At 40.6% G+C, this 64,373-nt stretch overlaps 2 protein-coding genes and 1 long non-coding RNA gene across 4 annotated transcripts; all 3 read left to right on the top strand.

Moving 5' to 3' along the window:
- Window positions 1-16,240: 16,240 nt before the first annotated feature.
- LOC121636061 lies at window positions 16,241-17,000 on the top strand. The gene is made up of 3 exons (XR_006009603.1): window positions 16,241-16,501; window positions 16,601-16,781; window positions 16,920-17,000. It is a non-coding gene; the product is annotated as an uncharacterized LOC121636061 (long non-coding RNA).
- Window positions 17,001-28,039: 11,039 nt separating this feature from the next.
- On the top strand, window positions 28,040-50,778 carry LOC121636060 (ribonuclease inhibitor-like). The gene is made up of 7 exons (XM_041979395.1): window positions 28,040-28,064; window positions 31,293-31,344; window positions 31,444-31,602; window positions 38,169-38,333; window positions 39,020-39,184; window positions 39,871-40,035; window positions 50,616-50,778. Exons 1-7 carry the CDS (start codon window positions 28,040-28,042, stop codon window positions 50,776-50,778), a joined length of 894 nt encoding a protein of 297 aa, XP_041835329.1.
- LOC121636063 (zinc finger BED domain-containing protein 4-like) lies at window positions 31,609-37,097 on the top strand. Of its 2 annotated transcripts, XR_006009605.1 has the most exons (5): window positions 31,609-34,441; window positions 34,581-34,720; window positions 34,836-35,896; window positions 35,995-36,612; window positions 37,084-37,097. XR_006009605.1 is itself a non-coding variant. In XM_041979397.1 (3 exons), the coding sequence occupies exons 1-3, from the start codon at window positions 34,372-34,374 to the stop codon at window positions 35,553-35,555; spliced, it is 930 nt and encodes a 309-aa protein (XP_041835331.1). In that variant the 5' UTR covers window positions 31,609-34,371; the 3' UTR covers window positions 35,556-35,945. The 2 variants fall into 2 exon arrangements, 1 of the variants encoding a protein (XP_041835331.1); XM_041979397.1 differs by lacking the exons at window positions 35,995-36,612; window positions 37,084-37,097 and having other exon boundaries at window positions 34,836-35,945.
- Window positions 50,779-64,373: the final 13,595 nt, after the last annotated feature.

The following is a 64,373-nucleotide window of genomic DNA, read 5'->3' as shown; positions in this document are numbered from 1 at the left end:
GAACCTTTAGATGAAGCTTGTTCAAAACGTTAAGTTCACTAAGCTGTAGGATGTTATCATTTGCTCTGTGAAACACAGAAAACATGTTAATGTCATACAACGTGTCATGCATGGTGGAGGGTTTTTGGTTCTGGAAATGCTGTGATTGCCCACAATTAGGGAGAATTCTCTAAACGGAAAGTCTTGTTCTTTGCAGAGAGGATGGAGCTCATAACTTTGCTTTCTTTTAAACAGCCCACCCTGGCCTAGTCCTGTTATCACACTGTTTAGACTTTATTTTGTAAAATAGAACTGCATTAATGGCTCCAGATAGCAGTGCGTCCATTTTCCTTGGCAGTTAAAGGTAAAACTGTCATGCAGGAGAGTTTCATCTGACATTTTTACCTTTAAAGGTTGTTCATTTCTTTATTTGTACATTTCTACAAAGATAAGATGTGAATGGCATAGTTAAGTTTAAAAAGGAGCTATTTACTTAAAAACTGTGGCCAAAGACTGAATGCTGCTTGTCTTCAGGTCTCCTGGATTCACACTGCACACTAAGTGAAATGGAGAAACAAATTCTGTGTGAAATTCTTACAACCTAACATGCACAGGCATTTACAAATGAGGTAGTAAGCAAAGTTGTTCCATTTGGCGGCTGAGGAGGAAATAACCTGCAGTATAAGAAATCTCAGTCTTCCTACAATCTTGCAAGACAAACTGTTTTTGTGAATGTTCAGTTCATTTTTTCATAAATATGTTAACAGTAATACATTTCCTAATTCAGTATGTTTACTTTTCTGCATATTTATTTCATTTCATAGACCCATTGCAAATAAATAGGAAATGTAAGTGTTCATGCACATTAATTTCTTATAGAATTTGTACAGGTTTTGTTATTTTTCCATAAAACCTTTACTTATGGTAACTTTATTATGGTATATTAAGTATTGGTGATTTAAGTGTTCATTAGATTTTTCTTGCGTTTTGTATTTGAAAGGCTGTTTAAATGTTTGTAGGAAACACTAAGCAGAGGTATTTTGTGGGTTAGTCTTTTACAGAAGTTGACGAGAGAATGTCCATGCTTTGATATTAAAAAAGAAAGAAAGAAATTCTATTTAATCTGTGTGTGTTCTTTTTTAACAGTTCATCAAGTTAAAGGTGGATTCACCGACGTGGAGGCGCAAACTGGTTGCCTCCGCGAAGTCCATTAATTTATGATGATGGCCACCTCGGAGGGCTTTATCCCTCTTATACCATGGTCCATTAAGAAAGAAAAAATATTAAATAAATTATTAATGTGTTAATGTTGTTTTTTTACCAGTAAAATCGTAAGTTTTTCATAAGAAGCAGCTGAGTGGGCTACTTTGTTGTGACGTGTTGCTACGGCAACAGGCTCTGACACAGAACCTGCAGCTCGGTCGGCTGCAGTTATGTTACGTGACAGAATCATTTCAGATGCGGGTTCAGCTCTTACAGCTTGTGTGTGTCCAGAGGATGATGCAACATTTTGTTTCAAACAGTCAAAGTCCACAGATAGTTTCCTACATGTTCAATAAGCCTGCAGGCTGCTCTGATCTGGCGTCTGCATCTGAGTTTCTGTTGCCACGGTTACCAACTACCATTTAGTCAGCACATGCATGTAGAGGACAGAAGGGGCTTGCTGAATAGGTATATTTTTAAAATAATTCCATTTCAGATGGTATGTCGCGTCAGCTATATTAGGCCTTTTATTTAATATATTATAGAGAAGTTTGCAAAGATGCAAAAGTTTATGAAGACAGGACATAGTGGCCGTGAGAGCTCTACTAACTGCAGCTTAGTAAAACACATTCAAATAGATAAAAAATCAGCAAATTAAGAATAAATTTTCATCAACTCAACTGTACAACAGACAAGCTGGTGTTAGGCTCCAGCCTGTTGAACTCTCTCTGCTGTCATACAGCAGGGCCATTTTTACAGAAATAACACCTAAACACAGTCAAGGTAAAATGATGCAAAAGAAAAAAAACAGATAGAGGCAATGTGTTATGTGTGTTTGGTAAAATGTAAGAGTAGACAGATCTCAGACTTACTGCAGATGGGCTGAATCAGATGAGGAATGACAGGAAGGATCTTGGACCCTCCACATTCCAGCATTTCATGGATTCCCTTACAGGCCAAGAGCTCGAACAAATGATTAGTTTCAGATAATCCGTCAAAGAACAGTGGCAGGTTGTAATCCAGCTTCTCAATATCCACCTGAAGACAGAAATGCTCATTTGTACATTTATGTTCAGGTATTCTTGGCAACTGTTATTAGCAGGGAAACAGAAAGAGGGGAGGGGGGCAAAAATCCTCATAATGAAATTGTTTTTCTTTTTGAACAAACCACAGGCACATGCTTTCAGTTATCAGATTAACGTCATGAAGGCATAAGTCAAGCTTGATGTCACCATCACCAAAACTTTTTTTTTCTTTAAGAAGAACCATATTAAACAAAACAAAATAATATTTCAGAATGAAATCAGATATGCCGAGTCAGCTAGCTTACCATGTAGTGAACTGGCAGCAAATTAATGTTGAAATTTACCACCCTGTCACATTTTTCAATATGAAGGGGTGGTACTGATGAAGCATATATACCTGTGCAGTTGTTTTAAACTTGAATTACATTTTCAAATATTAATGTCTAATAAAGGACACTTTATTGGTATGAAAACACACAGTTTTCACAAATGATTTCATGTATTATTGGTCATTGTGTGCATGTTGTCGATAACAGGGTGGTACAAGAATGACTCCCAGGTCTGAATAATTATAAGTAATGTTAAAATTAAAGGTAATATTAAAATATTTTATACCTGTGGAATAGATTTATTAAGAAGTGGAAATGACACCCGTTTCATAGAATAACTTTACAAATAAACTGTAGTTCCACCATCAGCCACAAGAGGGTAGTATTTAACAAACTGCAGTTCCACCACCAGCCAGTAGAGGGCATGTAACTAATAAACTGCAGTTCCAACATCATCCACAAGAGGGTAGTATTTAACAAACTGCAGTTCCACCAGCAGCCAGTAGAGGGCATGTAACTAATAAACTGCAGTTCCAACATCATCCACAAGAGGGTAGTATTTAACAAACTGCAGCTCCACCACCAGCCAGTAGAGGGCAATAACTGGATTATTCTATAAAAATGGTGCCATTTGACTCCTCAACATTTGATGACATTAAAAGTCCATAAAAATTACTCCCACTGCATTTTAAAAGTTCCAAACTATTAAGATATGTGTTCTTAATCACATAATAATTAGCACATGGAATATGCATGCAACAAGAAATATATACATATTTTTAAACAAAATGTTATTGTTTTCAGGATGAGAGGGATATTCTTGATATTATGAACTAATTTTTTAAAAAGAATAAATATGATTTTTATTTAAAAAAATTACAACTTGAATGTCTTCCTTAGTATAACATATGCCTTCGTCACACTTACTTTTTAGTCTGTAAAGAATATACTCTTATTTTACATGGCATCACAAACAGAAAATGACATCATGTGAGCCTCTGATCCAAGTTCAAAAGCAGACAAGTTCCCACATTATCTGATATTTGATGTTATTATAGGTTGAATGGGGTCTGACAAGCTTGATGTCACCACCCCGAAACGCAAAATAGATCAAGAAAACTTTTTTTTTCCTTTAAGAAGAACAATATTAAAGAAAACTAAATGATATTTCAGATTGAAATCAGATATGCTGAGTCAGCTAGCTTACCATGTAGTGAACTGGCAGCTAATTAATGTTGAAATTTACCACCCTGTCACATTTTTCAATATGAAGGGGTGGTACTGATGAAGCATATATATCTGTGCAGTTGTTGAATTTATAGGCAGAAATGTGGATAATGAAGCAGTGAAGGTGCATGGATGGAAGTTATTGTGCATATTGTGAATATTTCTCTCTCCTCACCATCTAGAAGCTGTGAGATTCTCATCCTGCTTTCTGTCTGTTCACCTGATGCTGATATTCATCACATATTGTTCCTTCTGTGTTTAGAAGGAAGCAGCTTCACAGCATTAAATCCATCCTGCTGACTTTTTACCTTTTACTTAGTAAATCCTCAACATTTCATCCTTCTTTCTCATAAATATGTGATTTTATAAATATATATGAAGAAATATTTTAACTGTTGCTGTTTAAAAAGAAAACTGCTGCTAAACCTGTTTATGTGTTTAGTGCAGGGGTCTGCAGCCTTTCCAATCCAAAGAGCCATTTTTCCCTCAGCCAGCTAAATAAAACTCCTTTAGAGATGCAAATGTTACCAGACTTTTCAAAAAGGAAACTTAATATATTTTTTAATGAAGAGCCACCATAGGATGTTTGTTATTTTTGAAGAACCACATTTTTATTTCTGTTTTTAGGTTTTAAAATAAAAAAAAACATAAAACCTTTATAAAAAAAACAGGATAAACAGACTTTCTTCTAAGGGATGTAGATATTTGTGGAAAATGATGTAAAGTAAAAGAAAAAAAAGTTCCTGGTTTCCAACTTAATGACAAGAAAGATTTAAAAAATATTTTAGCCACGTATTTAGAGACGTTGTGGAAGGTCCAGAGAGACACTTGCAGCTCCAGAGTCGCAGGTTGGAGACCCCTGATGTCGTGTTAGTAAACCAACATTTACTGTATTTTCTTTATATAACCGTAGGCCTTCTTTTAAAGGAAAGAGACATTTTGGGCGTAACAATGCGATTAATCGCGATTAAAAATTTTAATCGTTGCCGAGCATTATTATTTTTTGTACAAGTTTGTTATTGAATCTTACAGCATCACATTTATCCAGTCTATTTGAATACTGCTTTAATTATGTGGCCTGTATGGAGTCTTATATGATGAAGTCTGCATAAGTGCTCCTCCAGAGCTCAGGTACAGTTGTCCAGCCTTAGATATTCATCATAATTTCACTTCTTAATAAGGTGTACAGTTCAGCAGCAGAAGATGCATCTGTAGGAGCATCCATCCCTTTTCCTGTATTAAAAGACAGCAGAGCTCAAACACAGTTTCATCACATGGGTTTTGGTCTTTGGGTGAACACTCTTGCTTGCAAAGGACCAACTCCACCATGTCACCGGGTTTCATGCTGTCCTCGGCACCATACATCTCAGGAAGTGTGTACATGAGAACAGGGCGACCTCCAATAACACCATGGCCGGACTTTGCTCTTATCTTGTGTGAATTCATCAAGTTCATCCTGCATAAAAACAAACAAACAAAACACTTTTTATATAAACCAATGTTTGCATTACACACACACAATCCAACCGTTGCTGCGTAAAACCAACTGATGTGGGATTTTTTGTAATAAAGCCACGGAACAAAGACATGAAGTTAAAATTGACGGTGACAGGACTTTGCGAGTCGCTGCTCTCCAAGGTGCTGACCCGCGTACAGGTAGAAACATGTTTATGGTCAAAATAATCTTTTTCTTTTGCCACTCAAACTGCCAAAGCTTTTATTGTCAAGATGTAGTTTTCACTTGCTTAGTAAGATTGCTCGCTCCTCTCAGCATCACAGTTTTACTCTTTAATTCTATTTAATAGAAAAATGTTTCAGCTTTGTTTTTCTTTGTGCATCATTATTATATCATTACCACATGAAGAGCATCGTGCATTTAGCTGCTATTCCCATTGTTATTCTGTAAACTAGGTTTTACCTTTAAAATGTTGGTTCGTGTGTTTTGGCCATGGGGCAGTCATGACAGACAGTAAGCTATAGAAGAATAAGAGGACAGATGTCTGGAGACTTACCTGAACTAGATTTAGGAAGCAGAATTGGATAAGACTTTTATCTAAGAAGTCACCAGAGAAATGTCCATCACCTTGGAGAGTTTGGAAAAGGTTTATCCAAAGTGGTGCACTTTGTTTTCTCAGGATTCTCCACCACGACTCCATCCGCTGGTTTGCAGTACTGCGGCCGTAGAGGAAACTTCGTCTCTTGCTAAACTATCTGCTTGATTCCTGCACAAAAAGACCATCATGTTCTCGATGTGGCCGTTCTCAGTACCTCTGTCAGCACGTAGTCGCTCTGGACATCCTCTCAAGCGCTCAATGGAAGTAATGAAATAGTCCGCAATTACTTTGGAGTGGTTGTTTGTTCTGTAGGCTTCCATCCACACAACATAGCGACTGAAAGCGTCAATGCACCCGTTAATGGCAGTGCCATATGGCTTCAGTTTATCATAAGAATCCACATGCCATAGAGCGTTGGGCCTTTGTTGTGGTGATGCCTGCGTCTCAGGCGCCGTGCCCTCCTGAGTTCAACGCCTTCAGGGTCAAACAGCTTGATCAGCTGTCTTACTGTGTCTTGTGTTACCACATATCCTCTCTGTACTGCACGCAGGTGTAGCCATCGATACCCTTGCATCTGTCCATTACCGGCTGTTTCCTCTTGCAGGAATGCAGCCACGTCTTTCAAGTTGGTTTCTCCTCCTGAATAGTTGCAGTTTCTGACACAGTCTCTTCAAAGACGAATACTTATTATAAAGCTGTGTTTCTATCTATCTATCTATCTATCTATCTATCTATCTATCTATCTATCTATCTATCTATCTATCTATCTATGGGATCTGGTGGAAAATAGAAAAAACCTAAATAATAAAATAATATTTGAATACACATTAAAATAATTCCATGTAAAAATATACAAGTTATTAAGTGAGTAATTATAGAAAATAAAATGGATTTTCTTTGGTCGGGTTGATGTTGGAGGTTTGGGGCGCCCCCTAATATAATGATCAGGGAAACACTGGGTTTCATTTATTTATAAATGAATGAATGAATATTTTATTTAAGTGTCATACACCTGCGTTCCAGCTCTTATTGGCTTATTAGACACTATTAACAGGGACCCCTTGTGCTCTTTGGGGGAGGTCCCAGATCCCAGATTGGGAACGACTGTTTTAGAGATTTAAAACATCAAGATATATATTATGTATTGCTAAAGCGAAAAAACAAATCTTGATATCAGTTATAGGCCACATCACCCAGCCCTACACATAGTCGGGCTTTTTGAAAAGACCCTTACAAACATGTAGACTTTGGGAAACTTAATGTTTGAGGCAAACAGCCAGCAATCACCCAGCAAGCAGATGATACCACCATGTTCATGAAGCAGTTAGTAAATGGACTGTGCCAGTGCTTGCAGGTGATTGGCTGCTGATCCTGTGTCTGCAGCTCCACCCTCTTCCAGGATTGGTCGCCAGCAGCTCCGTTGTCTCTGTGATTGGCCAGTCAGGAAGACTCCTCTATATAAGCTCCTGATCTCCTTCATTCTGGGCAGCTGTGTCAGACTGGAGCAGTTCTCCACTGAGGACTGGGTTCTGGCTGTTTACTTCTGTCCCAGGACGCTCCAGTCCTCAATACACCTAAAAGTAAACACTAAAGAGCGTATGGATCAATAAACATGTTTGAGAGTAAAGGATTGTTAGCTTTTATTTCCATTTAAAATGTCCCTTCTGGCTGGTAAATAAATACATGTAGAGAATTATTTATTCCCAGTCAACATGACCAGGAAACGTCCAGATAGCAGATATTTTATGGCCAGTTAATGTACTTCATTAGTGTTCTGTGTATTTAATTAGGATCCGTGTTTATAATCAGGGTTTTCCAGGATCGGGACGACTTGTGGAAAAGTGTTCAGTTCTTTGTTTGCTGGACTTTTATTTGTGATTTATTTTTTCTAATTTCTTTCAAAGACACTGGAAGCCGAGCTGCTGTGTTCGAGTGTTTCAACCATGTGAACAGTTGGACGGCACAAAACTTTCTACAAGTCAACAGTTCTAAATCTGAAATGATCTTCATCAACCCTCCTCACTCCACCGCCCATATTGAAGACAGTCTTGGTCCTCTCTCCTCTAACATCACCCCCTCTGCCAGAAACCTGGGTGTTATACTTGATTCCAGTCTTAATTTTCATCTTCACATCAAAAAAGTCACCCAGTCCTGTTTCCTTCACCTCCGCACCATCAGTAAAATCAAACCTGTCCTCTCCCGGCCCGATTTAGAAAAAGTTATCAATGCTCTCATTTTCTCCAGACTCGACTACTGCAGCTCCCTCCTCTCCGGTCTTGACAATAAATCCTCTCTCGCCTCCAACTTGTTGAAAAGGCAGCAGCTCGGCTTCTCACTGGTTTTAGCAGAAGACAACATATGACCCTGTTTTAGCCTCGCTGCACTGGCTCTCTGTACGTTTTAGAATTGATTTTAAGGTTTTACTGATTACTTTTAAAGCTCGTTTAGGTCTGGCACCCGGCTACATGACAGAGTTACTGACACCCTACGAGCCTCGCGCAGCCTTAGATCCTCAGGCAGGTCCCTTTTAGCTGTGCCAGGGTCCAAACTCAAGACCAGAGGTGACCCAGCTTTTTGGCTCCGAGCCCCTCGACTCTGGAACGACCTGCCTGAGGAGATAAGGCTGCACCATCAGTTTCATCTTTAAGTCACTTCTTAAAACACACTTTTATCCACTGGCCTTTTTATAACCTTTTTATTTACTTATTTACTTTATTTCTGACTTATTTATTGTCAGACTTCTATTTGTCTGTGGAAATGTACTCATGCATGTGTCTTTTCTTTGTTGGTTTTATTACCTTACTTTGCTGTGTGCTGTTCAGCACTTTGTAAACCTTGTTTGTTAAAAGTGCTATACAAATAAAGATTTATTTATTTCTTTATTTAAAAGAACAAATGTTCAGCTTTCATGTTTAGAGTGTGAACTCTCTTTATGTGTGATGGAAAGAAACTCTGGGTCGGCCTGATCCATCACATCTACCTGTAACGTCCAGCTGCAGCAGACCCAGAAAGAGTGCTGACACCAAGACCACCAAGAGACCAGGACCACTAGAAGAAGGACCTGTCTGGACAGAACCTGGAGAACATCAGAGAACAGGTTTATTGTGAACAATAGACGTCATTGTTGACTCTCTTGGTGCTGTCCAGGTCAGGTGTTTCTGGTGGCCTCAGGTGCAGCGTTGACTGCACTACAGTAGCTACTTCCACACTGTCTACATGTGGACTGTCTTCTTCTATGGTGCTTTTAAGAGCTTCCTTATCCCAAACGCTGCTCCTGCCCCTATCAAACAAAGCCGCTACTGCAGTTTTAAAGCTGAGAGGGTTCTCACTTCACACAGTTTGTCCGTTCAGAGACACCGTAGTAAAAATGGTGGCACAAATGTGGCAGCTGCATGTCTGTGGACGTACGCCACGTAGATATAAACGTCTCATTGTAAAAGAATAAAACGTGTTATTTAAGTAAAGTGTTTAGATGCCAATAGAAGCAGTTTCTCATGATATGTGACATTTTCTGTCAGTGACCTTTGTTTTTGTTCCACGCTGCACCTTTAAGCTCAGTTTTGAAGCTTCCTTTAAAGAACTCTGACATGTTTTTATATTTCAGGTTGCCTCACTTTAGTCCAGCCACGGTCATGTTTTTCCCAGCATGCATCATTCTGACCAGTAAACAGGGATTATTGCTTATATCCAGGTAGAAGTATGTTTTCAGACGGCCTGTACATGTTTTACTTTTCCCTGTGAAGAAATGCTGAGTGAAAAGTTGATGCTGAAATCAGTGGATCCATTCAGCTCAAAGACGTCATAAAAACTTGTATTTAGACTCAGTTTCAGCTCAGATGAATTAGTTATTAAACTGCATGTTTCTATGTGCAGTTAAGATGTTTCCAGTAAATTCCTGCGTGGTGCAAGTTGTCAGTGATGTTTCCAGCTTTGATCCGTCATTATGAGCACGTTCCAGCCTGATGCAAAGCTGCCGTCTCCCTTTCACACTCGCTGCTTTAACACATTTATTACATGTTTATTACAACTGATGAGAGAACGCTGAAAAACCAACAAGACACATTTAACCAGCTTTTATTTTCATTTAGCTTGTGATAAAAAGGTGAAGTATTAAATTTTTCTTAAACTCTGGTTTTTGGAGGCCATGTTGAAACAAAGTGTGAACGGGTTAAACATCAGTATTCTGCTTTACAGTCATGGTGGCCTGGAGCTTCGAGCTGCAGGTGGTAAAAACAGTTAAAAAGCAAACATGGCCACATTAAAACATCCAGTCTGGAAGCAGCAAACCTACCATGCAGGTTTCTGGACTTTGGGAAGAAAGCAGAGATCCTGGGAAAAGCCCACATGGGCAAAGTGAAGAGGAAACTTCCACATAGCTGAGGTTTGACCACGGGGCCTTCTCTGGGAGACGATAGTACCTGCAGGGGATTTTATATTGGTGGGAATCTTTGACACAGTATTGAGGCCTTGAAGAAAAGTAGACTTGTATTTCCACTAAATAGACTCAGATGTGTGTGTGGGCAGCCTGAAGGAATACATGCTAACAAAGTAGCCTGAAGTGTTTGATTCACACATAAAAGCAGCTGCTGGAAAGTTGTCCACCTCCTCATGGCCTCAAACAGACGTCTCTGTTTTCTTTTAGCTCTGTGCTTCATTTGATGGAATTACAAGTGAGTTCGCTTTGAACATGTGATCAGAATGAAGCAGCACTAGACTGTCTGAAGGCGTATTTCCACCATTGTAAAGCTAAACTGAGCTGATGTCATTGGGACCAGGTCACAGATGCTTTAGAAATGACTTTGGAGGGAGAAATCATTGGTTTTTATCTTTTTATAAAGGTGGATTTTACACTGGAAATAAAAATGTAAAACTTCAGATTATCTGGTTTAAGGTGAAATTCTATGTCCAGCTACAATAAATATTTAGTGAAATCCCTGCAACGGCTCCTGGATGTGAAAGTAGATTTTAGAGCCTTTTTGGAAGCAGAAAGTAAACTGAGAAGTTTTTATTTTTCTTCATTTAGATGTTCATTTCCACTTTTTGGGGCTTTTTGGCATCAAACTTGCATATTTGCTGCTTCTGCCGTGTGTTTGCCTCCATATGTTGCTTTTATGTATTTATCCCTGGACAGTTCCTCGTCTTCCTCCATCTGTTCCCGACTCTAGGACCAAAGTTTGGATTTGTAATCATGCTGATGTCCCATCTGTCCACTTCCAGGCCTCCCAGCGTTTATTTCTCCTCTAATGCTCCGTCAGGGACCAAGCAGTAAGGCAGCAGGATGCAGGTTTGCTTCAAAACTGCTTCATTTACCCCAAAACCTGAAACCTGTCACCACATCCAGGATTTAACTAAACAGCCTGACAAGAGGCCAAATAAATAGAAGTAGAGAGAAAATCCGAAGTAAAGAGAAGTGAAAGAAATGAAGGAATAAATGAACAGAAACAAACTTCCTGAACAATCAAACAGGAAGTTAAATACCAGTTTAGAAAAGCCAAAGTAAACACAAAGAGGGGAAATAAAATGGCTACTACATTTTGAACCAACCTCAAAATGAACCCAAACCCCCCCAATGACTCTGCAGTGTCATAGGGGGGTTGTGGTGGAACCCAATGAAGCTGCAGTAGTTTATCAGTCCTCAGACCTGGACCAGGCCTTTGCTGCACCAGGAAGGAGAGACTGAACCCAGGTACCTGAAAGAAAAGAAACACATGAATACGAACATAATCTGACCTCACAGCGTGAAGGTGTGTTCAATATTGTAGGTATGAGGAATGAAAGGAAGGAAAGAGGTGTGTGAAATAGTGTGTATCGTGTTTAGACTTCTGCTTGCAGAGACAATGAAAGTGGAAATCTACTGGTGGTGAGGTGGAGATATTAGCATGTGTGGCTGGCCGTCACGCTCATACACAGGAAGTGGAGGAGAATGAAATGTGTTTATTGTCACGTCTTTGTTCCAGTTTGAACACAAGAATCTTCATGATGCAGTTTCCAGAAGTTTCCAGTCTGAAACGACATCATCACAACACAAGCACCAACATGTTGGTAGCAGGAAAGAATCTGATGGAAAGGCCAGAACGTTCCAGATGTTTTTCCTGCTGGGATTAATGCATCATCTGAGCATCATTAGAACTGTTCACACTGAACTCGGATTCAGGTTTAAGTCCAACTTTAGATCATGATGAGCCTTCAAACAGCCATGAGATGAGCTCTGAACTCAGAGGATCAAAGCTTTTTCTCCTCTGAGTCTCCATCGTTCCCTCTAACATCTGCATCATCCAGCTGTGTGTGCATGGCTACAGCGGTCCAGTCTCATGAGTCCAGTCTCAGGTCCTGCTGGCTCTTCTTTCTATGATAAAATGGCAGCTAGAATCAGAACAAAGTGCAGGAAACTGTTGTTCCTGCTGCTGATGGAAACATCTTTTAATCCCATCAGTGATTCATGTTGAAGCTGATTTTAGAAGCTGAGTGTTTCTAAAAGGTTTCCTCAGACTTCCTCTGCTGGTTTAGTGTCGCTGCTTCTTTTCCGTGTAAAGGTTTGTCAGAAATGAGCTCTTCTGCTTCAGCATCACTGTTGGCTTGATTGTGTAGAAATGACAGAAGTTTCTAGTTTAGCTCTGAAGTGTAAACTCTGGTTGAGGTGATGGCAGGATTAGCAGCTGCTCTCCCTGTTTGAGCCGCTACATGCATCAATACTTCACAAAGGCCTTAAAGGTCTGAATTATTTCAATGTGCACAAATGAGCTGCTTTTCCATCTTTAAATTCCCTGATGGTTCATGCAGGTTCAGCTTTTACTGCCAGGTGAGGTAGAAGCTCCAACCTTCAATTATCCCTGTAAGAAAGTCAGGAATGTTCAAATAAAAGCATCAAAATCTTCATTTAAAGAAACATGAAGCAGACTGAAGCTGATAAACTACATTTAAATGAAACAGTGAAAGTTTTCAGCTCAAACATTTAAAATTCACCTGCTGACTGAAAACAGATTCATGAAAGTTTATTTGAAATGTGGAGTTTGAAGAATTTAATCCAAAGTCAAACATCTGGAGACAGAATGGGAAAACTGAACATTTGACTTTTTGTTTCAGAAACTATTTCTGATGTGAAAAAATCTCTAATTCAACATGTGAAAGAGTGAAAAAGTCAAATGAAGGACAGAATGAGGCAAACAGAGCGACGCACTGGGAGGATTTTCATTTCCAGCATCATGAAGTGAAACTGACAAGAACTAAACACAAACCATGTCCAGTTGATCCTGGAAGAATCCCAGCTTCTATCTTTAAAGGAGGGAAAACAGGAAACATCCAAGGAATCATCTAGAAGAGTTTCATACGTGAATCTGAAAGGCTGTTTCTGAAGAAGACAGACGCTTCCAGACTGAACTCTGGTTAATAATGTCTGACAGGATCAAACTCTTTACACAACACAAACACTGAGGAAGAAAACAAGCTGAACAAGAAGCCAAACCCAGGAAGCAGAGGATGATGAAGGTGCTGATGAAGATGTGGAGGAAGATCAGAGTCAGAGGAGACTCTGTAGAAGGACAGAGTTCCAGCAGGACGCTCCACATACGCTGCTACTGCTGGAGACGGAGGAGGAGGACATGCAGTTCATCTGTTATTGTGAGAGACAGCGTAACCATGACGATGAGAGCAGCTCAGACTCCATGAGGATTCATTTCCTCCCAACACGCCGTCTTTACTGGTTCCTCTCCTTCTGGTTCCTCTAGAACTCACTGACAAACGTCTCCTCTCCACTAACATCCCAGTAACAGCGAGCAGTCAGAACATTTCCACACAGAACCTGAAGAGGGCGCCATCACATCTGTCTGGATGATCAGGACATGACTGAGGGACGTCCACTAATGGAAACTTCCTGTTGTTGTCAGACAGGTGGAGCTTCCTGTTCACCGTGTTTGCTTCCATTGACTTTCCAGGAATCTGATGGAGAGAACAGAACCAATCCAGATTCAGGTGTTGATCTATTGACACTTTGATGCTGACTTTGAAAGTGATGAATCCAATGAAAACACACACACACACTTTCTCAGACCTGGTCTCAGCCATCGCTCTCCAATAGGCTCCACTCTGAAAGGAGGAGGGGGGTCAGGTTTGGCTTCTGTCTCCATCTAATCCCTTCTCCTCTACATCTGACTGTTTTTAAGCAGCTTCATCAAACATGAGGGAAATGAATGAAATGTCTGAGCTCCTTGTGTGTGAGAAGCTTTCACCCCCAGCCTCTAAGAGACCAATCACCACTTTGACCTGCTTCTACTTTAATATGAGACTCCTCAGTGAGGACATGATGGAGGAGATGAAAAGATGCTGCTGACAGGAGGAAACTAGACAGGTGAGGTAGAAGTGGACAGACAGGTATGAGGAGCTGTATAGGCCATAATTCATCCTCACACACACACAGTTTTATTCACACACACACACATTTTCTCTTTCACATACTGTACATATATTCTTACTCTCACACGCTCACATTTTCTTTCCCTCTTTCATTTATTTTCTCTAATTCAGTGGACGTAGTTAATACGGTAATATCTGCATGTAAGAATAGAACATGTATGTAGAAGAAGAGTGTGTGTGTGTGTGAGGAAAGATTTGGTGGAAACAGAAGGAGTTTGGTGGAAAAGGCAGGCAGTTTATGCTGCGCTGTGATTGGCTGAGAAGCAGGTGCAGGTCGTCTCTAGTTCCCGCCTGACATGGATGGAAGAAATGAGACGCAGTGGTTTCAGAAATCTTTCATCATGACATGGTTGTGTTGGTCTCTTGAGCAGCAGAGGATGGTTCATCGGTCCCTAATAAAACTCAGACCGGGTCCAGCATCAGATGAGAGAACTCTTCAGACCTAAAGCCTCAGCAGTCCAGGCATGTACTCAAGACCTGGACCGGAGGGTCGCCAGGGTCTTTAAGACACAAGACTCACAAACACTTTGGCAGCTGGACGTCCCGACCGAGGAAAAGGTGAAAATAAAATGTGAATAGAATCTCCAAGTGTTAGTTCCAGTGGACTAAGTCCGTCCTGTAGTGTATGTTTGCTCATGTAGCTGCAGGCTGTGCTGCTGCTCCCATTAAAGAGAAACACACTTCTGAGAGTCATAGAAGCATCAGCAGTGGCAGCTGGGGAATAACGTGTTGTATGACATGTTGTCAGAGGACAGAAAGTCTTTCTTTGCTGGAGGCTGCGTTCACACCTAATAACCTGCAGACTCTAGACCCGGTCCAGTTGGGGGTCTGCTCCATTCTTCCTGCCCCAGTTAATGGGACTATTTTAATAACACACTCTCCTCACCAGAGCAGCTGTTACAGTCGTCTTTCCACCACTTATCTGGATCACACATTACATAATTAGTTTATTCACAAGCTGATGGGATAAAAATAAAGCTGGTAAAATGAAGCTGCTCTTTTATTTTTAGTCTTTTAGTAAAACACAAAGAAAAGTGACTTTTCTTTTAGGCTGAGTTTTATCAAACATGTTTCTGTCAGTTCAGATAAAGAGTTCTGGAAACTGCTTCCATCAGTCCAGTCACATCACTGTTGGAGCTTAGTGTGTGTTTAACACAACTAGCGGCCGTTTGCTCCGTCCGTAACCACGGCAACATGAGGACGTCTCAAAGTATTTACACTGGCTAGAGTTTGATTTAGTTAGTGAAGGTTTGCATGATTCATTTAACATTTAACAACTGTGGGAACTTTCTACAAACATCAAATATTAACTATAAAATGAATGTGTTCTATTTTCAGGCTAAAATCAGGATCATGATACTGGAAACAAGGACGTCGTCCTTCTTCCGGGACATCCAGCTGTTCTGTCATCAAACGTGGCACAAAGCAGAAGCTGCTGAACGAGGGCATGAACTGAACGGATCTGAATTCCAGAAATCTGGGACCAACGGAGTTCCTGAACCAATAAGAGACGCCTTTGGAGGGAAGCTGTCAGCTGATGTCAGGTCTGCACTTATATGTCATTGTTCTTTCTATCAATGTGTAAACGTGCTGTACTGACTACTGACATGGATTTACCTTCATGATTCATGTAGTAATTAATAAAGTACATGTGGTAAATTCCTGTAAATTCTTGCTGACTCATGTTATTGACAGTAGACCTGCTGAGTCATGTCCTCATGAAGGATGGAAAACAAGCAGATGTGTCGCTGCTTTATTGGAGCTGCGTGTTGTGCATTAATAAGTTTGTTGTTGTTGTGTTTTTTAAGGACTGTTTACTTGAAACTTTTCTACATTGTACTTGATGTTTTCCAGCCTAGAGTTTCTGACGGCATGTGGCAACAGACTGATTTCAGCCAAACTGCAGCTGGACAGCAGCTGGATGCAGATCTGATACACAAAGTCTAGAAATGGAAAGTTCTCTCCATCAGACCAACACAGCGGATTCTGGGATGTTCTGCTCTCTTGGTGAAACAAGCTAAACATTGTCAGTCAGCACTAATCTTTGTAACGTCAGCTCTTCATGAACTTTCTTTAAACTTTGTGTCTATGAACAAACTGAAGACGTGTTAAATTTCTAGCGAGGAGTAAATGTGGGGCTTTGCTCTGGAATTTGACTGAGATCTAATAATGAGGGAATCTGGTGCTCTACAGAGATGCCGATCACCAAAGTCTGGACAACACAGCTTTTAAAGAAACCAACTGCTGACTTTTCACATACTTTTCAGTTTAACGTGTAAATGTCGTCTTTTTGTGCATTTTTAATGACTTTTATTTGAGTTTTTTTCTTTTTAAACCAATAAAAACCTCTTCAATCTGTCTGTCTCTGTCTTAGATTCAGAGATGGACTGAAAACACTTGGTGTGCTGGACTAAATCCAAGCTCAGCTCTTCTGTGCTGGTCTCCTGCAGCCTCTCAGCTGATGTGGCTGACAGTCTTTTCATTATCCGCCATCTCCAGCTGGCAGCAACAGAAGCTGCTGAGGAAGTTCTTCCTTTCTGGAGACACACGCAGAAGTAAATCCATGGAATTTGACCATTTCTTCTTCTAACTGGAATATTTAGCTGCATCTGGTCGTTGTGTGTCAGTTTAGAATAGTAAGAGATGTTCTGCTTTCTGTTTATTGTCCAGTTTCTTTCTTCCTTTTCCACCAGATGAGGAAGGAACAGAAACTGGGAACGATCCTCGCCTTTTCCACAGGAGCCAACACTCCTTCACCGACTGGGTTCTCTCCTTCACAAAGAGGAGGATTCAGGAAGCTGCAAAGCTGCCGCTTCAAACAGCTGCACTAACTGCTTGAAGCTACGCTGCAGACCTCATACGGAGACCTTCAGGAAAACAGGGGCTCTGCGGTGGGCGGGACCCTTGGTTTTAGCCCAGCGTAATATGTGTACAGGTCTGGATCAAAGTCTTCTGTGTTAAGGTCAAGTTCATGTTCACTTAATTACACAAAGCAACGTGAAACTTTTCTTCTTTTCTCTTGTTTTTATGTGATTTTGTACAATAAATACAAACCTGCTGCATATTTGTCAAACTGAAGTTAATAGATGTGAAGAACGGTTCACATTTTCAGCTGCTTTCTGCAAGTAATGTTGAAATCGAACTTCACTGCAGCTTTTTAGTCAGACACTATTCCACTTTTAAATTTATCTACAGCTCACTATTTTCCTCTTGATTTTATCGCCTGCTTTTCAAACGGATCAACCAACAAACACTTTGAAATACTTCTTCTTTTGTTTGTTTGCAGTTTTTATGTTTTGGGAAAAGTTTTAGGGTTCATTAAGTCTTACTGCCTTTATTTTTACTGTACAATGATGTAAAACCCACATGAGCCACTAAGTGAAAGAATCTTCTGGCTTTGCAACAAACTGGAATGAAGTTTACAATAAGACGGGGTCTCCCAGGCTGCTCATCAGGGGCCACTATCCTGCAGGTTTTGGATGTTTCCGCTGCAGCACACCTGAATCAGGTTAATGGCTCAACATGCTTTGGCAGAACTTTAAAAACAAGCTGCTGAGAAAAGCCATTTAAAGTGAATTAGGTGTGCTGGTGAAGGAAATCTCTTAAAACCTGCACGAGTTCAGCCTTGGAGGACTGGAGCTGGACAGCCCGGCAATGACGAAGCAGAACTTTCAGTCTGATGAAACTCACATTTACATGAAACTTGTGTGCTTCTAAATGATCTGTATAATAACTGATTTCTGGATAACAATTAGAAGAAGTTCATGGATGTGATTTAATGTGATGTGCAATCCATTTCCTCTTACATGAACATCTTCATGAGCGTCTGAGTGCAGCTTCTATGAAATGTAGATGGACACATGTGGCATATTGTACAGTAAGAAGGGCAGCTCATCTGGTAAGTTCTACATATTTGTGCTACTTTGTGAACGATGTGAAACAAGCTTCTTCTAGCGGCCGAGCAGGGCTCTATTTTTCTCCTGCATAAAAGCTGAAGCTTTGTTTCTGCGGGTCGTTGCACATGTAATGTGAAATGTTTGTTTCTGCTTGACTCTTCAGCTGTTAGACGGTTTTTCTCCCAACTTCTAGTCTCACATCAGAGTCCACAAATTTAGCATTAATGATGTTTTTGTTTTAGTCTTTCTGTTCAACAAAGGATGTTAAATGTTAATGTGATTATTTCTTTAGGCAGTTTAGTGAGTTCTCCAGAGCCAGAAGCTTCAATAAAATGTTTCCTGTGGGACTGTTTTTCATACCAGGAACCTGTATAAAAGAAATATCTTTCAACGTCAACATGGAGGTTTGAGCTTGGAGTCACATTTAGAGACAAAGTTTCTGAACAGACCAATAAAAAACTTGAAATGGAGCCATTACAAAGCTTGGCACAGTGTTATTTGACTGGAACTTTATAAACTGGATGATCTTCATTTTCTATTTGTCACATGATGGAAAACTGTTAAAAAGCTTCTCAGCATCAATCATATGGATAAAACCAGGAATTCCTCCTTCCAAGAAAATGCACAAGGCTGCAGAATAAATACACCATGATTTCCATCATCTTCACATGGATGAAGGTGCTGAAGAGAAGACGTTGTGGCATCACTGAGAGGAATATTAATAGATGAATAACAATATTATTGTGTGGAACTGCTGCAGGATCATCGTTGCCAAAGCCACTAAGGTAAAAGTGCCCTTCATACTTGGGTTATGTGTTCCTGCATTGTTGTTAACACCCTGCTGCCACAGCTGAAGAGGAGTTTGTCCTCCTTGTGGTGAAAGACGTGGTTATTCCACCCATTCTGAAACTCACTGGCAGCCCTTTGACTTGGTGGCAAATAGATGTAACGAAGACAAACGTAGTTCATGAAGAGAAACTAGTACACCTTGCTCCTCCATAAAACTGAACAGATCAGCAAAATGAAACCACACAACTGGATTCGGTTCTGCCCACAATCTCTCAGTTCTTCTGCTCTGACCTGCCAGTAACAACGCCGTCTATTTAATCCTCTCCTGTGATGCATGAAACGGCAACACCAGTGTTTTCCAGTCCGTCATCACGTCTCACTCTAGATGCTTTTCCAAAGTTCTGATGCCACAATGAAAAGGGACAAAACACTTGAGGCTCTGCTGCTGTCTGGACCAGCGAGGTAGATAATGGTCCAACTGAAGCATCAACACAGCCGTGAAACATCATCTTCAGTCTCACCAGCGTGTGCTTTTCATCTATGTGCCTGAGAGAAAGTCAGATCAGTGATTTATTAGTGGGAAAAGCAGAACAAGGCCCAGATTATACATCACAACTTGAAGACAAAACTATTTTAATGGCTTTTTTCTTTCAAAGCTTCATTTAGTTGTATTTTCCTAAAACTGTGGATCCAGTACTTGTACTGATAGATTTACATTTGTATGTATTGTATGTAGTTCTGTGTATTATTACTACACGTGGACACGCTTAGCGAGTCTTGTTAAAGGACTTCCTGGTTTGAGAGTCACTTCCTGTTCAGGGAAGAACTTCCTGTGTCAGTGAAAGTGAGAGACACCAAGCAAACAACAAAAAGGGTTAAATACACAATGTGTGTGTCAGAGGAGAATATATATGTGTGTGAGGACAATATATTTGTGTAAGAGGGTAAATGTGTGTATATGTGTTAATGTTAATAATGTTAATGAGTCCTTCATCTCAGCCTGGTGGGTTAAAGTGTGGAAACATGGAGACATGCAGGACGGGGTCCTGAGGACCAGGATGGAGAAACACTGCTGGAGAACATCTCAGTGGTGCAGGTGAGGCTGTTAAAGAGGAGGAGGAAGGTCTGATGTTGCTCCTCCTACCTGTCCTCCTCCTACCTGCCCTCCCTCCTACCTGTCCTCCTCCTACCTGTCCTCCCTCCATCACAGGTAGAAATGTGACTCATTCCAGGAAGCAGCTCACCTGTGTATCAGTGGAGATTCTTCTTCTTCTTCTTCTCTGAACAAACTGTAAGTGTGAACTTTCCTCTTTGTTTCTGGAATGTTTGGAGAACGTGTTCACTTCTGATTTCAGCTCCAACTTTGATCTCTGCTGTTTGAAGACAAATCTACATGATGATCAGATCGTTATTTCTCTGAGGATCAAACTGTGGTTTTGTTGATGTGTAATGAGGTGGGAATGTGGTTCTACAGAACAACTTGAACTCTGACTTTCTCTTCGTGTTCACAGTAAAAAACAGTCAGGCAGGTTTTTCAGGTTTTAAGTTCTGTGCTGCAACATTATTTCCTGGATCATAATCCACCTCCACCTTGTTTCACATAAACAACTCCAGTTACAACAACGTTGGGACTCTGTGTAAAAGTGTGGAAAACCAGAATTCACTGATTTATAAACCTCATCAGGTCATATTTTATTTCCAGTAGAAGATAAACAACATGTCAGATGATGAAGCCAATACATTTTACAATGTGATGGAAAATATGAGCTGATAGTGAACCTGATCAAATCAAATCAAATCAAATTAAATTTTATTTATATAGCACTTTTCATGCAGGATTGCCGCACAAAGTGCTTCACATAATTAAAATGCAACAGTTTTTGCATCTTAAAAACCTAAGTCACAACACAGTTTATCACAAAGCAAATCAAAGCAGACACATGCAGATAAAAAAAAGCACAATTCAATTCATGCATATTAAAACCAAAATAAGCCTTTACACATCAAGCCCACATCAATTATTAAAAGTAATAAATAAATAAATACCTGGCTTGATGCTGCTGTGAGGAAACAATGTTATTATGGGGATCCATCCACACCAGGAGCCAGCCTCCCCAAACAGGGCAGACCAGGGCCCACACCACAGCCATAAGGCTGCAGGTCAGGGCCCCAGTCAACCAGACAAGGGCGATCAATACAGCAACAACCCCCAGACCGATCAGGTAAAACCCCCGGTGTGGAGGATCCCCATGAGGAAAACACTGGAGTTAAAACAAAAATTAAATTACCTTAAGAAACAGTAAGAACAGCTAAGATTAAATAAATAAATAAATGTATACATAAATTAATAAAAAAATAGAAAGAAATTAATGTGAAATAAAATTATGTAAAATAAATTAAGATCAAATAAAATTTAGTTGAAAGCTAAGCTAAAAAGGTAGGTCTTAAGCCTCTTTTTAAAAACATCAACTTTCTCCGCAGCCCTGAGGTTCTCTGGCAGGCCATTCCTCAGTCAAGGGCCGTAACAATGGAAAGAGGCCTCGCCATATGTCCTGGTCCTCACTCTTGGAACAACTAATAGACTGCTACCAGAGGACCTCAGGGTCCGCGAGGTTTCATAATTTAAAAGAAGGTCTGATAAATAAGAAGGCCCAAGACCATTAAGACATTTATAAACTACTAAAAGAACCTTAAAATCAATCCTGAAAAGCACGGGGAGCCAATGCAGCGATTTTAAAACTGGTGTAATGTGTTCCCACCCTCTGGTCCTTGTCAGAACTCGTGCCACCGAGTTCTGAAGTAGCTGTAGGTTCGAAATTGAATTTTTGGGAAGACAAGTGAGCAGGACATTACAGTAATCTAATCTACTGAAAATAAAAGCATGCATCAGCACCTCCGTGCCGGCAAAAGAGAGAAATGGGCAGACTCTGGTGATGTTTTTAAGATGATAAAATCCAGTTTTTGTTATATTTCTGATGTGTGCAGTAAAATCCAGCTCAAAGTCGAAAACAACACCCAGGTTTCTCAAGCACTGAGAAGGATCAAAATTATGTAGTTTTGATAAAATGATCTCTCTCTCTTGCCCTCGGGACTGATAATTAAAACTTCAGTTTTGTCCTGATTGAGCTGTAAGAAGTTCTCTGCCATCCATGACTTTATATCTAAAATACAGTTTAAAAGGACATTGACAGGCTCAAGTCATCAGGAGACATGGCGATGTAAAGCTGTGTATCATCAGCATAGCTGTGAAAATCAATGCCGTGTCTCCTGATGACATCCCCAAGCGGCAACATATACAAATTAAAAAGTATCGGGTCTAAAATTGATCCTTGGGGAACCCAAGATTGGATTTTATGGAATCTTGAGGAGCATGCATCCATACTTACATAAAACTGGCGATCTGTGAGATAGGAGTAAAACCATTTAAGAACAGTACCTGAGAGGCCCACGAGGCTTCTGAGTCTGTCTAGTAAAATCTCGTGATCAACTGTATCGAAGGCGGCACTACGATCCAGTAAAACCAGGACAGAAAGTTTCTGTGAGTCTAAGTTAGATCTAAGATCATTAACAATTTTTAAAGGGCCGTTTCGGTACTGTGGTTTGTCCTAAAACCAGACTGATATTTTTCTAAAATCTTGTGTTTATTAAAAAAAACTCATGCGGTTGAATAAAAACAGCTTTTCTGTCATTTTACATAAAAATGGTAAATTGGATACAGGTCGGTAGTTATCAGGAATATTTGGATCTAAATAACTCTTCTTCAGAAGGGGCCTCACCACCGCTGTTTTAAAGGCAGCAGGGAAGACACCCGTCTGAAGGGAGTAATTCACTATGTTTAAAAGCTCAGGCTAAAAGAAACCATAAAATGTTTTTAAAAGTGATGTGGGAATTGGGTCTAAAAGGCAGGTTGTTGGGTTTAGTTGGGATAAAATTCGACCAAGCATCAACCAGGACAAACTCTCCAGTGTTTTCTCAGGTAAAAGCAAAGCTTCAGTTCTGTTAAAATCAACATGTCGTTGAGATAAAAGACTGGATCTAATAGTATTGATCTTACTTGTGAAGTGGTCTGCAAAGTCTTCGCATGCAGCGTCTGATGCAGGCATGGAGGACTTGTTAAAATCTGTGTTTATTAAAAGATCAATGGTTTTAAAAAGGAATTTTGGGTTATTTTTATTATCTGTAATGAGGTTTTAATAGTAGAGTTTTCTTGCCTGTTTTACTGAATTATTGTAGATTTTGAGTTGTTCTTTTAAAATTTCATAATGGACTGTTAATTTTGTTTTCTACATTTCCTCTCTGCTCTCCTGCAACTTCTTTTTAACTCATTAATTTCCTGGCTTCTCCACGGTGTTTTTGATTTAACTCCTAATGTTTTTGTTTTAAGTGGAGCTGCTGAGTCAATGGCTGATTTTAGTTTGCTGTTAAAATGATCAACAATATAATCACACGATGCAGGTAAAATCTGAGCAGCAGGAGTTTGGTTTAAAATTTCAGTAAAATTTGCAGCCACTTCAGAAGTAATATATCGTTTCCTCACAGTTCTTACCGAGGTCTCCCTTTGGCTAAACTGGTGATGTTAAAAAACACACAGTAGTGGTCTGACACAGCCAGGTCAACAGAGGACACACCAGCGGACAGGCCATAAGGTATGACCAGGTCCAAGACATGTCCTCTGTTGTGAGTAGGCTGTGTTACATGCTGATGAAAACCCAAGCTGTTTAAAATGTTTAAAAACCCGTTGGCATAGGGATCACAACTGTTATCAATGTGAAGTTTAAAACCCCCAGTTATTCAAATCTTGGTGTATTTAATATGTATGGTTAATAAAAACTCTGGTCAGAGTTGGTCTGTAAATTTTACTGGATAAAACAGTTGTTGTTAAAAAGAAATGAATGATGCTCAAATGAATTGTTGTTTTTCAATGAGATTATTTGTGCTGATAATGACTGTTGAGTAATCAAAGCTGTTCCACCGCCTTTCTTACCTCCCCTGATAGAAAATAAAAAATTTAAATTTGGGGGAGATGCTTCGGTGATGTTCAGCACGGTGTAAAAAGTAGTTCCAGGGTGATGTTCAGCGTGGTGTAAAAAGTAGTTCCAGGATGATGTTCAGCGTGGTGTAATTAGTAGTTCCAGGGTGGTGTTCAGCACGGTGTAAAAAGTAGTTCCAGGGTGATGTTCAGCACGGTGTAAAAAGTAGTTCCAGGGTGATGTTCAGCATGGTGTAAAAAGTAGTTCCAGGATGATGTTCAGCGTGGTGTAATTAGTAGTTCCAGGGTGGTGTTCAGCACGGTGTAAAAAGTAGTTCCAGGGTGATGTTCAGCACGGTGTAAAAAGTAGTTCCAGGGTGGTGTTCAGCATGGCGTAGCATCTTCTTCTTCTAACATGTCTGGAAACGTGTGGGAAGTGAGGAGACCAGTTGCTGGAGTTTTAGGAGAGGAATGTTGTCCCATTCTGGTCTGATGCAGGATTCTAGCTGCTCTACAGACCTGGAACTTGGTTGCTGGGTTTCTGCTTACATGATGCTCCAGATGTATGGAGAACTGTCAAAATCAAAAATAAATACAGAAATATAGAAATGGCTCAATTAACAAATTGATCTACCAATAAATGATACAACAAAATGTAAGAAATGTTTTTCCATTAAGAAACCTATGAAACATGACACAAATGTCTATTTCTTTTGTCACTTCCAGGTGTTTGAAATTAACTTTATGTTAATATTCCTATTTATTTACTTTTTCGTGTCATTTTCAGTTAAATTTATTTATTTATTTGGTGATTTTTCTATTCTTTCCTCCTTTAATTTTGTCTATGCTTTTTGCGTTATTTTCCTTTTAGATTTTCTTTTCCAAGCATATTCATTTCTCTGTTTCCTTTTTACACTTCCTGAGCAGATACAGGCTGGTGGAGCCCATTCTTACTGCATGGCTGCTTGGCTCTGGCAAGTGAGGCTGTGGGAGGGAAATGAAGGTTTTAAGTTGGTAAAAACGGCTGAATTTCAACAGGAGACTGTACAGGATCGTCTCTTTTAGCTGAAAAATCACACAATCACTGATGACTGTTTACTATTTAGTATGGATCAATAACTGAGACGGTGTTCCGGAGTAAGAACAGACGAGTGGTTGTAACTGGGGAGTGAAAACTTTTTGCTCTCAGTGGACACTGAGTGGATACGAGTCTCTGATGGATTGTGTTCAGCTTTACAAGGATTTTCCACACTTTCATTTCTTCTGATTTAAATCAGAGTGATGCATGTTTAACTTGTCTGGATCATTCTGATTGTACAAGATGCTGCAGCAAAGCTCTGGAAGCAACAGAAGAGCTCACATGGCTCCTGTTTGATGGTCTTCTTACTGGTTTCCAGTTCATGTGCTTTGTGGTGAGAACTTCTAGATGCTCTGCATTGACAAGCTCCTCAGTTCATTTCAGATTTCTTAAAGCTGAACTCTTTAACTTTCACTCTCAGCTCATCTGGAGGATTGTTTTTAGCTCCAACATCTGGTTCACCCACTCAGAGACATTTTCTGACCCAAACTGTCCCACTTCCACTGTGTTTAATGTGCTTCCGTTGTTTTACATTCTTCTTTGGATTTCCTATAAAAATGTGAATGAAGTGAGTTACAATGGTGAATTATAATTATTCTGCGTATTATGGTCCTCTTTATCTTGTAAATAGTTTCATCATCATGGTCTGTGCTGGTCTGCAGCTCCATCCCTCCATCTGGTGTCCTGATAGAAGTCCAGCAGCTGAAGGCAGCTTCCTCTTCCTCACTGCTGTCTGACTGCATCCATCTGACTCTGATATGAAGCAGAAACTCAGAGCCAATCAGAGGAGGAGCAGCAGATGATGGAAAGGAGGATTTCAGTTGATGTTCAGATGAATGATGTGTGTTTCCTCTGCAGGTGAAGGTAGAAAGTGTGTGTGAGCTGATGTGAATCCAGCATCATGGATCAGGACAGAGAGGAGGGAGTCCCTCCCTCTAAAACCACTCAGAGGTGAGATGTCCATCTCTAACTGTCCATGACTCTTCTCCATGTCAGAGATCACAACTCACATCACCAAACATCTGGATTCACAGGAACCAGCCTGGACCTGGACCAAGACCTATACCTAGACTTATATCTGGACCTGGACATGAAGTTAAACCTAAAGGTGAACCTGAACCCAGCTGTGTGTCCACGAATATCGACCAGTCAAGAGAAGATTTAATTAATTTTCAACATAGTCGTGGATCTGTCAGACAGTAAGTAGTTGTCAGTCATCATTCAGGTCCTACATGAGCTCCTCTGAAAACATCTGTTCTGAAATTCAGCAGGTCTCTGATGGGTTTTAGGCTGAACTCTGAGATTTAATAACATTTCTGATTTTTTATCAGGATCGTTCAGACGCTAGAACGTGGATCTGGACCTTGGCATGAAGTTAAACCTAAATCTAAACCCAGCTGTGTGTCCATGAAGAGCGACCGGTCGATAGAAGGTTTAATTAACTTCCAACAAAGTCGTGGATCTATCAGACAGTAAGTAGTTGTCAGTATTAAAATGTAAAAGTCGAAGCTGAACTCTCAGAATCAGGTTTTACTGTGAATCTCTGCTGCTGCATCATCTGATCTGATTCATCACATCTGAACATCCTGCATCCTCCAATAACTCTAGAAGCACAAACAGCTGCAGTTTGATCCTAAATCCAGTCACATCAGTCTGAATTCATCTGGTTCAGTTCTTTCAAACTCAGCTGTGTTTCAGAGCTTCATGTTTCCAGTGTGTGAGGGAGCCTCCTCCTTACTGGTCATACTGGATGTTACATACGAGTCCGTCTCCTCTGAAGTCCACTGATCACATGGAACGTGGAGCTGACACACTTTCTTCACACAGTCTTTGCAGCTGCAGCTGTCTGTGATGCAGCAGATTAAAGTTCAGCTCCAAGGTCTTCATCAGCTGGAGAAAGTCCAGTCAGTTCAGAGATCATTAGCTGTGGAAGCTGCCACACATCTGGTGGCTCTCTTCCTTGAAAACAGCTGAGCAGCTTCCTCAGATCAGCTGTGTCACCAAAGTCTTTCAGTTTTGTCTCCTCCTGGTCCATAAGCCAACGATCAAAGCAGAGACACATCAGCTTCATCAGCTGAGATCTGCTGCAGCTTTCAGGAGAAGATGTGGACATGAAACTAGGCTGGATGAAGAAAGAAGAACATGTTGGTGTCTGAATGAGCTGCTGCTGCTTTTCTGGAACATTCTGGGACATCAGTCTGACTCTGTTGGAGCTTCTAACATCTATGACTTCTAACAGAGTGAGCTGCTTCTTAGATGAAGTCCTAACTTTCCTCCTCCATGGTTCCACCTCCAATAAGCAGCTGCAGCTCCTGGTTTCTGGATCTCTGACCAGACAGTTGGCTGCAGAATCTCTGCAAGAAATCAGGAGGGAATGTTGCAGGAATTTGTCTTCTCACCTGCATCCAGAACATTTCTGGAACATTTCAAGGCTGCAGTTCATGTGTGAAAACAGCTTCATTGAACAACATTAAAGTTCACGTCCAAAGTCAGAAATCTGTGTTTTCTATTTATTTTAGTTCAGCAGAACTTTCCATCAAAATGAGCTCAATCACTTTCCAATGATTCATTCTCTCCACATAGATCTGTTCACATCATCCTGTTAAAGTTCTTTTCTTTCTTTTTAATTCCACTGTTTACCTGCAAACATCAGATGTTCCAGTGTTGCTTGTTTCCAGTGTAGTTTGTCACCTAAAGATCAGAATTCATCTGATCAACCAACCAGTAAAGACTTTATCAGAGAATTAGAATGAGTGTGTCAGTATGGTTCAAGACTGAACTGAGGCCTTTCAGAGGCTTTTCATCAGCAGGCTGAGCTGGATGTCGATCTCTGATCAGGCTGGAAGAACTTCTGAGTCTGTCATCAACGTCCATCTGGTCTCATTGACAGCTCCTCTTCATCAGACATGAGCTCCTCTGAAAACATCTGTTCTGAACTTCAGCAGGTCTCTGATGGGTTTTAGACTGAACTCTGAGATTTAATAACATTTCTGCTTTTCTGTCAGGTTCCTTCAGAAGCGAAAACCTGGACCTGGACCTGAACCAGAACCAGAACCTGAACCTGGACCCAGCTGTGTGTCCATGAAGAGCGACTGGTCGATGGGACGTTGGATTGAGTTCAATCAAAGTCCTGGATCTAACAGACAGTAAGTAGTTTTCAGTATTAAAATGTAAAAGTCGAAGCTGAACTCTCAGAATCAGGTTTTACTTTGTGTTGTGAATCTTTTTGCTTCTACAGTTTCTGAGAATCAGGACGTTCAGATGGGCTCAAATGTTAAGATGAGTTGGATCAGATGTTTAAACCGCAGCTGCAGTTTGATCCTAAACCCAGTCAGACCAGTCTGATCCAGTTCTTTCCAAACTCAGACAGCTGGATTTCTCTAAGAACTCAGAAAGCTTCATGTTTCCAGTATGAACGAGCTCCTCCTTACTGTTCATGCTGTGTGTTACATATGATATCCAGTCCTGACACTGTTAGGAAATAACATGCTGCTCCATGTAGAGCTTCTTTTTCTGGCTGACTTTGTCTCTTTAACAACTTTAGCTGAATGTGTTGCTGCTTCCAATAAAACCTTTGTTTCCATTTCCTAAACTTAGTGAAGCTGCTTTGTGAACATGGAGAAAATAATGGTTTGAACATGATGTTGAGCTGGTTTCCTTAAACATTCAGAGGCAGATTTAAGTTTTTATTTTATTTTAGAAAACTTCCAAACCTTCCAAGAAACAGAATTCCTGCATGTTCCACATGGAAAGAATATTCCCTAAAACTCCCTTTGACTCACAAACAAACTAAAACTATTTCTGGTTTTAAAACTCTAACAGTTCCTCTCATGGTTGTCCATCTGACATCAGTCAGTCTCATCCAAGCACACACTGGCTGTGGCTGCCTTGCTCCAGGGCACCTCAGCACAGAGCTTCATGAAGGTGTTGGTGAGAGCTTCCTAAAAGCTGAAAGCAGCTTCTCCATGTGACAGAATGTGATGTGATTCTTCCTGATTCCTCCACAGAGTGGACCAGCAGAGCTCAGAGCTTCCCAGTGGTCAGTCTGCCCAGCAGCATCAAACACAGCTGGACTCCATATTTATGGTCTGTACATGTACAACAACTACTTTTCCATCTCTTCTGTCCACATCATCTCCATGCTGACCTTTGTAGACCAGTGGATTGTCAGTGTGTCCAACATGGATCTGATGTTTGGCTCCATGATTTCAGTCTGATTGTGTCCTTCATATCGTTTCTCTTCCAGCTGCTGGAGGACAACATGATCACTTTCATGAAGAAGGAGCTGAAGAAGATCCAGAAGCTTCTGAGTCCAGATTACCCAGAATGCTCAGTGTTGGAGGGTGAGGATGAGGAGCAGAGGAAGAGCAGCAGAGAGGCGTTAGTGAAGATCACAGTGGACTTCCTGAGGAGGATGAAGCAGGAGGAGCTGGCTGAGCGTCTGCAGAGCAGTAAGAGGATTTCTCTAAAGATTGAAGCTGCTGGATAAACGACACATTTACTGATGTCTCAACACATGAACATCACATATTCACATCCTCATTCCTCAGAGGCTTCAAATCTTTACTGACTCTTCTTATTTCTTCTTTTCTTTCAGAACTTCTGGCTGCAGCTTGTCAACGTAAACTAAAATGTGGTCTGAAGAAGAAGTTCCAGTGTGTGTTTGAGGGGATTGCTAAAGCAGGAAACCCAACCCTTCTGAACCAGATCTACACAGAGCTCTACATCACAGAGGGAGGGACTGCAGAGGTCAATGATGAACATGAGGTCAGACAGATTGAAACAGCATCCAGGAAACCAGACAGACCAGAAACAAGCATCAGACAAGAAGACATCTTTAAACGCCCACCTGGAAGAGATGAACCAATCAGAACAGTGATGACAAAGGGAGTGGCTGGCATTGGGAAAACTGTCTTAACACAGAAGTTCACTCTGGACTGGGCTGAAGACAAAGCCCACCAGGACATCCAGTTGACATTTCCACTGACTTTCAGAGAGCTGAATGTGCTAAAAGAGAAAAAGTTCAGCTTGGTGGAACTTGTTCATCACTTCTTTACTGAAACCAAAGAAGAAGGAATCTGCAGCTTTGAAGAGTTCCAGGTTGTCTTCATCTTGGACGGTCTGGATGAGAGTCGACTTCCTCTGGACTTCCACAAAAATGAGACCCTGACTGATGTTACAGAGTCCACCTCAGTGGATGTGCTGCTGACTAACCTCATCAGGGGGAAACTGCTTCCCTCTGCTCGCCTCTGGATAACCACACGACCTGCAGCAGCCAATCAGATCCCTCCTGACTGTGTTGGCATGGTGACAGAGGTCAGAGGCTTCACTGACCCACAGAAGGAGGAGTACTTCAGGAAGAGGTTCAAAGATGAGGAGCAGGCCAGCAGGATCATCTCCCACATGAAGACATCACGAAGCCTCCACATCATGTGCCACATCCCAGTCTTCTGCTGGATCACTGCTACAGTTCTGGAGGATGTGCTGGAAACCAGAGAGGGAGGAGAGCTGCCCAAGACCCTGACTGAGATGTACATCCACTTCCTGGTGGTCCAGACCAAAGTCAAGAAGGTCAAGTATGATGGAGGAGCTGAGACAGATCCACACTGGAGTCCAGAGAGCAGGGAGATGATTGAGTCTCTGGGAAAACTGGCTTTTGATCAGCTGCAGAAAGGAAACCTGATCTTCTATGAATCAGACCTGACAGAGTGTGGCATCGATATCACAGCAGCCTCAGTTTACTCAGGAGTGTTCACACAGATCTTTAAAGAGGAGAGAGGACTGTACCAGGAGACGGTGTTCAGCTTCGTCCATCTGAGTGTTCAGGAGTTTCTGGCTGCTCTTCATGTCCGTCTGACCTTCATCAAGTCTGGAATCAACCTGATGGAAGATGAAAGATCAGTTTCTGTTTGTTCAAATGAACCAGATCTACATCTCCATCAGAGAGCTGTGGACGAGGCCTTACAGAGTCCAAATGGACACCTGGACTTGTTCCTCCGCTTCCTCCTGGGTCTTTCACTGCAGACCAATCAGAGTCTCCTACGAGGCCTGATGACACAGACAGGAAGTAGCTCACAGACCAATCAGGAAACAGTCCAGTACATCAAGGAGAAGATCAGTGAGAATGTGTCTGCAGAGAGAAGCATCAATCTGTTCCACTGTCTGAATGAACTGAATGATCGTTCTCTAGAGGAGGAGATCCATCAGTTCCTGAGATCAGGACGTCTCTCCACAGATAAACTGTCTCCTGCTCAGTGGTCAGCTCTGGCCTTCATCTTACTGTCATCAGAAGAAGATCTGGAGGTGTTTGACCTGCAGAAATACTCTCCTTCAGAGGAGGTTCTTCTGAGGCTGCTGCCAGTGGTCAAAGCCTCCAGCAAAGCTCTGTAAGTACATATATAGCAGGATGTGGAGAAATATACTGCTGCTGGTATAAGGGTACATCATGGGACAGATTATTACTTGTCTTATTATTTCCTCTTCAGACTGAGCAGCTGTTCCCTCTCAGATGAAGGATGTTCAGCTCTGTCCTCAGCTCTCAGCTCTCCGTCCTCCAGACTGAAGGACCTGGACCTGAGAATCCAGGACTCAGGACTGAAGGAGCTGTGTGATGGACTGGAAAACTGGAAACTGGAAACTCTCAGGTCAGGTTTCTCTGCTGCTCTCACATGTTTTTCCTCTGTTTCAGCTTCAAACATCTCTGTGATGGAATAATCTGCAATGTTTTCTAAACTACTTTGAAATATTCTGAATGAAATATGTCCAGAGTAACGCATCTTTTAAAATGAAGGAACATGTGTTTTATTTAGGACTTAAAGGTATAAATGAGCCTCTGGTTAAATAAAGATGCTCTACTTTGTCTCTCAGCTTTGGTTGAAACGTTGCTCGTCCTGCTTGTTTATCACGTTGTTTCCATCCAGTGGTTCAGTCACATAGTAAACAGAATCACCCCCAATGCTTTTTCCTGCCTAAACTCCTTTACCCTGATGGAAAACATCATGGAGTTTAGGAAAGGTGGTGGGATAAATTCAGAGGATCCAAGAAAAGATGACAGCGTTGCATTGAGAATCCGACCACAATGAGCCTCACCTGTTGCTTTATTCTGCAGCTCTGAAACTACAGATGTTCAATAAATATTCTACAGAAAGGGATTCAGATATTTCATCTAATGCAGTCTGATCACACTGACATGGAAACTATATGTCATGTCAACATGTTCAGATATAAAATATGACTTTATAATCAAGCTTGGTGATTAAAGGGAAGGAAAAGTAAAACATGTTGTCACAACTGCTCACACACACCCACTGTCCTCATATATGTCCACACATTTACCAGTTAGTACAACTGGATAAACACCAGCATTGCTTCCAAGGCTGCAGCCAGAATGAAGTGTGTTATGGAATTATCTCCTTTCATAAAGGAAGCTACGCTGTTCCTCAAAGAGGTCATAAAGAAAGCATTGGAGCAGCTTTCATTAGCATCTGATGGTTTCAGACAGCTCTTACCATGGCTGCTGCTCACACACTTCCAGGTTCTTCACTCTGTAAGGAGGTTCTGGAGCAGACTGGACACTTAGACCAGACCAGGGATGGTGTATCCATACTCTGGAGTCCATACTTTCATTTCAGCCAGTCAGATATCAGATCTGATACTGTGTGAATATGGAGATACCGCTCTGCTGAGACAAAAAAGCCATTTGTTTTCACTCCTGAGAGTTTTAGACACTAAAATTTTGTGTGAAGTCCAGCAACAGTTATTCCTTCTGTGTCACATGATCATGGCAGCTGATCGTGGCTTCAGATGTCAGGATGTCATGATGATGCTGCTTCTGTAAGTGATGATGAGGTTTAGATATTTTACTGGTTTAATGCAGGTTATTACACATTATATTTTATTATATTTAACATATTACTATTACTTATAGTTTATTAACTTCCCATTTAATTAGAATAATCTTATTAATCTGTAGTTTAACTATTTTTATCATTATTTTAAAAAGATTTTCTATTTTTAAATGTAAATCATTATAATTTATTATGGCTTTTAAACCCTCTTAAGTATTTACATTCTTGAATTTAATCTAACAACAACAAAAAATTACTTTATTTCTTGCCGCCTTTCTACACCCAATGTCACCATACACAAAATAAATAAATAACTAAATAAAAATAAATTACATTAGAGTTAAAAACAGATTAAAAGACATTGGTCTTACAATAAAGATTTTAATACACTGTGCAATAATTATTCTCCTTTATGGCCAAGAAGTATCAACATCGATATCAGTATATATAAAAAATTAAACTAATGGTACCGTATTGATGGGGACTAGACAGACTAGACCCCAGATGTTGTAAAGTCTCTGGTTCCTTCTCTCAGTGTAGACCGGCGACGTTTGTGACATGAGTTCTCTCACCTGCACCAACGTTAGAGTTGATTGTGATTTATAAACGGAAACAGACGTGGGACGTGCGTCCGCATGCTTTTATAAATCTGGAAGTTTTGTGCTGCATTTCCTTGTTTCTGTCACGTTTCAGCAGACTGGACCCAGTGAACGTCAGTAACCCAAGGATTGGTGTAAAGATAGTTTATTTGAACAATGTACTGGACTGGAAGGCGGTGTCAGGATCCTTTCAGGTAGCTCGTCAGAAGGCATGAAGGAGTCCCACACAGCAGATATTTCTGGATGAGATGACAGGGGCAGCCAGAAGGATTTCCACCGCGACTCTGTTGAGCAGCTGAATTAAAGATGGTTAGAATGGGGCTAGTAGTGGGTTAATATGCTCCAGACTAATCCTTCCGATGGGAGTCCAGAGGGGTCCTTCCAGTAATAAAGGTTAAGTCCGTAATCCAAAATCCTAGTCCTAGAGACAATCCAAAAAGGTCAGAGTTCCAGAATAATCCAAACGACAGAACAGAGTTACCTAGTGATGGGACGAACGACACTGGTGCGTCAGCACTGTGCCGAGTGCACAAGTGGGAAACCCCGTATTGGTGCGTGTATCGCTTTAACAAAAAATCACGTGACCGATACAGGAAGTGTATCGTTTGGATGTGCCGCGCCAAATTGTGTTTATAAAGAAACAAACTGTATCAACATGTCGTGGGTTTGTTGGATGGAGATTGCGGTGTTGCGGTGCCTGTTGGATTGTTTGATTTGCTTTGCTTTGCTTCCACTCATGGATCGTTCAAGAAAAATGTCTCAAGTCTGGAATCATTTTGATCTTTTGACGCCAAATAAGGTAAATCTTTTCCTCCTTTGGGCATTGTTTACTGGTAGTTTTTAATTCAATGTTTCTACTCTTTACTAGTAAGAGGTTTGATTTGTTTTCTGGTAAATTAACTTTTTGTTTTATTGCAGGTGAAGTGTCGGCACAGAATTGTCATACATCAACAAGAGCACGTCATCAATGCTGAGGCATTATAGAGCTCAGCATGGCAATGAAGAGTTGGCAGACACTCCTGCTGTGAGTACCCCAGGTATGATGAAATTCTCACAAACTTTGAATTTTCAAAAATACTTTATTACACACAAAAGGCTTTGCATGACTGTAATATTATTTGTGAAATTACAGTCCTTTAACAAGCTTTAAACCAAATAGTTCTTTTTGGCTTGCAGTTCCTAACAAGCAAGCATTGGATGAGGCTGTGATCAACATGATCATCAAAGACTGTCAGCCACTCACCCTCGTAGAAAATGAGGGATTCAGGGAGCTCATGCAGCTTGTTGCACCCTCATATGTTCTACCAAGCAGGAAGGTATGTGTAAGAAGTGTATGGTTGAATTAATTAATGAGTACTGTCGATAGATAAATGCACAGACAGCCATGTATGTATTCATAAGGTATTACAATATTTGTATGGTTATTTTTAGACCGTCAAGGACTTTGTGGACCAGAAATATGAGGAGGAAAAGGAGAAAACAAAAAAGGACCTCCAGAGCGCCGTTGCTGTTACTTTAACAGCTGACATGTGGCCCTCGATTAATATGGAGCCATATCTTGCTGTTACTTGCCACTATGTGGACAAAGACAGCCATGAATTCCGTACATCAGTCTTAGGAGTGCAGCATTTTCCACAGAAGCACACTGCAGAAAACATGGCCATGGTTAAAAGGACCTTTATGGAGGAGTGGGGCATAGCGAGCAAGGTCAGGTGTCTTGTCACTGATGCAGCACCAAACATGATTTCATGTGCTCGAATACTACAAATACGGCAAACTATTTGTATTGCCCATACCATCAATTTAACTGTGAAAAAATCATGTGATCAAATTACAACACTAACAGAAATACGCAACAAAACACGGCAAATTGTCACATACTTTCGAACAAGCACCACGGCCAAAGAAAAGCTCACTCAAATGCAGCGACAGCTGGGAACACCAATCCATAAATTAATAAATGAGGTGCCAACACGATGGAACAGCACCTACCACATGCTGGAAAGAATGACTGAGCAGAAGGAGGCAGTCTGGGTGTCACAGGCCACATTAAAAAATGATATTACTCCACTGACTCCTGAAGAATTTGAAGTCATTGAAGAGATGCTCAGGGTGCTCTCTCCTTTTGACCAAGCCACAAGAGAACTCTGAGGAAAAAAGAGTCTCGGGGTCAAAGGTTATTCCACTGATGAGAATGATCTACATTGAGCTTCAACGTCAAGCCTCAGCATTAACAAAACCAGCTGCTCAAGAACTGGGTGCAAATCTGAAAAGGCGGCTAACTGAGTCCATCTGCAACATGGAATCACTCAGTGTGATGACACTGGCAACACTGTGGGACCCCAGGTTTAAAACAGTTGGCTTCTTTAGTCCACAAAGAGCAACGGAAGCTGTTAAGAGGCTGAAGTCGGAGTGTGCTGCTGAAATGAGGAGCCATGAGCCTGACCCAGCAGAAGAACCGAGCTCTTCACATGGATCAGAACCCAGTTCAGGTATGACAACACATTTGTTGTGTGTTTATATGTATATTTCTGTGGTTTATCATAAGTGTATTGCCGCATGACAGAATTTTTCCAAACATATTTCTTAGGACACAATCTCTGGAAACCTCTGGATATGGAAGTTGAGGAGAGCCGGGGGACATCGAATACAACAGCAGATTCCATAGTTGAAGTCCAACGCTACTTGGCCGAAAGCAACACACCCAGAACACAAGACCCGTTGCAGTATTGGAAAAATAACCAGAAAACATATCCACACCTTTATCAACTGGCGCTTAAATATTTATGCACACCGTCTTCATCTGTTCCCTGTGAACGAGTATTTTCTAAGGCAGGGGAACTGGTGTCCAAGAGGAGAAACCGCCTTGGAGCAAAGACACTTCAGAAACTTTTGATTCTCAATAAAAATGTATGAATGAATCCATTTTTAGTGTGTTATTTCATATGATTGAACACTTTGGTTAACAAGGATGGGGTCATTTAATTAAAAGACTAGCAATTGAATGAAGATGAAATATTATTTCACAGGCTAACGTTGGGTTGACAGCATGCAAGATTTTCCATCTTTTCATTTTGTTAACCTGCAATGATTTTAAATCTACAGCAGAGGTCACTATTGAGTGACCAACACAGTGTCAATACAGTGTCAACACAGTTTGTGTAATGTGTCAATACACTCCTTAAGGCATCGTCAACCCATCCCCAGAGTTACCAGACTGGGGCAGGCAGAATCAGAAGATCCGGGTCAGAAGCAGGTCGGAGATCAATTCAGGCAGGCAGGCAGAAGAACAGGGCTGGAAACGTGCAGGGAATAAACCAAGACGATCTGGCAGAGAGAAGTTGTCACACACAGGTATATAAAGAGCATAGCACAGGTGGAGCGCATCAGCAATCAGAGCAGAGCTGGAGGGAGGATGCCTTCAGGGACGGCTGGGAAATCCTGACCCCAGCCAAACACTGTGACAGTTTCCCTGCGGACGGCGCCTGTAGTCTGCTTTGCTACGCTCAGGTTTATAAATGAGGCCCCAGATCTTCTGCAGGTTTATTGCTCTGCCACAAATAACATCCACAGACTGAGAAGAGATTTAAAGATGTGTGAAATACATTTCACATGTAGAAATGGTTTATCAGACTTTCATGTAATTATCAGTCCACACAGGTCTTTGCTGTGAAACTAGCTCTACCTTTAACACTTTCATTTCACGGTGAACTGAAGATGTAGACGCTGTTATTAATTAGATTAAACATGTTTGTGGATAGTGAGATGTTTGTAGCTGAAGGGAGATATTTGCACAATCTCTCCTATAAATGTTAGAAAGTCAGATAAAACTTGTGGATAGAGTATGTTGGAGAAAACCTTAAAAATGCACAGGTAATAAAGAACAGGTACTTCTTCCCATAGTATTAAAATAGACAGGTACTAATTTCCCACTTTCCTAATTAATAAGGTACTGTTCCACACATTTTCTTTCTACCTTTTTTTTTTAGGGTCTTCTCCTGCGTGTTCTTTGATGGATCAAAATATGACAGACTACTTCTCTCAGTTAACTAATTTATTAATTACAATTGATATGAGAAATGTGCAAATACAGAATTCTGGATTCGTATTGTCTGTCCCCTGGACTAATACAATACGGAGTCTGCTGCTGTTACAGTCAGAACGCCCTCTAACTGATCCTGGAATCCTTATATAGGGGTCTGAATATACACAGTTTTGCTGACTCATGCTGGAGTTGCAGAAGTCTGGCTGGGTGTAGTCACAGGTTGACCACATTGCAGATGTCGACCCCCCTCCTTGTGACACCCATCCATTTGGTGGCTTCTTTTGTTCTGGAAAACAGGGACAAAGAAAACACACACACACAAACAAGGTATCTCCTCTGACCTCTGGTCGACCCAGAAATTTCCCTTAAGGGTAACATTCCACATGTTGTTTTACTAGCAACACCCTGTTAGTCAGTATATGAGCTTAAAGATAATATATGATTAACAGAGTAAGAATATAAATGAAAATAAGTAACACACCCAAGCCATCCCTTGATGAGTACCTCAATAAATTTATCTACAAGTACTAACAATGAAACTAGATTGTGTATCTCCACTTTTCAAAGCTCCCCATTAGAAGTTCAGCAGATATTCTGCCTGTACAGAGCAAATTCTGGATTTGTTATTTTGAGGAATGTATTTTAGTTGTTCATAAACATTAAATGTAACATAAGTTTAATACAAATATTATTAATATTGTTTGATTCCTTCTCTTCAGACTGAGTGGATGTATCATCTCAGATGAAGGATGTTCAGCTCTGTCCTCAGTTCTCAGCTCCCAGTCCTCCAGGCTGATAAAACTGGACCTGAGTATCGAAGCCTCAGGACTGAAACATCTGTCTGCTGGACTGCAAAGTCCAAACTGTAAACTGGAAACTCTCAGGTGAGGTTTCTCTGCTGTTCTTATTAGTGTTTGTATTGTTTCAGCTTCAGTCTCTGTGATGCAAAGATCTGAAACCTTTTCACAACTATTTAAATATAAAAATGAAAAATGTGGAGATTAAAATATTGTGTAAAATGTTCCTTATTTATTTATATAAGACAATTATATCTACATATAAATGACAGATGGTTTTCTGTCTGTGGCCTAAAACCTGATCATGGCCTGATCTCCGTCAAGCAGGAACAGCAGAGGAGCTGCATGCAGGTTTTTACATTTGCATTAAATAAATCCTAATTTCTTTGGTGGAACAACTGACAACCTTTGGAAAGTTGGAAATGCAGCAGAGAGGCGGTTTTCCAGAGATTACTGTAAATGCATTAACATGTTATGTTTGTAGCCCTTGTGTTGTCTTCACATTTTCTACACACATTTTGTTCTCAAGGGTAAAAACAACCCGGTCTGTTAGGACGGATGGGAGATATTTGAGTTAGAGTACTAACAATGAAACTAGATTGTGTATCTCCACTTTTCAAAGCTCCCCATTAGAAGTTCAGCAGACATTCTGCCTGTACAGAGCAAATTCTGGATTTGTTATTTGAGGAATGTATTTTAGTTGTTCATAAACATTAAATGTAACATAAGTTTAATACAAATATTATTTATTTTGTTAAATTCCTTCTCTTCAGACTGAGTGGATGTATCATCTCAGATGAAGGATGTTCAGCTCTGTCCTCAGTTCTCAGCTCCCAGTCCTCCAGGCTGATAAAACTGGACCTGAGTATCGAAGCCTCAGGACTGAAACATCTGTCTGCTGGACTGCAAAGTCCAAACTGTAAACTGGAAACTCTCAGGTGAGGTTTCTCTGCTGTTCTTATTAGTGTTTGTATTGTTTCAGCTTCAGTCTCTGTGATGCAAAGATCTGAAACCTTTTCACAACTATTTAAATATAAAAATGAAAAATGTGGAGATTAAAATATTGTGTAAAATGTTCCTTATTTATTTATATAAGACAATTATATCTACATATAAATGACAGATGGTTTTCTGTCTGTGGCCTAAAACCTGATCATGGCCTGATCTCCGTCAAGCAGGAACAGCAGAGGAGCTGCATGCAGGTTTTTACATTTGCATTAAATAAATCCTAATTTCTTTGGTGGAACAACTGACAACCTTTGGAAAGTTGGAAATGCAGCAGAGAGGCGGTTTTCCAGAGATTACTGTAAATGCATTAACATGTTATGTTTGTAGCCCTTGTGTTGTCTTCACATTTTCTACACACATTTTGTTCTCAAGGGTAAAAACAACCCGGTCTGTTAGGACGGATGGGAGATATTTGAGTTAGAGTACTAACAATGAAACTAGATTGTGTATCTCCACTTTTCAAAGCTCCCCATTAGAAGTTCAGCAGACATTCTGCCTGTACAGAGCAAATTCTGGATTTGTTATTTGAGGAATGTATTTTAGTTGTTCATAAACATTAAATGTAACATAAGTTTAATACAAATATTATTTATTTTGTTAAATTCCTTCTCTTCAGACTGAGTGGATGTATCATCTCAGATGAAGGATGTTCAGCTCTGTCCTCAGTTCTCAGCTCCCAGTCCTCCAGGCTGATAAAACTGGACCTGAGTATCGAAGCCTCAGGAATGAAACACCTGTCTGTTGGACTGCAAAGTCCAAACTGTAAACTGGAAACTCTCAGGTGAGGTTTATCTGCTGTTCTTATTTGTGTTTGTATTGTTTCAGCTTCAGTCTCTGTGATGCAATGATCTGAAACCTTTTCACAGATATTTAAATACACAAATGAAAACTGTGGAGATTAAAACATTGTGTAAAATGTTCTTTATTTATTTATATAAGATAATTATATCTACATATAAATGACAGAGGGGTATTCTTAATGATGAACAAGAAGGACCAGCACAGGAGCTGTCAGGGCAGTTTTTTTAGGGAATTCTGGGCTCTTCTACCCCAGGATTGGTGCCACTTCTTTACCTCTGTGTATTATGATATTTTTCTTTGTTCTTGATGGGGCCTGATGTAATACACCCAATTTGTTTTCTTCTTTACATTGTAGTAGTAGTAGTAGTATGTAATGATGGATTATTAGTTTCTCAAATTTTTATGCTTTGGTACCCATCACCACTTAAACCACGTTATTACACCTCTGATTGCAAATACATTTTCAATAAGCCACTCAACAAAGAGGCATTGGGTATTTTATTAAAAACAATCAAGCACTGATTTGCAAAAAACAATAACTTAAAGCGTCGGTTTTTTGTCCCTTAAACAATTCCCTTCACTTTCTGAAAGAGCCTTGCTTTGGGGACACGGGCCTGGCTCCGTCAACAACAAAGACAGCGACTTAGGTTGAATTATAAATAAATTTAGCCTGTATTTAGCTACTGATTATATAACTGAAATAGCTAATGGGTTCATTAATGTCTTAATAACTACTCAAAGGCGTCACTGGACGGCTGGAGATGAAGGTCTGCTGCTGGGTCGGACTCAGACGATTCTGGAGCAGCAGAGCATAAAGGCTTATTGCTCCATTATATTTTGCTTTTGTGAACATTACCATGGCTCTAGCAGACACTTTCACTTTGCCATATGTGTGGAGGAATGTAAAATTAACCCCTGCATGAGACCCATGTCAAGAGCAGTTTAGTTTTAGTAAACACTCATGTAGGAGGAAAAAATAATTGAGTGATGTCACCCTCGTGAGGCAATAAGTATTTGGTGTATTTTATTTTATATTGCTGTAAAAACAACCAAAAATATTACAACATTTAACTTCTTTCTTTATTTATTTTTTATTTAGGATATTCAAATGTCCCACCAATAACATTTTATAAGACTAGATCTGAACACATCTTAACAACGTAAATGACCTTCGCCTAAAGCTCATAATTACTGAGCAGAACTTCGATGCTTCATAATAAAACTCAATGCAGCCATAACTGAGTGAATGTTTCTGCTGCTGGAGCTCTGGCTTCCTGCTGCTGTGGCAGGTTAGTTCAGTTTAACAGTAGACATGTGGATTCAGCATCTCTTCCTCCAGTTTTCAGTTCTCATCCGACCCGCGCCATTAAACCATCTATCTTCTTGTTCCAGTCGCTCTGACTGAGACACAGTGTGTGAAACACAGTTCACTGTAGCTGGCCTCCAGATTAGTAACGTTCAGTTAGCTACAGCAGGAATCATTGCTCTACAATGAACTGGCAACTTGTCCAGAGTGTACGCCTCCTCTCACCCGTTAACAGTTAAAGGCAGATTTATACTCGCAGCATCTGTGTGCGGTCGGTTACAGTTCCATCCTCCACGACCCATCTAAGGTTAGTGGTTACAGACAGTGAATGAATGACCAAGAAATGGTTTCAGTCCTCTGTAGTTGTACTTTCACCATTATTGGAGAAGAAATGTCTAATATTCTCTGCTGCTCCTACTCCTGGCCTCCCTCTCAAGTCTTTTCTGGTTTCCAGGTTTGTGTTGTTTGGGAGGCATCATCTTAAGGCAGAAGTTCGCTCGCGCTTCCATGAGGAAGAACGAACCATTGATCAAACCATTTTTATAAGGAGAGGAGGTTAATGAAATGATTAAAACTAAAATATTACATGACTTTATGGCTTTGTTTTAACTCAGATGCATTAGTATTAATATTAGTTATAGTTGTGCATAATATTTAGTCATAGGGGTGTGGGGGCCCTTAGAATCACCTTTCCATCCTAAACGACGGCGCTGGGAAATGTATGCAAGATTTACATTTGCATTAAATAAATCCTAATTTCTTTGGTGGAACACCTGACAACCTTTGGAAAGTTGGAAATGCAGCAGAGAGGCGGCATTCCAGAGATTACTGTAAATGCATTAACATGTTGTGTTTGTAGCCCTCGTGTTGTCTTCACACTTTCTATGCACATTTTGTCCTCCAGGGTCAAAATAACCCGGTCTGTTAGACTGTTTATAAAGATTGATAATAAAATTTCCACTACAAAGGTCACACATTGAGAGAATGAAACAAAGTATTTTATTTAAGAGCTGCAGCAATGAGAGTCACACTGTCAAACAGCTTTGGCTGAACGAGTCTAAAGAAACACACAGGCTTGGTTAATCCCATCCATGTAATCAAACCAAAATGCCATAGGTTTTATTTTCTTTAGTTATCTCTGTATTAATTTTGTAGAGCACTTTCCTGGTTTATTGCAGAAATAACAATATATTTTACCTGCATCAATGTACATTTGTTGTTTTGGTGTTTAAGGTTTTTCTTGTATTTAAACTAATTTGCATACAGTTACCTCTGCTGACAGTTAAAAGATGAGCTCCTTTAATTGAATTTAATTTATTCATCAGCATTTCCTTTAAGTTTTAGGAAACTTCCCTCTAAGCAATTTATTTATTGTGTAACGCAGGACTCCACTGAGACATAGGCAGCTTTACCCCTCTTTATTGAAATATACATAAATATACAAAGGTCAGTCAAGACAGACCTGAATGAGCCTGGTTGTGGAGAAGAGGCTTGTGGATCAGCGAAGGGGTGAGTCCATAGCGTGCGTTGGTTAAGATCCTACAAGGAATAAGGGCAGGAAGGCTCCTTATATACCTTGTGGATCAGGTGAATCCAATAGGTCCTGATGAAGATGAACTGATCAGGATCAGCTGTGGCAGATCAGGGAACTGCAGGAGACTGCAGGAGGCTGACTTCCCTGACAGAGCCCCCCCTCTAAGGGCCGGATTCCAGACGGCCCAGAGAGACGGCAGAAAGCCGCGGCGGCAGGAGCCGGATCTCCGGAGGACGACCCGGCGGACGAGTAGGCCGGGGCCGGAGCCAAGGAGGATGAGCAGACCCGGGCCGGGACTTGGGACCGACTGGGACCGGACCTCTGGAGGACGGGCCGGAGGGTGAGCGGACCAGGTCCTGGACCGGATCTTGGGAGGATGAGCAGACCGGGGCCGGGTCATTGAAGGAGGACGACCAGACCAGGGCCGGGTCATTGAAGGAGGACGACCAGACCAGGGCCGGGTCATGGAAGGAGGACGACCCGGAGGAGGACCAGACCAGGGCCGGATCTCTGGAGGAGGACCTGGAGGACGTGTAGGCCTGGAGCTGACCCTTGGTGGATGGGCGTACTCTGACCGGAGCTCTAGAGAACAGGCTGGCTGGATCTCTGGCAGCGGTCGGGCAGGCTGGACCTCCGGGGGCTGAGCAGGCTGGACCTCCGGCAGACTGCCAGAGGGCTGCTCGGGCTGGAGCTGGAGCTCAGGCGGATGCCCAGAGGACTGTGCAGGCTGTCCAGGCTGGAGCTCAGGCGGACGGCCTGACTGGAGCTGGCGCTCAGGCGGACGGCCTGACTGGAGGTCTAGAAGATAGGCACAAGGGATTAGTTCCAACGGACGACCAGGAGGTCGCTCAGACAGGGAAAAAGCCAGGGCCTGGAGAGGAGCGTCTCGCTCGGAGACCCCTTCGGAGACTGGCGTCCCAGGCTGGAGAGCAGCGTCGTGACCGTCGACCCCCTCAGAGACAGAAACCACCGGCTGGAGAGGAGCGTCGCGACCTTCAACCCCCTCAGACACAAGAACCACCGGCTGGAGAGGAGCTTCACGACCATCGACCCCCTCAGAAACAGGAACCACCACCTGGAGAGGAGTGTCGCGACCGTCGACCCCCTCAGAGACAGGAACCACCGGCTGGAGAGGAGCTTCACAACCGTCGACCCCCTCAGAAACAGGAACCACCGGCTGGAGAGGAGCGTCGCGATCATCGGCCTCCTCAGAGACAGGAACATCCAGAGGTTGGGTGGACCCTGGAGCTGACCTCAGACCTATAAGCGCCAGGCAGGACCGTTGCGCTGGCGTCGGAGGTAGAACTGAAGCAGCCCGTGGAGCAGGCGTCGGAGACCGAGCAGGGGCAGGCCGTGGCATCGGCGTTGGACGTGGGATAGCCGGTGAAGACCGGGGAGCAGGCATGGGAGGCTGCAGGACAGGAACAGACTGGGGCTGAGGCGTCGGACGCTGTAGAGCCGGGACTGACCGTTGCTGTGGCGTCTGACGCTGTAGAGTCAGGCTGAACTGGGAAGCAGGCGTGGGCGGCTCCAGAACCGGGACTGACTCCTGGTCACTTATAAATCACTGGAACGAATATATTTTTTGATAAATTTAGTTGATTGCCATCGGAGAACTAGTAGAATGATGTCTCCTAACCCTGCAGTATCAGTGAGCTGCACTGAGTGTGAGCAACTTTCTTTAAGGATAACACAGTTGGAGAAGAGGATTGAAACACTGCAAGACATTCGTGTGAATGAAGAATTTATTGACTCTGTAGTAGCTTCTGTACAAGCTACTGAGTTGTCAAATGGATTGAGTCAAATCTTCATACGCGAAGGCATGTCGCATGTGGAGCCTCCCGCTACAGACCTGGCTGATACACTTCCTTGGATGTGTTCAAATGACATTGGAATAACTGCGGAAAATCCCAAACCAGACCATCAGACTGATCTCTCCTTCTGGAACACTGTTGGTGCCAGACCAAAGTCATCAACCCCGGCCAGAACCTGGTCTGCTGTTGTTCGTCGCAGAGGTAAATCCAGCAGGAAATTTAAAGCTCCAGCACTCACTCCACCACCTGAAGTCTCACTGCATAATAAATATGATGTGTTGAGTCATATTAAAATGAATGATGATGAATGTAATGCAAGGATATATCAAAATTCAAGAAATAGCCCTAAAACTCAGCCCAGGGCTAACCAGACCAGGAGGAGAGGCCAAAATTCCACAAACAGGAGGACTAGAGAAGCCATCGGCGCCTCCACGCAAAAACAAATAGACACAATTCTGATTGTTGATACATCAGTCAGGGAACTGACAGAGATGTTGCCGACCATTCTGTCTTCACATCCAGATGGTATGAAGATCATTGTCCACACAGGGTCTTTTGATATTCTGAGGAGGAAAACTGGCTCCGAGATCCTGAAGAAAGACTTTTCTCTGCTGTTGGAGAGACTGTGTCAGTTTGGAGCACCATGTTTACATTTCAGGACCCATTCCTACAGCGGGTAAAGGAATTGAACTTTTCAGTAGACTTCTTGGCCTGAACACATGGTTATCAAACGCATATATCACCCATGGGATAAAGTTCATTACTTCAGTATCTTTTGGAACTGTAAGGAGCGATTCAGACCTGATGGTGTGCATCCAAATCTAACTGGATGCAGATTACTTGGTGCACACTTGCGTCATGTTGTTGGGATGGCAAACCCAAACATGATGTACAGATAAGAGCGAAGGACACAGCAGAGAAGCGATCAACTCCCAGTTCTTCCCCCTCACCAGACCCTCTTCTCCACATCACCCAAGGTCTTCAAAGGATGTCTCTATCCCGGTCTGAACCCCAGCGACCACCATCTACCAAGAAATACAGGGCTCCCCCTCCTCCCCCTCCTCATCCTCCTCTTAGATCCTCTGTCCTGGCAGACCAGGGCACAGGAGGAAGTGCAGGAGGTTCACAGAGCAGCAGAATTCACAACAAAGATAACATGCCATGATGCGTTCAGGGTCCTTGCTGTAGTTTTGCTACTACTGACAGCTGTTCTGAGATCAAGCCTGGACCCAGTAGGATTTGTGTGTTAGTTAGTAAAATAAGGAATCGAACACGGTCAGCTTGTGGGGTGAATCGATCTAATCTGTTAACTGTACCTTGTATAACTCAATACAACAGAGACCAGTGTAAACTTCATAAAGCTGCTGTACTAAATGTTAGATCTCTGTCCAACAAGTCACTGTTAGTTAATGACTTCATCATTTCTCACAGTTTAGATTTTCTTTTTCTGACAGAAACATGGTTAACAGAAGACACAAGTGCTACAGTTCTTAATGAAACAGCACCCCTCATTTTAGTTTTATGAATAAATGTCGAATCGGGAGGAAAGGGGGAGGAGAAGCTGCCTTATTTAAAGATTGATTCCAGTGTAAAGAGATTTCATTTGCTGATTTTACTTCTTTTGAATATCTTAGTTTTATTTTAAAGGGCATTCCTAAAATCCTACTTCAAATCATCTACAGACGTCCAGGACACTGTGTAAATTTTATTGATGAATTTTCTGAATTATTGTCGGTTATCTCTACTGATTTTAACCATTTCATCTTAACTGGGGATTTTAACATTCACATAGATAACATGACAGGATGGTAATGTCAAGGAATTTTCTTCCATATTGGATGTTTGGTTTGTGGCAGCATGTCAAAGAACCGACCCACATTCGAGGTCACATTCTGGACCTGGTTATTTCAAAGGGTGTTGATATTTCTTCTGTTGCGGTCACTGACTTGGCCTTGTCTGACCATTTTTGTATTTTGTTTGATTTACTGATCACTCAGAATGTCCAACCAACCTGCTTCTCTGTTAGGAAGAGATACATTAATGAAAGAACAAGTGCTACGTTTGTGGAGGCTATAGCTGTGTTACCAACAACCAGTGCAGAGTCAGTTGATGGACTCCTGGATAATTTCAATCTGAAAGTCTTGAATGTAATGGATGCTGTAGCAGCGATAAGAATCAAGAGCACTTTGATCAAACAGAAAACACCATGGAGAAACACCACTGTGGTTACCAGCCTAAAAAGAGAAAGCAGAAAAACTGAGCGAAAATGGCTTCAAATTCACTATGAGCTGTACAAACAAAGCCTCCGTAACTATAACAATGAGCTGTGCAAGGCCAGAGAGCTACATTTATCTGAAATGATTAGCAGGAATGTCAACAATTCTCGCACTCTGTTTGCTATGATTGAAAAACTTACAAATCCTCCTAAACAGATAAGCCCAGAGCTCCTGTCCACTGAGAAATGCAACCAATTTGCCAACTTTTTTAGCCAAAAAAATGAAAACAATTAGGCAAAATATTAATTCCACACAGTCAAACATGAAAATTAGTCTGTGTCTAAAACTCGGAAATAATTCTGATGTTATGTCGCAATTTAAAATGGTGAATTTAAAAGTCCTACAAAAAACAGTTTGGCATTTGAAATTAACAACATGCACTCTGGACATGATACCATCTGACTTTTTAAAAACAGTTTTTACCTCAGTAGAAAGTGATCTCCTACTGATAGTTAACAGCTCACTGGCATCAGGCATTTTTCCCAAGTCACTAAAGATAGCTGCTATTAAGCCACTCCTATAGAAAAGGACTCTAGACGCCTCTATAATGAACAACTATAGACCTGTCTCTAACCTCTCTTTTATTTCCAAGATTATTGAAAAAGTTGTATTTCACCAGCTTCATGACTTTTTAAATGAAAGTGGAAATCTTGATAAATTTCAGTCCGGCTTCCGACCTCATCACAGCACTGAAACAGCTCTGGTCAAAGTATTAAATGACATTAGGTTGAATACTGATTCTGGTCAAGTATCAGTCCTGGTTCTGTTGGATCTCAGTGCTGCGTTTGATACTGTAGATCACAGAATCCTGTTGCACAGGCTGGAAAACTGGGTTGGACTTTCTGGAGCAGTCCTTAACTGGTTCAGGTCCTATTTAGAAGGCCAGAGTTATTTTGTTACGATCGGCAGCTATGAATCTGAGCGAGTGGCCATGACTTGTGGAGTCACCCAGGGGTCAGTCCTTGGACCTCTTCTGTTCAACTTGTATATGCTCCCTTTGGGTAAAATATTACAGAACTATAGCATTAATTATCAAAGTTATGCAGATGATGCCCAACTTTATGTGTCTCTGTCACCAGATGACTGCAGTCCAATAGACTTATTGTGTCAGTGTCTGGAGCAAATAAACACCTGGATGAAGGAGAATTTTCGAAAATTAAATGAAGACAAAACTGAGATTATTCTGTTTGGTAGCAAAGAGAAGAGGGTCAGCATTGGTAAACACCTGGAGACTCAGGCTCTTAAAATCACTGAGCAAGTTCGTAACCTTGGAGTGTTGATAGACTCAGACCTGACTTTCAGCAGCCACATCAAAGCTTCACTAAGAAGCATTTTACCAGCTTAGAAACATAAACAGAATTAAAAGTTCAGTCTCCCAGATAGACCAAGAGAAACTCATCCATACATTCATCTCCAGTAGGCTGGATTACTGTAATGGTCTTTTAACAGGACTTCCTAAAAAGAGCACTAAACATCTGCAGCTCATCCAAAACGCTGCTGCTAGAGCTTTAACCAGGACAAAGAGATCTGAACACATAACACCAGTTTTGAAATCTTTACACTGGCTTCCAGTCAGTCACAGAATAGATTTTAAAACCCTTCTGATCATTTACAAATCCCAGAATGGTTTAGGCCCAGAATACATCTGTGATATGTTCAGAGAATATAAACCTTGCAGAGCTCTTAGATCCAAAGACTCTGGTCAACTAGTCCAGACCAGAGTCTAGACTAAACATGGAGAAGCAGCATTTAACTGTTATGCTGCAAACAAGTGGAACAAACTGCCAGTGGAGATTAAACTTTCACCAAATGTAGACATTTTTAAATCCAGGTTAAAAACATTTCTTTTCTCATGCGCCTATGCATGAAATCTGCACAGTAATTATTTTCTTATAACTTATCTTGCTTTTAATGATTTTAGTAATTTATTATTTTATTGTCTTTCCCCACACTGAAATTTTATTTCTTGCATTTTATCTGTTTTATTTCCTTTATTATTGCTTTCTGCACCGTGCTGAAATGTTTTATGTAAAGCACTTTTAATTGTCTTGTACATGAAATGTGCTATACAAATAAATTTGCCTTGCCTTGCCTTGCCTTACACTGAAATATCTTTTACACTTTTTACTGGGCAGCATGGCTCAGTGAGTGGTAGTCCTGTAACCCAAGGGTTGCCGGTTCAATCCCACCACGGAGAGCTCATGTTGAGGTGTCCCTGAGCAAGACTGATGGGTCATGGTTGAGCGCCTTGCAAGGAGAGCTGTCAAACACCCCTTAAAAGGACTCCAAAAAGTGTGGGTACTCTGAACTTCTGACCCCTATATGGCCCTTCCTACAGGTGGTGAGCCCACTGAAGTACTCATCACCTGCTTTTTGCCACCTCCTCTTTGCCCCACCCAAATATCAACAAGTTCACTGCCTGCACAACTAATGTGCTCGCTGATGGAGATTTGAGCCAGATTGACATAGTTTATTTACTAGTATGCCGAGCCCTCTTCCTTTCCTCTTACCACTAGCAGTGCTGCAATACTCCTCCTGACTTTAGGCTAGCACCGTTAGCTCTGACACACACATATATATATATATATATATATATTCATTCATTCATTCATTCTCTGTACCGCTTGGTCCATTATGGCTTGCGGGTTAGCTGGAGCCTATCCCAGCATTACCAGGTGAGAGGCAGGGTACACCCTGGACAGGTCACCAGTCCATCGCATATATATATATATATATATATATATATATATATATATATATATATATATATATTTCTAAATATGAAATCAACAAGGGACAGCTAAATAACACAAATCAAAACAGTGAGGTTATAACAAGTCAGTACCAAGATCCAGACTTACAGCCGTACTAGAATTTCTTTTTAAATGTCCAGGTGATTATTACTGAGATGGGATTTACACCAGAAGTTAAAATTACAGCTTCTAGAAAACTCTTTCTGATCAAAAAGAACACTTGAAACTACAACTGGAATAAACCAAATGAACCTAGTCATGCTAGAAGTTAAACCTCCACTTTTTAGTAAAAGCCTTGCATGTGACTGTATTTGGTGGCAGATGTAGCAGCCATTTGCTAAGAGTCAGTGAATTCTGGGCTCCATGTATGGACGGGGTTATAGGTTCCTACTAGGGGTCCATATGCAGCATTTTGTGTTTCCATTTGCAAACCTCAAACCATGGACATGAACCATCACTAGGATCCTCGATCACAGTAACCCAGCTCTCTTGTTCCTCGTCTTCATTCCACCTCTGCAGCCTCTGTGTTGACAGCAGGAATTTCTATTATTCTGGCCAATAAGGCAGCTGGCTGCAGGGCAATCAGCTGACATCTGGAGTAAACAATCAGAGCAGCATGAAATAGTGCTGCAGTCCCTTGACTCAATGACAGGAACAGTCCTGCAGCTAAATGAACGGCAAAAAATCTCAACCTGTAGGAGTGGGTGCAGCTTCAATGAAAAGTAAAATATAGAAAGTAGCAATTAAGACAAAAAGCTGGTTAAAAGTTAAAGAAACAGGAAAAGCTACGGAGTGACTACAGCAGGCTATACACAGGTTGGTGCATGCACTGTGTGTAAAACTTTCTCCATAATTTTATCTCCCTCTTTCTCTCCAGGCTGAGTGTGTGTGGTTTCCTGCAGGACTCAGGACTGAAGAAGCTGTGTGATGGACTGAAGAGTCCAAACTACAAACTGGAAACTCTCAGGTCAGAAATCATCAAATTCATATATAATGTTAAAGGGATAGAATATTTATTTCTCCAAAAGGAAGGCAGGTAGAAAAAGTGTGACAACCACTGAGCTATAGCTGCTGTTAGAATGAGTTTGAAGTTGTAGTTTCTATTTTCACCAGCAGAGGGCGCTTTTAGTTCTTCTGCACTGATGCCAATAAGAACAGACTTCAAGCGAGAGAGAGCATGCTAATGCTAATAACTGGATGAAGAGTGGTTAAAACTTAATTTCATGTGGAATCATTGATTCCGCAAAGTATCCACACCCACGAGGAGGTTTCTGAGTTGTCGGACATCACCGTGTTATTGTGTTTTTGTGGAGAGAAAACTCCTGTGAATGATAACAGTTAGCACCTAGCATAGCATGCTAGCTGCTGCCAACCACGGCTAATTGCTGATTTTGTGGATATATTATTGTTATGTGTGTCATTATGCTTCTAAAACAATGTTTAAAACCAACCGGAGGTAAATAAGAGTGTGCTGTGGAGTTATTGAGAGACGGTCATTTAATTAATCATTTTGAACATGAAGCGTGATTTAATTCATAATTGTTAACTAAAAAGAGAATGAATAGTATACAGTTGATGTAGATAGATGAATAAAAAGAGATAAAGAGGTTAATAATGAGTAAAAACTGCCGCTCTGTGCAGGCTGTTTTTTGGAGTATGAGCCGGTTGAAATCTGGCCATAATAATAAGGAGATTAATTAAGTTCACACTAGGACTGTTGTGCAGATCCTTCGCTACAAGACCAAGCACTACATCCTTCCTCGTAAAGCAAAAAGATCATCAATTTCATCCTGAATCAGACTGCAGATCTTTTACTAAAACACTTTTACAGCTGGACAAGACCAAAATAAATGGACCATCATTTCAGGAGAGTTTTTACTAAAACTGCAAAGTATATGAATATTTCATGTAAATCTGTTCTGAATCTAGACTTTAGCTGGTAAATGCTATGGACGAGCCTGAAGGAGATTTCTTTCCTTTTATTAGTGATCAGAGATTTATTAGGAATTAGCCAAACCTGCTTCCATGGCACATCATCCACAAACATGTTCCACTGACAAACAACACATAGTAGCCTAATGATAGAATATTCTTTAGAAATAATGTTCTTCCTGATCTATTATTATTTCTGGAATAACTGGACAGACACACCTTCCCTACAGGAGGATGAAGAGGAGACAGCAGGGGTGTGTACTGGTATCAATCCTCTGTTGGTGTTTACAAAGCATACACACTCCAGAGGGGATAGCTGCAAACACCTTGGCGTCCTCCACAGGCGTTACAGGGATGTTGTATTTATACAGAAATTCTTCATAAGTTAAAAGAAGCCCTCGTTGTTAAACAGCTGATCTACCAGTATAATACTGGTATGAAACCAGTTTTCTATAAAGTGTATAAGATGTCCTTGTTATTCCAGATATAGTGTATGTGTGGTGGAAAGTTGTGTTTATAGATAAGTGACCATGATAAGAAGGCTTGGTGATGAAAAGCCGACAGTTTGAGTGGATTTTACCAACATGATAATTACACATTAAAAAGGAATCAATGCCACAGATTTTTAAAATGTAGAGGTATTTTATTCCAGATTGGGTTGAACAACTAACAGGAAAAGATGTGGAGAGGCAGCACAGCCTTGTCTAATACCTCTAGATAAACTGAATCTTGGGGATTTACCAGCTTTTAATTTAATAAAGCTGTTACTGTTTTTATAGAGTGACGATAGCTGAATAGAAGTCATCCCCAAAACAAAAGTTTTTAAAGATTGTAAAATGAATTGATGCTCCACCGTATCAAAGGCCTTATAAAAGTCTAGAAATAACATAAAACCGTTATCATTCACTATTTCTGGATCAAGAACGTTCAGCACAAGCCTGATATTGTTTATTATGTGTCTTCTGGACATAAAGCCTGACTGGTTAATAAATGATTCCACAAAGAAAAATTTTTACAATGTGGAAATGAGAAATGACCAGTTAACTCTATCGAATGTCTTTTCTGTGTCTAGTGTGACTATAATGGTTTTGGATTGTTGTGATATTGAGCAGTCTATAAGGTTAAGAAGTCTACGTGTGTTGTTGGATGAGTGTCTGCCTTTAATGAAACCGGTGTGATCAGGGTGAATGATAGGTGAGATTATATTTTCAGCTCTATGAGCCAGTTTGTGATGATTTTAAGTCTACATTAAGGAGAGATGTAGGATGATAGCTAGCTGGTCATGTTGGATCTTTGTTGGGTTTTAAAATGAATGAGATTGTAGCTTTATTCATCTTTTCTGGTATATTGGAATTATGTTGTATTTCAGACATGACTCAGCAAACTAGGGGAGCTAGAATGAGCAGAAATGTTGTAGAAGTCAGCAGGAAAGCCGTCGGGTCCTGGTGCTTTGTTATTAGGCAGATGTTTAAGAGCAGTGTAAAGTTCTTCATGTGTTATTGGTGAGTCCAGCATGTTAACTTGATCTTCATTTAACTGTGGTAGGTTGATGTTGTTTAGAAATAACTTCATTCTTTCCTCATCTGTTTTCCCAGATGAGTTTAAGTTTGCATAGAATTCTTTAAACATGTTATTAATCTCTTCGGGTATCTGGGTCGGCTTTCCTGCTGAGTCCTTAATGTTGGAGATGGTTGTTTTTTCCTGCTTTTGTTTGAGCTGATTTGCTAATATTTCACCACATCTGCTGTCATGATGAAAATGTTCTTTCCAGGCTGGAAATGAAACGTATAAAGCTGCTGCTGGTTGGTCCCGCGCTGGCTTACCGTCAGACATTAATGTTTATTAATGAGGAGTGTGGACATACATATTTAAAAAGTTAAGTGTTGTGACATCCTAATTAAAAAAACACATTACACTTGATAAAATTAAACTTTAAAAACAGAAAATATTGAGTGATGAATTTAGTTTTTTTTCTGTTCTAAACATTTTTTATGTTGTCTTTTTATAAGTTTTTTGTCTTTCTCACTACAACCCTCTCCACGGTAGCATCCTTTCTAAGAGCCATATGTCAGGTTATTTATTTTTCCCATAAAATGTGTGTGTGCACATGCGTGGTGACATCACCGGTGATTGTGGGTGTGTTATCTTCATTAATGGGTGCGCTCACCTGTGTCTGGTTTGGACCTGGAGCATGGAGGCACGATGAGCTTAGGGAGATATTTTCTATTAACCGTCATCTAAATGCACCGTTTGATGTATCCTTGTACAACTTGAAGCTCATCAGTTGAAGTAAGTGCTTGTTTCTTACTATTGTAACATGGATAAAGAAAAATAAAACATGGTGACAAGTGCACTGGTTTAGCGTGACGCGTCTTTGATACAAATCCTCATGTCTTATCCTGCCGCGGTGATTGGGTTCAAATTTAAGTTGGTGCGCTGCAATATTTTGTCAATAGAAAGTAATTATTTGTCAACAGAAAAATATTTTTGTCAAGAGAAAAAATGACAAACTAGTAACTTATCCATCAACGGAGATTATTCTGTTATTTAGTTAACAAAAAGCATCTTGTTAACAGAAGATATTCGCCTACTTGTTGAAGCGCAGATTTAATGGTATTATCGGTACAACCCTGGATGTTTGAGTTTGCTTTTAAAGTTGTGAGCGGTAGACGTGAACGTGCATTGAAGTCTCGTAAAGCCCATTTATTCACAATTTGCTGCTGTTTGTTTGCTGTCGTAGCGTTGTTATAACACGACACACACACAGTGTGTTTGAGAACATTTATGGTTGTTTTTTAATAAAGGATGTTTTTGTTTCCCCTGTTAGGCTGAGCGGTACTTTAACATAAGGTGATTGTACTGGTTTGTTTATTTTGGGATGTTGTGAGTGTTTTTGTTCGTGTGTCAAATGGCTGAAGCGTTGCGTTTGGGAATGCTGCCGTAGTTCTGGTTCTAAGACGGTCAGTCTGGTTCGAGGCTATCGGTATTTAGGTACATAAATACCCACCGCTAGTACACACAGAAGACTAGGGTTGAGTTTAGTATAGTCCCGGAGAAGAGGTAGAGGGGAATTAAATCAAAATAACACATTGTATATATGGAAACATAAGTTATAAATAAATAGGTAACTAAATAAAGTCTGTGTATAGTTGGAAATTAACAAATATTTTTGTGGTTACTGGATATTTTGTGAATGAAAAATGGAGTTAAATGAAACACTTGGGAAGAGACAAACGAAACTTACAGCTAAAGCTTTTGAAAATAAATTTAAAAGGCTCCAAAGAAAACGTCAAGCAAAGGTAAAAAGGATCAAAGGTGCAATAAGAGAAATTACAGATCTTATGCAAAGTGCTGGTAATGTTGGAAAAATACAGTCATGTCTTGAAAATATATCAAGCCCGTATAATGAGGCAGATCATCTTCATGCTATGGAAGTTCCTATGCTTCCTCTTGAAGAACAAGAAAAACAAAATACGGGTTTGATAGTGTTAAATAACATAAAATTGCTTTTGTGGCTGAAACAAAGAAATGGTTGTTGGAGGTGACAAATGAACCTGTTGCAGTGGGTGCTGTTGGTTCATCATGTCAAGGATCCAATGTTTCCAATGATAAAGAGGAATGATGTTGAGTAATATTGAAAATGTAATAGATGACATTAGACCAGATGACAGCGTTTCTAATGTGTCTAGTAGAAGAAAGAGACGTAGTACAGTGGTAAGCAAGTCCGCTTCCTCCACAACATCATCAGCTCGATTAAAGACTGACAGCCGCTCTTTTGGCTCATCAGAGACTGCTGAAAGAAAAGCATGTTTTAGAGGAGCAGCAGGAGTTGCTGCGGAGAAAGAAGGAGGAGCTAGATTTAGACATGGAACTGGCTGCTTCTATGGCTAAAGTGAGTGTGTTAAAGGCGTCGGAAGGTTCTTGTGTGTCATGTTTCTGCAGACGGGATGAACAGTTAACTGAAAAGAGGAAAGAAAACACAGTTGAATGCTAATGCTGCAACATTTGTGCCTGAGTTTAACACGCTAACATTGGCTGCAGAGGCTGTAGATGATGTCCTTTCTCTCTGTTACGCTGCTGTGAAACCAAAGATAAATAATAATGTTGGGCTTCCCGCTGCTAAAACTGGGGCCGGTCTACCTATAACATCAAATGGTGCTTTACATCAAACAGCTACACATAGTTCTCCTGACTCATCTGTATCTGCATTAGAGAGCAACACAGATCAACGTTTCCTCACAGTTCTGGAAAAGCAGAATGAAATAACATCTTTATTGGTTGAACAACAGTCGCTTTTTCTTTTACCTAAACGAGATCTACAGGTTTTTGATGGTGATCCCCTGCAATACCAAACATTCATAAGAGCTTTTGAACATAACATGGAAGGAAGAACTCAAAGCCAGAAGGATTGTTTGTATTACCTTGAGCAGTATATGAAGGGTCAACCCAGAGATTTAGTCCAAAGTTGTCAACATTTGCCTGTTTCTCAGGGATATTCAAAGACAAAGTCACTACTTCAACAACATTTTGGTGATCCATTCAAAATAGCTTCTGCCTACATTGATAAGGTGCTTTCCTGGCCAATGGTTAAGGCAGAAGACATCAAAGCTTTACAAGCCTGTAGTTATTTGTTACAAGAATGTTGATATTCCATGGAAAATTCTTTGAGTGTTTTAAATGTTACATCAAACATGCAAACCATTATAAGAAAGCTTCCTTATAAGTTGCGGGATCAGTGGAGAAGCACGGTTTGATATTCAGGAGAAGTTTTACTGTAGAGTCACGTTTCAGTATATTGTGGAGTTTGTGGAAAAACAAGTAAGCAAGCAACTGTCTTTTTTGGAGACATCCAAGATGAACCTGGAATGAGGAGAAAAGAACTGAAAATGGTCAAGTCTCAATTTGTTTCAAAAACTAGAAGCAGTAGTTTTGCCACAACTGGAACATCTGTTCAGAAGAGAGTGGAACCTGTAAATAAAGGAGAGAAGAACTCGTTAGTTTGTTTTGTGGAGCTGGTCATTCTTTGGATATTTGCCTTCTTCTGGATAAAAGGACACAAGAAGAGAAGATGTCTTTTTTGAAGGAGAATGGGACGTGTTTTGGTTGTCTCGGCACAGGAGTAAAGATTGTAGAAAACGTTTGACGCATGTTCTCCATCTCTGCGTGGGTTTTCTCCGGCCAGTGTTGTTTTTGGCAGACAGTGTTAAAAAAAACATGAGCATGACCACTCTCAGCTTCCGTAGGATCATTCTGTGTATTTTATTTCTCTTGATAGAAACCACAGACTTACAGATATACATGTGTTTATACGTAGAAAGTGACTCAGCAACAATAAAGCGTGGTATAAGGAGAAGTGTGTTGGACTGGTGCTGTATACCTCATCTGTTCTGATTGGACCATCTGTGGAGGCTGCACATATATAAATCAGTGTCTAATACTCATCTCTGAGGTCACAGGTTGGTCCTTCTGAACTGAAATTATTTTACCATCACCTCTTTTACCAGTTAAACACGTGTAAAATAAAACAGTCAACAAACAGTAAGAACACTATGAAACAGGTAAAACACTGTGGAGTTACACCTGATTTTCTCTACAGGTGTTCTTTGAGTCGACGTTCAACATGAGTGCTGATTCAATCTTTTCACGTCTTACATTTTCTCTGTAACTTTCTCTCCAGGCTGAGTGCGTGTGGTCTCTCAGAGACAAGCTGTGGACCTCTGTCCTCAGTCCTCAGCTCCCGGTCCTCCAGTCTGACAGAACTGGACCTGAGTAACAACGACCTGCAGGACTCAGGACTGAAGAAGCTGTGTGGTGGACTGAAGAGTCCAGACTGCAAACTGGAAACTCTCAGGTCAGGATTCATCAAACTAAAAGTTTAAAGCAGTTTTTATTCATGAGAAACAAACTTGTGGAAGCTGTTTGTATGAATATCAGATGTTTGTGTGTCTCTGATTTAGGTCTCTTGCACCACAACTTTTTTCTTCATAGTCCATGTGTGTACAGGTTGCTGCTAAACTAGTAGAACATGCAACAGTCACGTGACAGTTAAAGCTAAAACCATCTTCGGTCTCGTTTTTATTTCCATTTATCAGTTTTAAAATAAAGAAAAACATAAAACTTGAATAAAAAGAGAATAGACAAACTTTCTTCTAAGGGATGTAGATATTTGTGGAAAATTATATAAAGTAAAAGCAAAAAAGTCCATAGTTACCAAACCAATGACAAGAAAAATAGATTTAGAAAAATATTTTAGCCACGTATTTAGAGACATTGTGGAAGGTCCAGAGAGCCACTTGCAGCTCCAGAGTTGCAGGTTGGAGACCCCTGATGTCGTGTTTGTAAACCAAAATTTACTGCATTTTTTTTTGCCAAATCAAATCAAAATGTATTTATTTGGTAGGGACAAGTATGTTTCATGAGTCATGTCACACACGACAGCATTTTAGCCAAGACTAATTCTCAATGCCCGTCCCTAGTTAGACTTTTACACAAAACACAGACAACAGTGACTATACACACTACAATATGTTGAAACCGCTGACGAATATTTACCCTATTGCCAGTTCTTTGACCGACCTTTCAGGCTCACGTCCTGTTGTTTCCTCTCTTGGATCTTTAACGACCGGTGAGACTCCAGTCGCGAAGTGATGGGCGAACCTTTCCACCTCGATTCTTGTGGCGCGAGAATAAGCAATTTCACCCCTTTAGAATTCCTGGTTATTATCGTCCGCTCATGCGGAGGTAGGCCTGAGGAGTTATTCAGGTAGATAAGCCAACCTTTGGGTCTAGGAGTATGAAGCTACCATACTATCGTCCTAACAGGATCACTACCTGGTATCGAAGTAATAACCTAGCAAATTCTTATGTCTCTTCGGGTATTGGGGAATCTGGGGCTCACCTGCTCGTTGTGTTGTCCTCTCCTCTCCTCAGTGGATGTGGGCAAATATAAGAGAAATAAGTCTGGTTGGGAAGTTAACCGAAGTTAACTATAACCCTTTTATTCAAGTTTTCTTTTATTGGTAAAATACAGAAAAAAGAAAAAATAATAAAATTCCCTTTTCGGGCTTCCCTTTCAGTGAGGGCTAAAAAGCAAAATAAAAGAAATAAGTATAAAGTAAAAGTTTCCCTCAATGGGTGATTCCGCTTTCGCGGTCTACATCTTCTCTAATAATGATTCAATCTCCCTTGGTAAGAAGGGGAAAAATCTATCCCAGTGAAGGGATGAAGGTCCAAAAATCTCTGCAGCTCCTCCGCCGCAGCTCCTCAAAATCTCCGTAAAATCTCCGGACAATCTCTCTCTCTTCACAAAATCACCAGTATATATACATAAGTTATAAACCATCCCATCTGGTACCTTCCCACTAGCAGAAAAACACCCAAAACCAACCCACTCAGTATTTTTCCATCAGCAGAAAATGCATATGTGGGCATCTGCAAAGTGGTCCCTCCTTCTGGGTTGCATCAGAGCTGAAGGAAAAGAAGAAACTTTTCCTTGCCCCGTTATCTATCTATCCTCACAGTTTTTACACAAAGGCTGCTTGATAATATTTTCTGAGTTTTGCTGGGAAATTCCGCTCTGCTTCAGAGCGAGCAGATAACAGGTTACTCCCTTCTCCCAGATCTTCTGGGCCTCTCTTCACTTCCTCAGTTGTGTAAAAAACTCTGTCTCTTATTTGTATCTTATTTGTGAATGCACTCTCTGTAAGCTACAGAATAATAACACTAAGCTGTAGCCCTATTAATCAAAACCAAAACCTAATGAACATCACTAAATCTAAGGATAATAATGTAAGTAAGCAAGCAAACAGGAATATATGAAATGTGAATAGGTAATACATAACACATAGAAAAACATAACTGAGTATTGATCAGGCAGTCCATAAACTCAGTCTTTTGATTAAAAACATCATCTCACATCATGTGTGCCATAACAGTCATAGATTCAAACTTTAATAAAACTTCTCTCCCTCCTTCACTCACTGAGAGCAAAAGCGGGGGTTTCCAGCAGGTGTCATCTGTCGAGATAAGGGCCTCTGCTCCCTGTCCGTTGCCTTAGCAACGGCTCTCTGGCATAGAGCAGTGTGCACGCCAGCTCCCTGTCCGTTGCCTTAGCAACGGCTCTCTGGCATAGAGCAGTGTTCACGCCACCATTGAAGAGCGCGGCCTTCACAAATACAAAACAATAGAATAAAACATCACAAATACAGCATGGGACGTTCACATGTCTCACCCCTCAATAAAACACTATAAATAAATAAAACAATGTCTTCAGTTATCAGTACATACAACAATCCCACCCATTTAACACCCACACAGGAAATTACAGTATTTAAAAATTAGTACAGTCCTGGTTTGTCTTTAGCCAGTTCTTAAGCCTGGAAGTAAATCTTTTAGCATCAGGTTTGGTCTTAATATGCGATGGTAGTGAGTTCCAGAGCTTAGAGCTCTTAACAGAGAACGCTGTCTGTCCAAAGCTAGTCCTGCAGTACGGGATTTTACAGTTGTGATTTGTGGCACTTCTGGTGAATCTGTTGCTGTTTTGTCTCTCAATAAATGTACTTAGTGGCTAAGGTGCGAAACAATTAATACATTTGTGAATTAATTTAATTAAACAATTATTGCTAAAGCTAAAAAAAGCTCATTAGATTTTTTGTGCTCGATTGTATAGCGAGCTTATATGTTTGGTTGCAGTAGGAGAGGCCGGTGCCCATGCTAACATGCATGTACAACCTGGTTTGGGATGTAGTTTTTGATTAGTTTAAAACAGATCAGATTACTTTGTATTGTTTTTTAAATTTTCTTTATATGTTTATCGAATTTAAGTTGCGAATCAAGGACCAATCCAAGATATTTAAATTCCGTTACAGTATGAATTATTTCATTTTTTAGGTAAATTTAAATGTTTCTTTTAAATCTAGTTTCTCAATAGACAAACACATAGACACTGTTTTTAAAAGATTTACAGCTAACTGATTTTGGGTGAGCCACTGCTGGATGTCAGACATACAGATGGACAGTTTGTCTGCCGCCTGCTCAGGTGACTTAGCGGGTGCATAAAGAACAGCATCGTCTGCATAGAGCTGACAGCTGGCACCTGAGCAGTGCAGAGGTAAGTTATTTATAAAAAGACTAAACAGCAGAGGGCCGAGCATCGAGCCTTGTGGAGTTCCCATTTTTTTGTGTGAAAGTGCAGATATGTCCTGATCTACTTTAACACACTGTTCTCTAGACTGAAGATAAGATGTAAGCCAGATTACTGCCTCAGCTAAGAAATTAAAACCTGACATTTTAGATAAAAGCAAAGTATGGTTGACCGCATCGAAAGCCTTTTTAAAGTCGATAAATACAGCTCCCACCACGTTGTCCTTGTCCAGGGACTTCTTTGCATTTTCAATTAAACAGCAGTTTGCTAATTTAGTTAAATAACCTGGTTTAAAACCAAACTGCTGTGGGTGGAGGAGCTGTCTGGCTGCTAAATACTCAATCAAGTGTGCTGCTACAACTTTTTCAAGGCCTTTAGATAAGACTGGTAAAATCAATGTAGGGCTATATTTACACGCAGAGTCCTGACTTCCTGTTTTGAATACTGGGATGATTACTCTTTTTTTCCAGGCATTAGGAAATGCACAAATTCTTATGGAGAGGTTAACAAGATGTGTCAGTGGTTTAACTAGCACACCGCTGTATTTTTTAAGAAAACAACTATTCATATTATAAACATTATTTGATTTCAAATTTGAAAGTTTATTAATTATTTCTACAACTTTCACTTCCTGGACCTCTTTAATATAAAAACATCTGTTGGGACAATTTTTGCTGTTAAAATTTTGATTTTCTGCAGGCTGAAAATGTTTTGCTAGTTCTCCAACTGATTGTACAACACATGGATTGAACTCATTAGCCATAGTGGCACTGTTGGTTATATTCTTGCCATTAATGGTAAGTTCTGCAATCTTCCTGTGTTTATTTGATTTGTTAGTTAAATTACTTAAATGCTTCCAAAGTGTTTTATTGCCACCCTTAACATTGTCAATTAACTGGGTGTAAAATGATGCTTTTGCTTTGTGCAGTTCCAGTTCTACTTTATTTCTTAGGCTTTTGTAAGTCAAAAGGTCAGTATTAAGTTTTGAACGTTGTGATGTTTTCAGAGCCAAATCTCGCTTCATCAGTTTGTGTATTTCATTATTTATCCAGGCTACAGTGAATTCTTTTTGTCTAGATTTTATTTGCTTTGTAAATTTCTTTTAGTCCTGTGATAGCTGCTGTCATTTAATTACCGCACTCCCCTACACCATCTAGAGCCGTAATCTGTTCCCAGTTTATGTTAGTGACTTCTCAACAGTTTTAGATTTTGGAATAATGCATTTTATTTTTTCACTGTTAGGTTCACCAAAATACTGCAGGCACTCTCTAGTCAGTTTCCTAACAGTCAGTCATGTTGTTCCTAAACCTGATAAAGTTCATTTACTAATAGAACACACTTTAAATAAATAGTTTTGACATCTTAAAGTAAAAAAAATGCACAAATAAATATCAGAGAATGTTTCTATAATGCTGGGAAAATAACATGGAGAGGGAAATTCTGTTGGGATGCTCGTTTTAGGAATATAAATTGGCATAAAAAGTGGCTCTTTCCTTTTAAATTCTGTATCTCAAACAGAGTCAGAGAATTACACTTAAAGAAACTACATAACTTAAACCCATCTAACACATTTATCTCAAGGTTTCGAGACATTGATAACAAATGTACCTTTTGTAAAACTGAACTGGAAAGTATAACTCATTGTTTTATAGACGCAGTTGTTATGAAACTGGCATCCAACAAATCCCCTGGTCGTGACGGTCTTACAGCAGACTTTTATAAATTCTCTTTGAATGACGTTAGACTCCTTATATTTCATACAATACAGGAATGCTGTTACGGCCCATTTCAGGGGTATGACAGGCGTAACAAAAGAAGAGAACTGCGGACAGATGTTCAATACATTTGCTAACAGATCTTATTGGAGCAAGTGGAAATGGAGAACAAACAAATGGTGGTAAATGAAAAGTGTTGGGGTTAGCGAAGCTGCTCAAAGTAAAAACAGAAAATAACCGCTATGGTCTAACTCAAAAAAGCAAAAAAACAGAAATAACCAAACGGGAGGACGGAAACTGGCCTACTAATCTAAGTTAACAATGGGGTTGAAGGTATTAACATTTTGGACAGAAACATTTTGATAAGCCAATTTGCAGATGACACAACATTGTTTTTAGAAGATGAGAGAGAAATTCCCATTGTACTTGAATTTATCAACCAGTTTTCTAAGGCACCAGCTGTAAAATGAAATACTGATAAATGTGAGATATTTACTCTACATGACTCAGTCAGTTTGTAATATCACAATTAAAACTGGAGTAAAATATTTGGGTATCACCATCACAAAAAGAAACAAGAGAAAAAGAGAGCATGTAAAAAATATAGAAAAATTAAATCTGTTCTTAATTCATGGCTTCAAAGGGACACAACTATATGTGAAAGAGTGCTTTTAACTAAGATGAAAAGTTTATCAGGTTATTTATCCTGCATTCTCACTGGAAATCTCTGACAAGATAATCCAACAGATTAACAACATTAATTTCAGCTTTATTTGGAAAAATAAATGCCACTATATAAGGAAAGCAGAATGAAAACCAGCGAGGATGGAGTGTAAACCAGGGCCGGTTCAAGGATCAGAGGTTTAGGGGGGCTGAGCACCCAGACATTTACTATTTCCCATTTATGCCTGGCCATGCTGGAGAAATTTCACTGTTTTATGTATTTTAACACAATTTCATTTCCACATTCGTGAAAGAAAAGCAAAACACTTTTTGGTAAATTCTGTGACTAAACCATCAAATCTGTTAAAGGTTATTTAAATGCTGAGCCGCAGCATAAGAGAACTGGATGGAATTATAAAAGAAACTTATTGTAACTCTAATTTCTGGAGGAAGATGACTTATTCTGATACAGCAGCTTCTCAACATATACATAACCAGTATGGATGTTTCTGGAGTAAACCAACCCCGTATAGTGAGAACCAGAAATACCAACACACACCATGTAAACACATTAACATAAATGTTTTCAGTCTATTTATTATATAATACAACATTGGCGCCACCTGGTGGCCAGCGCGGGTATACGTCCACGGCAGCATGTGCCGCTCACGCTCTCCCGTCATGAACGTGGCACCGTGTCTCCTTTCCTCCTAACGAAACCCTCACCTGTACCATGGAAGAACACGGATATCTAGGCAGACTTATGGAAGTGTCTGCTGACTAACACCCATACATCCACCTAACAGAGACTCCGCCCTGTTACGGGTAAAAGTCTGAGCTGAACTTCGCTCGTATCAGATAGAACTGAGCCAACAGGAAATCCTCACTTTCCTCATCGACTTAACACTCTGTAGGACGTCTCACGTAGGCAGAGGAGAACTTCTACAGCAGAACCCGTCTGCTTCACTCGTGGCTAAAACAGGAACGAACCCCAACTCTACTACGTCACTTCCCTCCCACCGTCACAGAGGCTCAGTCCTACACACCCACAACCCAGTCTTTACTACAGGGGCTTCAGCCCCCACAATGGGCTAGAAACGCCTCTGGTGTACACGCCATAGACTTTGCTGTAATGAAAGGAGCTTTAAAACTTAAATGCTTAAATTCCTTTACTAGACACAAA

This window comes from Melanotaenia boesemani, assembly GCF_017639745.1.
Source record: "Melanotaenia boesemani isolate fMelBoe1 chromosome 2 unlocalized genomic scaffold, fMelBoe1.pri SUPER_2_unloc_3, whole genome shotgun sequence".
NCBI classification, from domain to species: Eukaryota; Metazoa; Chordata; class Actinopteri; order Atheriniformes; family Melanotaeniidae; genus Melanotaenia; species Melanotaenia boesemani.
The sequence above is the reverse complement of the archived record's forward strand: the minus strand, read 5'-3'. Positions and strand labels throughout refer to the sequence as shown.

What these genes read in the sequence shown, in the direction of transcription:
- LOC121636060 (XM_041979395.1), top strand. Translation starts at nt 28,040, where the DNA reads ATGAAGAGCGACTGGTCGATGGGAC. An exon ending in AAAGCCTCCAGCAAAGCTCT is followed by an intron (nt 31,345 to 31,443) that starts GTAAGTACATAT and finishes TTTCCTCTTCAG; the next exon opens with ACTGAGCAGCTGTTCCCTCT. An exon ending in TGGAAACTGGAAACTCTCAG is followed by an intron (nt 31,603 to 38,168) that starts GTCAGGTTTCTC and finishes CCTTCTCTTCAG; the next exon opens with ACTGAGTGGATGTATCATCT.
- LOC121636063 (XM_041979397.1), top strand. Translation starts at nt 34,372, where the DNA reads ATGCTGAGGCATTATAGAGCTCAGCATGGCAATGAAGAGTTGGCAGAC. An exon ending in TCCTGCTGTGAGTACCCCAG is followed by an intron (nt 34,442 to 34,580) that starts GTATGATGAAAT and finishes TTTGGCTTGCAG; the next exon opens with TTCCTAACAAGCAAGCATTG. An exon ending in ATGTTCTACCAAGCAGGAAG is followed by an intron (nt 34,721 to 34,835) that starts GTATGTGTAAGA and finishes GGTTATTTTTAG; the next exon opens with ACCGTCAAGGACTTTGTGGA.